Raw genomic sequence first — 72,089 nt, forward strand, 5'->3', positions numbered from 1 at the left:
AAGGTAAGGAGTTAAAAATATATAAGAAAATATATTTTCTAATTATATTATGATAAACGGAAAAAATCCAATGTATATTATTTTCGGGCGTGAACAGACATGTGACCTCTCCGGTGGAATGAATTTTGTGTTTGCGAATATCCCCTTAACCGTACTGCCAGTTTAGCTTTCGCTGATAGATTTTTAGGGTTTTAATAGTCAATATTAGTTTCAATATGGTTTCAATCTGATCGTTGTATTACTGTTAATTTTTTGTTTGATTTTGAATCCCAATGTGTACTCAGCTAGAGGAATCAATCATGTTCTCACGTAATTTCATTCGAAATTACATATATTACTTCATGAAATGTTGGTACACTGTTAGTAATGCTAACACGAAAAGTATCTTTACACGCAGAACTTCAAATATGTATTGTATCATTAATTTGAAACATGTTTTCGATTTTCTTATGGAAAATGGTACTTTCTTATTAATAACTGACGTTAAAAATAGCAGTTATCAAAAAAAATACCAAAAGAAGACCCCAGATATAATTTATTCAGATGTGAACGAAAAACTAATTCTTCTCATATCAAACCACTTTCGATTTTAGACACCTATTCAAAATTATTGCCAGATTATAGCGATTTTATGGTGTACTTAATCAAATGCTTAGTAATGATTTTTCGATTTGGATTTTACGATTGAAAAGTCCTTGTGGAATATCCTGCTTATTCTGAATATTCTCATGACCTTCGAAGTTTTTATTTATTTAAATTTTAACCGTAACTCTTATTCGTCAAAACATATAACTTTTTTTTATAAATTTACTATTTTTTGTGATTATATCGTCGTGCGTTGAATATCAATTTGGCACTTAAATAAACTTTTATGGTTTACACCAAGTAATTATCAAAATTAATTATCCTGATTTTCTTTTATTTCTTACTTATTTATTTTATTTAATAAAATGTGTTATAAACACAACCATAATCCCGTTGACCATTTTTTAGACAATTTTCATAACTATAATAAAATTAATAAAATATAATAAAATAACAACTTTGTAGCTTTTTTCCACATAAATTTTATTTGCACAGCGACCGGGTTTCGTCGTAACCGACATCATCGACTTCATCAGACTTTTCTTAACACCATTTGAAAAAAAAATAAAACATGAATTATTCACAATTAATTTTTCATTTACGTTTTACTTGGTAAATACCACTATAAACAAACTTGTTGCGCTGATATTACAATTATAATAAAATTACACACACACACACACACACACACACACACACACAAATATGTATATATACAGTATCTACTCAATGAATTAGGGCCACCCATTATTTTTTTGAATACTCTGAAATCTTTTGGATTATTATATTTATTTTACATAAATACTTTAAGTTTTCTATTGACATCTAATATCATGTATATTACCTTCAATAATATGTAAAATATACCTGGATTATTTAAGCCTTTACAAAATTTCAAACCCTTTTTCTGAGAAAGGTCCCAAATTAGCACAGGTAGACAGATAGTTGAAAGTTCAAAAAATAGTCCTATCTCATTTATTAGTGAAGTTTCTTGAGTTCTGGTTGTTGTTTTGTTCAGAGAGGTTATGTAGTTATCGTGTCTTGTGAAAAAAACTTAATTTTTAATTTTAGTTCATAAAGTATAATTTTATTTTGTAAACACAAGTGTTTTTTTTGAAAAGGACAAAATAGGAAAAAGTAAAGACATTTCTGAGGAAAAAAAGGCTAGTGTTATAGTGCTACTGAAATTAGGAATACTATCTAATAGAGAAATTTCAAAAAAAGAAAACGTTTCTCGTCAAACAGTGGACAGAATTTCAAAATCAATAAAAAATCAGTCACTCGCCACCAGCAATCGGCGAAAGAACTGTCGTAGGATTAGAAAAACAACACCGAGGACTGATCGAAAAATCGTTCAAAGTGCCTTAAAAAACCGTAGTGTATCAGCAAAAACATTAAAAATAAAATTGGAAGAAGAGGGTATAAATATATCGGTATCAACACTGAGGCGACGTCTTTACGAAGTAAATCTGAAATGCAGGCGCCCTGTAAAAGTACCAAAATTGACACCACGAATGAAAGCGGATCGATTAAAATGGGCCAAGCTTCATCGAAATTACTCGGTAAATGATTAGAAAAAGGTATTTATTTAAATTGAATTTTCAACATATCATTTTAGTTAATAAACTTATATATTTGAATTAAACTTAAATTTTCATTATTTTTCAGGTCATCTTTAGTGATGAGTGCCGGTTAGAAGCCGTGACAGAGAGCCGTCGATTCGTCAGGAGAACACCAATGGAACGTTACAATGAGGCCTGTGTGGTAAAAGTTATCAAACACCCCCCTGCAACAATGATATGGTCATGTATTATTAACAATTTACCTGGGCCGTTGTTTTTCGTGGAAGGAACAATGAACCAAAATTCCTATAAGCAGGTCCTCGAACGAATTTTATTGCCCTTCTACCATACACTCGACCCAACAGAAGGTCCATACACCTTCATGCAGGATGGGGCACCTTGCCACCGGGCTAAATCAATAATAAAATTTTTGTCTAACAAAAATCTGCCTTTGCTCCCCTGGCCTGGAAATTCTCCGGACCTTAATCCTATAGAAAACGTATGGAGTATGTTAAAAAATAAGGTATACTCATTTCCAAATCCGACAGTAGACTGTCTAAAAAAAAATATTCAAAAAATTTGGTCAGAAGACGAAGAAATAAAAAAACATGATAAAACAGTGCATTTTAAGTATGCCAAAAAGAATTGAGGCAGTTATTTCTGCCAAAGGTGGAAATACTAAATACTAACTATATTTATATGAAAATATATGCATAATTTAAGCGTAATAAAGTGTTCATGTGTAAATAAAATTCAATGTCGTTTTATTCAAGGTTTTCTCTGAGTTATTCCTGTTTGAATTGAGAAATTGCGCGAAATTCTGCGTGGCCCTAATTCATTGAGTAGATACTGTATATATATATATATATATATATATATATATATATATATATATATATATATATATATATATATATACATATACATACATATATGTAGTTGCGCTGAGCCTCTCAAAAAAAGAGAATGAGCTCTTGTGCTTGGAGATGGACTATTTTTGTTGTTGTTGATAGTATCATGTTATACATTAAAAAAATATGTATTACTGGGGAACATATACATATTTTCATGCGATACGAGGTAGGTACATGTAGTTATCTTGTTTAGTTTTCTATTGTATAGTCTATATATGTTTGTAGTGCTCGTTAAATTTCTTTTTTTAGAGTGTTTGTGTCATTAATCTTTTTAATTTCTAATGGAGGCTGTTTATTTTTTTTTATTTTTTTTATGAGTATAAGTATGTAATTTTATTGGTACTGTTTTGTGTTGCATTTGGGTATTTTAAAATATTTTTATAATAATAATAATAAAATTGGATAACTTATATAGCGCCATTTTCGTAAAAAAATACCCTTTATATCTTTGGGATTTGTTTGTTTCTAGTTTGGATTGATTGTTTTCTTTAGGAAGTTTTATAATTGATGTTTTTTGTAGTTATATTCTCTTCTATGTACTGGGAATTTAACAAAAAGGATTTGTGTGGAGATTTATTTTTATTATTAAATTTGTGATCCTAGAAAAATAATCCGTTGAAAATTTTGTCTTTTCGAAAAAGACATCGTGGTTATTAAATAATTCGTCCTCTCAGCTTTCATTGGTGAAAAACACATAATCCCACGCTAGATTATATAATATTATACATTTATAACCTTGTCATGAGTATGGGTACCATAAAAATAATTACAGTGGATATTGTTCATTCGTGCAATCTTATTTATTAATATTATTTAATTGCATTTCCTTGTCTACTTGTGTATTTTACTGACAGGATGACATTACAAGGACATTACATACTCGTAAATTATTCGGTTTTCAGTCCATATTGTATTTTTTTTATATCTGAATATAGATGAAGAAGAATATGGAAGTCTTAGCATTTACATGATTTACGACCTCCCATAGGCTAGTTTAAGAGATCACTTTATACACTGTAATATTAAATACTCTTCCCATAATTAACAACCACACTGCGCATATTTTTAAATGAGCCTTCTTTAACATGCTAGTTCTTCGACACCGTTGATGGTTGGACATGTTTTCCTTCAAAAACCTTCATTAAGTGCATGGTAGATTCTTCCCAAATTATTTTACATATTGTAGGTACTATGTAGAAGACATCTGAAAATATCCCTTTAAAATTGTATTTTTATTTATTATTCCATATTCTTCTTCGTCTGTCTTGCGATATCAATAAACATCGAATTATAAATAACTAATAAATAATAATAATAATAATAATAAAACCCTTATCCGCACCCCAATGGTGCATAGGGCACTGCGTCATATAAACGCAGTGTTATCTTGATCGTTTACACATGAAGGAAAGGTGATCAGCCCTCCGCTTCAGGTACCAGTCCAGGGTAATGTTGAAAAATATGACAGTGAAAAAAATCACTTATATTTGTTTCACCCCCCTTGGGAATCGAACCCGGGACTTCCAGAACGGTAGCCGAGCGTGCTGACCATTACACTACGGAGGCGGACAAAACTAATAAATAATGAAGACAAATTCGTGAACAAATATTTGGACACACTCAAAACATTGTACTTTGTTTATTATCAATTCACTAAGCGAGATCTTGAAAGCAGTTGAAGAAGAACGAATGACGGAAACAGCCAATGACGTTATGCTTTGGCGTTTATTTACACGTGCGTAAACTGATCACTTAAACCAGCCTATGACGGTCGTCAGCCCCGTAAATGCCCAGACTTCCATATCCTCCTTCATCTTTGATGAGATGTCAAAAAATAATATCATTTTCGTCGATTGGCAGCCAAGATGATAAACTTATGTATAATTTACACAAACAAAATTTCCACTTTTTATTAGCGCGGATTTTCCTTTTGCGTGCTGAATGTATTATAATCGTGTGTATTTCCCTTGCCGGTACATACAATGTACGATATATTATACGTAAACCTGTTATTAGACATATACTGAATATTAATAAAAAAAAATTACAGTGTTACCTCTTTATCGTTAATGTAATTTTTAATAAATATTTATAAATACAGTACGTGAGAATGAATACCCACATCACTTAAGTAAAGCGTTTATTTTTAACGCTAGAAGAAAACTTAGAGTAATTTATCATCTAATCGGATACTAATTATTATTTATGATTTCAAACAAGGAAAGGTTAAACTATTGTGGACTTCAGTGATTTTCAAACTTTGATGCAGTCAAATTAATTGATTAAAAGTAGCTATGGAATTATGTAAAAAAATAGATGAAAATTGGTCTGAGAAATATAAGTATTTTTTTTCACTTATTTATTTTTTACAAAAATGTTTTGGTCGACTCGAAGACCAACAAGGGTTGCAGCACAAACATGCGTCAAGAGCCGATATCAAACATGCACTGCAATGACAGTGCATGTTTTACCACAAAGTAAATGCTTTAAATATTAATAATATTGAAAATATTTTTTATTATTATTGATTTGGTGTTTAATTTGTAGAACTCCATAATTTACATTTTAAATAAATATGAAAATCAAACACAGATTTCAAGGTAATTGTAACAGTAGTTTGCTTCCACAAGGATCACAACCCTCAGTAATGAGGAGTAAGACGGAGAAGTAAACAGTAGTTTAATAATGCTCTAACAAGGCGAAACAGTTTTGATTTTTATATTTAAAAAAAATAGAGTTTAGTGGACCCTAACCTAAAAATCAGTGTTTGATTTCAATATTTAAAAAATATATACATATTTTTATGTTTCACTATTTTTTCCACAACTATTTCAGTTTAATGTGTGGTTATGTAAATACACATTATTTGCTATTCCGATTCTGACCACAGCCTGACACCATTCGAACAAAGGTTTATAAAAACAAAGTACATAATAAAATTCTTAAATTAAATGTGGTATGTTTATTTGAAAGACACTATTTCCATATTTTTAATTGACAACTAGTTGTAACATTTATTTAACTTCTATCAGAAGGGATAAGCTGTCACCGTAAAAAATACGACTTCTTCAAACCCATGTGATATATATAATTAATATGTAAATTTCTTAAAATTACTTGTATTTGCATAAATTCTCAAAGATGTATTTATATATATATATATATATATATATATATATATATATATATATATATATATATATATATATATATATATATGTGTGTGTGTGTGTGTATAATAAGCCACGAATAAAACTAACATTAACAGTAAAATTACCTTTTTTACGTATGAATAAAATATATAATACATATATGAGAGAAACCTCTATATCTGATTTTTTTTTACAAATATAAATTTTCCGAGCCCCTTTACTGATTAGTTTATACGTCGTAGATTATTCTTAAAATAAATATCAAATAACAGCCTCATATTTTTTTTAATTTAGTTGATTTTCAGCTGTCAGATATATCGTTAGTGGGTACCTAGTACCAGGGGCGTGCCTACCATATATGCTGAAAAGCAGTGCCTATCCAAACTTACCCGTGTAACATATTATAATAACGCAACCTGTTACCTACCCTACCTTGCTAAGTAGTACCAGGTTATCTTAATACATAACTCTACTGCCTACCCTAGTAAGTAGTACCTAGCTCACCTTACTACTTACCTCTACTGCCTAAACTAATAAATTCTCTATGCTCGCCACTGTCTAGTACCTACTCACGATATATTTATGTCATCCATATTTTTTTAAACCACGGAATATTATTTGGCTTTTGAGATTAATTGGAAGGAATTTCGTATTTTTAATTATACTTAAAATAAATACAAGAATCTTCTTCAAGCCCTTATCCACGTCCCAAAAAAGAGTACAAAGGGTTAAAATTAAAATAAACATTTTTAGTTAGTCAATACTAAATTCTACAATATTTTTAAGGCTTTGTATTAATTTATAAAGATTCAATTTGTTTGTTATTTTCAGGAACGCATCTACGAAATAACAATATCAAAACAAGTATTTTATATATCAATATTATATACGAAGATAATACATAGTATTATTACACATTTTATATTATTTATTGATTCGGCATTAACTTTGTGGAATGACATGATTATTTTAATTAAATTAAACAAGAATAAAATAATAATAAAAACCCTTATCCGCACCAAATGGTGCATAGGGAACTGCTTCATATAAACGCAGTGTTATCTTGATCGTATACACATGAAGGAAAGGTGATCAGCCCTCCGCTTCAGGATTTTACACACTTGATTTTAATTTGTACCAGAAGATGAAAACAATTGTCGTTTACGAAACTAGTCGTAAATAAAATAAAACTCAATTCAGTGGATTATTCAAGTGTTTAATTTAATAAAAATTATACATTTTAGTTTGTCAACGATCACAACAAAATATGACCCTGAAAATGTTACTGATATAAAGATAATTTTTCAGTCAAACGGACGTTCAAAAAGAAAGATTAAGATAAATGAATTATTAGTAATTATTTACAGCTTACATCACTATTATGACGCAACATACATTATCTCAGTATACATACAAGTGACGCGTTTTGGAATCGCGGTGGCCATTTTGTGTGAAATAATACGACGATTCCGGGAATATTACCGACAATTCCAAGAACTCGAAGGTATTATTCTGAGAATGCGTTAACTTATCGCCGCTGTTAAAAATTGATGGCGTGTTGATTTACTATCGTACGGATGCGGGCTATTGGTTATTTTACGCGTGTTGCTTGAAAGGGCTGATGTCGGAATAAGCCAGCAGCATGTCTCGCGAATGCGGCAGCGATACCTAACCTCTAAACGTCTAGTTGATTATTATATGCATACACATATCTTGGCAAGGTGCAAACAGTGGCGTTATATCGTTATACTCTATATAGCTAATGATATCGTAGAATTTTTTATTTTATTACTTACTAACAAAAACCGCCTCCGTAGTGTAATGGTCAGCACGCTCGGCTACCGTTCTAGAGATCCCGGGCTCGATTCCCAAAGGGGGTAAAAATAAATATAAGTAATTTTTTCACTATAATATTTATTCAATATTACCATGGACTGGTACCTGAAGCGGAGGGCTGATCACCTTTCCTTCATGTGTAAAACGATCATGATAACACTGCGTTTATAAGACACAGTGCCCTATGCACCATTGGGGTGCGGATAAGGGTTTAAAAAATAAAATTTAAAAATTTAAAAACTAAAACCAGTTTATTGAAAAGGTTTATTGTACCTATGCTTTGAATGCTGGGAACAAAATGAATGGTGCACCTATTAGCGGAAGCTAAACTGGCAGTACACAACGGAGTCCTGGTTCCAACTCTAATATATGGAAGTGAACCATGGAGTTGGCAAAAGAAGGACGAAAGTAGACTGAATGCAGTCGAAATGCTATCTCTCAGAAGAAAGTGCGACAAAACGATATATGATAGATGTGCGAATAGTGAAATAAGGAAGGAATGCAAAGCTGAGATAAGCATTATCGATAAAATTAAGAAAGGTGTTTTGAGATGGTTTGGACATGTAGAACGAATGAGTGAAGAAAGAACGGTAAAACAAATTTATGAGGCGAATGTAAGTGGAAAAAGGAGCAGAGAAAGACCGAGAAAAACATGGCACGATCAGGTATGCCAAATACTAGAAAGTGGTCAGGTTAGGAGTCGTAACAATCGGCGGGTATGTATGAGGAAATGCATGAACGTGGAAGAGGCGAAGAATGTTTGCAAAGACAGAGTGGTGTGGCGTTCTATTCTCTCTGCCTACCCCTGCGGAGAAGCAGCGTGATGGTTAGTTATTTAGTTAGTTAGAATACGATAACGGTTGACCACGGTTGATAACGGCTGGTCCGCCTCCGAAGTGTAATGATCAGCACGCTCGGCTACCGTTCTGGAGGTTCCGGGTTGATTCCTAGGGGGGGTCAAACAAATATAAGTGTTCTTTTCACTCTAATATTAATTCGATCCTACCCTGGACTGGTACCTGAAGCGGAGGGCTGATCACCTTTCCTTCGTGTGTTAACGATCAAGATAACACTGTGTTTATATGATGCAGTGTCCTATGCACCATCAGGGTACAGATAAGGGTTTGGAGATAAATACATTTATATATAGAAATAATCGTTTGGTAGACAAGAAAAAATATTTCAGAATAAATTTTCAGCTCAATTTTCCCTATATTGAATTGAAAAGCCTTGAAAATAAAATGTTTTTTTTTTAAATTCTATTATTCATTTCAAAAATAATAATATTATAGTATTTTTTCCGTTATTTTTTGCTGCTACCGTATTAACTTGTAAATGTTGTGTTTAATAAGATTTTTTTCCATTCAAACCGAGGTCAGTTCGAAGTCCCCTTTTTTCCTTACATACGGAAAACTCCGATTTCTGCCATAGGTTTTAATTTAGCCATTCTACATTTGACAACATTGAAGGTGAATGAGATTCAAAGGCACGATAAGGAGGCAGAGTCTGTCCGGGAATTAAATACAGCGGCACAGTAAAACCTCGATATAATGGACCTCTGTTTAATGAACTTCGAATATAACGGACGGAAAATCCGGTTAAATTATTGACTTTTTATCAGATAACGATGTTCGACTGTATGATACGCATTTTCGGAATTTTAAAAAAATCAGCAAACATCGAAACTGCTAACAAAATCTGATTCCTTTTTCTAAGCAGGATTAACGAAAGCAGGCGTGTCGATATCGAACAGCAACTTCACTTCACGACAAGTGTCCGAAGAAAATAGAATTTTGTTTGTGTTTTGTATTATTTATTCACAACTAAATACAATGTTCATATTGTCTAAAAAAAGTTTTTTTGATTTCATTTAAACCTAACGAACTTTCGGCTTTAAGGAGATATTCGCTAGCACGTAATTCATTCCACTGGAGAGGTCACACGTCTGTTCACGCCCGTTTTTTTTTAAAGAATGTATATTGGATTTTTTGTTTACAATAAACATATCGTAGTCATACAGGAGAAAGTGACCAAGTGCATTTGTTTACAAAAACGTGATCATTCACTATTTGATATCTTACTAGCTTTAATATTGCCCTGAAAAAATCCCAAAGCGATTTTAAACTTGGAAGTATGATATATCGACTTGTTAAAAATGAAAAACTGCATTGATGTTTATTTTCTTGCCAACCAAAAGTGACTTTAATGGCCCTCCTGAACATTTTATGTTTTGTTAGTTGGTCACTTTCTCCTGTACGACTACGATATATAGAAAAAATTTATATTTCAAAAACATGTAATTATTTCGAAGAAAACTTATTTTACAATGCAAATACGGTGTTTTAAGTGTTAAAAAACCTAAGTTAAATATTACCTGGATTCTGAATAAATTGAGTTGCGACTAAACGAATACTGTGCCATAACGGACACCCCCTCCCCTCCAATCAGTCCGTTATATCGAGGTTTTTCTGTATTTGTATCCCATAAACATTGTTTTACTTTTGAGGTCGACTGTTATCAAGCATGACGGATAAACGCTATCAGTGACTTGACTTTGTTTATTTATTGTCAGCGTGCCTCGTGTTGTAAAATCTGCAAAACAAACAAGAAACGTGTTCGGCAAATATTGTTTTACGACGGTTCATGTTCGTCGTTTCTCGGAAATCGCTCCGACAGTACTTTAATTCTATTTGAAGGTGATTCGTTTTCTGCGAACAAGTCTGTACTCCATCTAAGTATGAGCAATTCGTTTTTATCGTGAAAAAAACTCATGCCTTTTGATGGAAACACTCGTAAGATGATTAGAAAGGAATCTTTCGTAATAAAGCTCATAATCACTTTTTTTAAATAAAGGTCTAAATATATTACACACATGCAACAGAGGACTTAAATTAAATTACTTAGATATATTATAAATTAAAAAAGACAATTAATAATAATTTACAACTAATAAATACACAAGTAAACTATTTTTCTAAAAGTCCGTTATTAAATATGTTTCCAATCACTCAACATCCCTGATCCCTTTTGACTGTGACTGCTAATCAACACAAAAAAAAATATAGCCACTCTAGAGCTACCCAAGCTTCTTTGCCTAACCGTCAATTTTTTTTAAATTTTGTTAAGTAGATAGTGTTTTAGTATTAATCTTGTCTTGTCAGTCTTGATCAGTCTTGATAAAGAAGCGGTTAGTTTCGAAACCGGTAGACAATATAATTAATTTATAATTGAATATTTATAGTGATTTTAAAACAAAGTCACATTTTAATTATAAAATGGAAAATCACAAAGTTAGTGCTTCAAATATAAATTATACTAATAATGACTTTTTTCTCTTCTTTCAATTCAATGTAAAATTTTATCTTAAACCTAGTTTTAGGATAAAATTGAGGAGTAAATTAAGCCAAATTATGCCAAATACTTGAAAGTGGTCTCGTAGGTTAGGACTCGTAACAATCGGCGGGTATGTATGAGGAGATGCATGAACGTGGAAGAGGCGAAGAATGTTTGCAAGGACAGAGTGGTGTGGCGCTCTATTCTCTCTGCCTACCCCTGCGGGGAAGCGGCGTGATGGTTAGTTAGTTAGTAGTTTTTTAGTTTTAGTAAATTAAGAGAAGTAGAAAAAAATTCGGTTACGTTTAGATCATACGATAGCGATTTTGACACAGTAGTTGTCATTGAATCGAATTGAAATTCCGCGTGCTTATATGTATTTTGCTTAATTTTTTAGTAGAATAAAACCGTCGTAAAATTCATATTCTTTTCAAAGAAACGTCAATATATTATTGTAGAGGTGACTTTTATTGCCTATAAATTCTTTCATTTGCTATCGATCACCATTTCAAATAAATAATTGTAATTATTTGTTTAATTTAGTATTTTTTCACTTTTTCATACGTAATGGTGCATAAGGAATGTTGGATTTATGTTATTGCACTCGTAGAGTGCTTACGCAGTTTTAAGTATAGTGCTAGGCAGTAGTGGGACATTACTTACTACTTTACTCGTTAATCTAATGTACCATCATGCGTTATTCACTTAAAAGTATTTTGAAATGTAATACTTTAATTTATTTTTAAGATAATTGAAAATTAAAACTAACTAACTAACCAGCACGCCGCTTCCCCGCAGGGGTAGGCAGAGAGAATAGAGCGCCACACCACTCTGTCCTTGCAAAGATTCTTCGCCTCTTCCACGTTCATGCATCTCCTCATACATACCCGCCGATTGTTACGACTCCTAACCTGACCACTTTCAAGTATTTGGCATACCTGATCGTGCCATGTTTTTCTCGGTCTTCCTCTGCTTCTCTTCCCACTAACATTCACCTCATAAATTTGTTTTACCGTTCTTTCGTCACTCATTCGTTCCACATGTCCAAACCATCTCAAAACACCTTTCTTAATTTTATCGATAATGCTTATCTCAGCTTTGCATTCCTTCCTTATTTCACTATTCGCACATCTATCATACATCGTTTTGTCGCACATTCTTCTGAGAGATCGCATTTCGACTGCATTCAGTCTACTTTCATCAAATTGAAAATTGATTTACACATAGCAGTAATAAGAAAGAATGCATAATAATTTCCTACCATAAACCGAAAGTAAAATTAACGATATGAAACCAATTACTTTTTACAATATGTTTATATGTATTGTATATTTATAAATATATTATTAGATTAAAACCAATATTTTTAGCTTTTCCACTTTATTTTTATTTGACCAGCGACCGGGTTTCGTCGTTACCGACATCATCAGACTGGTGATGTCGGTAACGACGAAACCCGGTCGCTGGTCAAATAAAAATAAAGTGGAAAAGCTAAAAATATTGGTTTTAATCTAATAATATATTAAAATGCAATTCCATCACGAAGTGTCAGTGGATAATATAAAAATATTTATAAATTTTATTAATAAACCTCATCGACACTGACGTCTTTAACGAAAGGCATATTCAAGATTTCACGATATTTTTCTTTTATAAAGGCAATGATTAAATAGACATAATTACAGCGTGTACTTTTAAAATGACGGTAAAATCAACCAAAATTATTGAAATGATTGCATATCCATGCTTGTATTACCTTGTGTATCTTAGAAACTTCTAGTTTGTATAATTCCTTTGAGAAAACCCATATTTTACCGTAATTTAATGTTCATTAGTAATTTAATTGTATCAGAAAGATTAAAAATCATTCAAGCAAAAATGAATTACTATTTTTGTGAAATAAATAGTTTTCATGTTTATTATGCTTGTGAAATTATTAATTGTTTTAAATAAATCAATCACATTTTCTCTTTAAAAAAGGTATCTTTTTCATTATAATAAATTGCTGATTTTTCACAAAAAAACTGCTAAAATATTGTAATATCTGAGTAAGTTATATTAGTATAATGGAATTGGTAGACTTATGTATGACTGATGTACTTAGAATTAGACATGGGCGATTGAATTAAAAAGTCGAATTAAATAGCGACTTCTTTTAAAGTCGTTATTTATTTTATTTTTTTAGATTCGATTATCTCAAGCTAAACAGAGCTTAATTTCGGTTGCATATTGCGGATTTCTAGGTCCTAAAATATTTGACAATTTGGCATAAAACTTATGTTGGGAAGAAAAATATTCCGAAAAAAAAGTACCCAATTCCATCCCAATCGAAAAAGTCACATTACCCATTATTTACATATCTGCTTAGAATACGGCACGTTTGTCAATACCTCGTATCGTTTGTTGTGGTAAGTGAGTAGTAATTCGATACAAAGCGTCCAACCCAAACCTTGAAAATAAAACAATGCATTGGAGTGGTACTTCTTACCAACAGTTCCTGCCTTGTTGGTAATTTAATCATCAAATGTCACCATTCAAGCAAACTACACTCTGATTACAAATTGATAAATCCTTGTCGTAAAATAATTCAGAATAATTATGTTTTACAAAGGTGGTCCAACCATAACGCACGATGTTCATTGTAAAGAAAACCAATAAATATCTTAATTTTTAAATTAAGATAGAAAGATATATGACAATTATGTGTGACACAAAATATCGTCCAAATGCTCGCAACGGTTTTGGTGGCATACCTCTATCCGATGGTCCATATTTTCAATGATGCTGATGAGGTTCAATGTCATTAATGTGCCGAATTATCTCTTGAATTGCTAACAATACATATCTCAACAAAAAACTAATCAATTTTATAAGAAGGGAATATGGAAGTCTAATCATTCGCTGGTTTAACATTCACCATTATCTCCATGACTGACAACCACATTACTCAAATATTAAAACATTGTTTTATTAAACAAATTTTGATACAATTCACATTTTCGGCGAAAACTGCACAGGCAACATCTATGGCTGAAATTAGTAAGTAAGCAGAAAACTTAATTTAAATCGGCATTTTCATAATGACAACCGCTTTCTTCTTCTTTTTTTTCTTTTTTAGGATTTTTTACCCTACGAGGTGTTTTGGTTAGTCTTAAGTTTATACCAATCAGTATGATACCCTTCATAAATGAAAAAGGGATTCATAAAATTCTTTATTGTCCTGCGTGAAACGATTGTTTGGAATAAGATTTATGAAAAAGTGAAAACCCTGTAGCCAGGCAAAATTTAAAATATTAATGTCTTTTTTTGCATGAATATTAAGTTAAAATAGATTTAAAAAATAAAAATAAAAAACGTATGTAAAAAGAACTCCACTGGCAAGACACACAAGGTGACTGCAAAAAAGTTAAGTTTATGAATTTTTAAATGAATGTACACAGTATATGTATTTATGTGTTTATACTCGTATATTGTTAACAAATAAATTTTATAAAATAAAACGACTTTGTTTTTAACCACTAAATAACTGGTTAAGAACAAAGTTGTTTTAAACGTTATAAAATTAATTAACTTTGTTTTCACCACTTTTTTTTACTAATACAATTTAACCTACCGGTTTCGAAAATACCTTGTCATCATCAGGGTTTATTTTAAATCAAAAACATTAAAAAAAAAAAAAAATACTCTCACCAAAAACTTCCACACACTCCATAAAAATCCTAAATCCTAAATAAAAGATTTTTATGGAGTGTGTGGAAGTTTTTGGTGAGAGTTTTTTTATGTTTTTGATTTAAAATAAACCCTATAGATGACAAAGCATTGTCGAAACCGGTAGGTTAAACTGTACCAATAAAAAAAGTGGCGAAAACAAAGTTAATTAATTTTATAAAGTTTATAAAATGTGCCACAAAGTATCTGCGAAAAACATTCAAGAAACAAATAAATGTTACATTAAAAAAAAAATATAAAAAATTATTGATTGATAAAAAAAATGACATGAATAAAACGCGTTGTCATTGTCCCCCGCATCAAGGTAGCGGTATCAGGGGACAATGAAACCGATGGAGATCGGCCGTGGCCCCAGTAGCTAATACCGGCATCCTCTCCCGACTGACATGTCGTCTGCTGACCCTGGCTAGGTTCATTGTGAGAAAGCCACATCCTTCCTTATCACACCACATCCATTGTTTACAAAGGTTACTTATTTTCGAAATGCGATAACGAAGGGCTCAGGGCTATGCACAGAAACGTTTGATTAAATGAACGGCCTTTATTGAATCGTATTGTCTTGAAAGCAGATAATTTTGATTAGGTATTAAGCATATTGTTATGTTAATTAGATATTTATTGTAACTGCAGACAGTTGGTAGAATTCCATATTGAATTGTTGGGTAATATATCCAAAATAAAACAAGGTTTGTTGGATGGAATTCTACATTTATGTAAGTATGTATATGTTAATACGTGACGCGTTTCGTCTTCTTAAGACATTATCAAACACTGACTAAAAATGTTTACAAAATGTCCTTATATATATACTAACAATAATTGCTATTATTAGGTCTAGGGGTATATATAATGGTGGGTTTTTCGGTGGGTAATGTGGATTTCTATGAATGTTAAGATAAGCATTGTAGTTAGATGTCAATTAGGGTATTTGAATACAATTTGTATGGCTTTAAAATGAATAAATGTAGAATTCAACCCAACAAACCTTGTTTTATTTTGGATATATTACCCAACAATGTTAATGAGAATTGAAATCGATGAAATCAGTCTCAAATTATAAATTTAAATTTCATTAATTGATTCGGCAGTCACTTTGTGGTAAAATCTATCCATTTTTAATCAATGTTTTACTTAGTAAATACCACTATTTCTTAAAATCTACTGTGGCACGTGTTTCGATGCATTCCGCATCATTTTCAAACACCGTATGTGAAGCTAATTCTAAATTTTAGAGTTGGGTCCTTGGGACGTTGAAGGTTGAAGAGGGGGCAGTATCTGTTTCTTATTTCTTATCAGAGGGAACATAGACAAAAGGGGGGAGGCTTTGGTCATTGTCATATTGTTAATTATGGGTTTATTGTTATTTATATTCTTATGAATTTCTATTGTTTCAAAATGCTGCAGTTTATGGCTTTTCGTATTGATTATTTTCAGGATTTCTACGTCATTGTGGTTAAATTTGTGATCATTGTCTATTAAATGGTTAGCGAATTCCGAAAAAATATTATTTCTCAAACATAATTCATGTTCCCTGATTCTCGAAACACGTGTCACAGTAGATTTTAAGAAATAGTGGTATTTACCAAGTAAAACATTAATTAAAAATATAAATTTAGAGTCTAAATTATTTTGGAACTTGTTTTGCTATAGAGGCTCAACTAAACTAATATTTACTGAATTAAAATAATAACTATAAAATCATAAAAATACGAATACTCGAAATGTAAATGTAGCAATTTACATTAAAATTGACGTATTTGTGGTCCCGGGTTCGATTTTCAGGGTAGTCAAAATAAATATGGGCGATTTTCACTCTCATATTGATTTGATATCATCCTGGACTGAAGCGCAGGACTGATCGCCTTGCCTTCATGCAATTAACGATCAGATAACATCGCGTCACTACGATGCAGTGCCCTATGCACCATTGAGTGCGGATAAAGGTTACAAGAAGACGAAGACACTACTAGTTTCAAGAACTTTATTTGCTCTCATCAACAGGTGAGAAAATAAATTCGTTTGTCGAAATCACACAAGGTTTTCACTTCAACAAAAATCATAATTTACCTGCAAAATATCAATAGGTCATAGGCGCATTAAAATAATTGCACGTAAAATTGTCTAGACTGCATTATTTGACCTACATCTGATCATTTCTAAAGGTGGTAAATAATTTTGCGACAGATCATTCACAAATGCATTTTTGTAAGAAAACATCTGTGTACACATTACCTGTACTCGGCAAGTCACACTTGACAATTCGTGGTATATGATCGTTTTGGAAAAATTGTCACGCTCGTGACTGCTCTGTATGAAATCACACTTTCTAAATAAAATTTTAATACGCCTGAAAAGCAGGTTTAATACAACTATATTAAACATAAAGACGTTCATATTTTTACAATGTACTTAACAACTGAAGCAGCGCTATAGAAAATGTTGACTGAAAATCGCATAGATTTCTTTGTTTCAGCTGTCTTTTAGTTATAGTATTGCGGGTTTATTTAAGTAAATTTAATTTATTTGTACCGTGGACAGTTTATAATATAAAATGAACAGAATATAAGCCGTTTATTTTGACATCTCATCAAAGATGAAGAAGAATATAAAAGTCTGGCCATTTACGGGGCTGACGACCGTCATAGGCTGGTTTAAGTGACCACTTTACACACGTGTTAAATCTCACCAATAGATGTCTCTAGTGAAGTTCTAGTGATTCAAGAACAAGGTTTCTAAATTGGTTCATATATATAGAACTTCCAAGATTTTGAGTAGTGTGGTTGTCAATAATGGGTAGAATTGGTGAATGTTACACGTGTGTAAAGTGATCACTTAAACCAGCCTATGACGGTCGTCAGCCCCGTAAATGCCCAGACTTCCATATTCTTCTTCATCTTTGATGAGATGTCAAAAAATAATACCTTAGAGGATGTATAAAAGTTTTGATTCGTATTTTGCAAAGAACGTCCTGATAAGAGATGCATTATCACTTCTTATCGCATCACATGTGACCATCGCGAAACATAACATCATTTGCATTCGTTTGCTTATCAGTTAGTTCAAGCTTATATTATGTCATACTCATGCAACGTCTTGTTTCGGTAAATGTGTTTGTTCGCACATTCATTGGTTCAGCGGTCGGCAAACTCATTATGTCAACAGAGTCAAATATCCACAGTACAACGATTGAGATTTCTTATCAGAGACACATTTCTCAAATTTAAAACTATAATATCGTGGCAAAAAACGTTAACTCGAAAATATGCAATTTTGACTTAATGATGCATATTATAAAGTTTTAAACGTTCTATAAACTGGCAAAATACACTAGTTTGAAATGTCATATATATGTGGTTTTAAAAGTAAATTCTACTTTAAATTTAATAGCGGGTATTTTATTCAGGCTAAAAGATCTAAATATCACGAATTATTCAAACAGGGAATTTAGAGTTAACGTTTTTCGCCAGTATACCCACGATATATAAGTATGTAGGTACACTGTTTATTTACTTAATAAAATATAATTAAAGCTTTATGCCTTATACCAACATAGATGAAGAAGAATATAGTCTGGGTATTTACATGGTTTACGACATAGGCTAACTTAAATGATAACTTTATACGCGTACAATACGACTGTCCAAATTTAAAACACAGTAAGGGACATTTTTTTGTACCACGTTTTTTTTGCATTTTTGGACTATGTAGAGTTTACTTAGTCCATAAATGCAAAAAAAACGTACTACAAAAAATGTCCCTTACTGTGTTTTAAATTTGGACAGCCGAATAGTCACCTCTCTATCCATGATTGACAACCACACTACTGAAATTTTGGAAGTTGTATATATCATATATATCCTTCAATTAACACCTTCTTTCATATACGAGTTCTTGGCACCATCTTTGGTTGAGATGAATAAGTTTTTGATCAGCAGAGACCTCTATGAAATGTATGTAAGATTCTTCCCGGCTTATTTTACATACTAGAAGATGCCTGAATACGCGATTTTCATTTTGTTTTAATTAAACTTATTATCTGACCAGTTGTTTTATTCTGAATATTTTAAGTGTATTTAATCTTTGTTTACAAATCTTAGTTTCGTACACATAAGAGTTTTTTTAAAATTATTTTAAATATTGATACCTTAGCCAAGATAAAGAAGAATGTGGTATATAATAATAAGTCAAGCTATTTTCAGGGCTTACGACCTGTTATAATTATTCCTGAATTAAATTATAGGTAGGTACATTGGATAATACTTGATATCACACATAATAATCATCTTATTCATTGATGAAAATTAAATTGTACGTATTACAACCATTTAATGTAAATTACAGCTTTGTATATCCTTGGGACGTTTGGGTCAATCAGGTTTGTTTGTAATTGTTTTTTATTTAAGTCACGATTCCAGATTTTTATTAATTAAACGATTTATCATTCTACTCTTGGCAAGGTTCATCTTCGAAAAAAATTTTAACTCGAAGATGAAGAACCGAAAAGAGAATAAAAAAAACTACCGTTTACTGTTCTCATGATTGCGTCGATCATGTGATTCAAGAATACCATTCCACACGTTGAAAATCATACTGTCTTCTTCTCCAGGTCTTTTGATGTAGACCACGTGTGCTGTGAACGAATTTCTTTTTTTTCCCACCAATATCACTAATCAGCACAGGGCACATTTGTGGAGGTCCCCACCAAAAAGTTATATTTCCAATATTGCACAAAAATCATTTAAATGCAAATCTGTTCTGTTTACTTTATTCTATCGAAATCTTAATTAACGTAAAGTGACAAAACGTGACCGATCCTGTGTTTAACCAATATGAAACCATTAAATCGTACCAAAACGTAATAATTTTATATGTTAGAATTCCCGATTACTTAAAATTATTTATAATGTAAATCTAACGTTTTGGTGAGGACATTTATGGTTTAAGTCGCACTCGAAGGCACAAAGACCTGCACGCAGCTCGCGAGCCGCAGTTTGAGATCACTGCATGTAGTTTTACGTATATTCATTATCTACTTATTATGTTTCCTAAATTTAAATGTAAAATTACGATGTTTTGCTATTATATTATTAAACCAGCGCTCGTATTTTTTATTCAGTTTTGACAGCTACGACTGTGAAAAAAAATCGATCATTAAGGAAATGTTAGCTATAGCCGTCAGTCCAACAACAACACTGTTTTTTTAATGTATTTATTTTTAATATTAGAGTTGCAATCATTTTACTTGCTTATGATGTGCAAGATTTATCATATTCAGTAAAAGGATTTTAACATACATATAGGTACTTAGTACATGTGATGCTTGGGCAGAATAGCCGGCTATAACCTATTCATGGGGACTTTTCTACATCTGCCTTAGTGAGAGAAAACCACAAAAAACAGTCAGCTCAGTTACAACTGTTGTTAACATTAAACTATGAAACACAGGCGCCGTGGAGTAGTTGGATAGACGCTCGACAGCGAAATTGACGTGCAAAATAAATTTAAAAAATATTCATATTCAATTGGTCTGGGTATTTGTAATGTATTTTTTACATTTACCTTCCCTATTCTTACTATCCTACCTGCAGACAAGCCTCAAATAGATGCTTTGCGGGTTATTCCTTTAAAAAACAATTAAATATGGGCTATTGTATTGTGTCCCTGTATAAAAATGTGAATTTAAAATTATAATCCTAATAAGCCTATGAAAGTTTTGTTTAGCTCGACAAATATTTTCTTTCCATCGACAAAACCAATGTATGATAACACTCTCCTTATCATTCATCGTTGGCTTTGATAAGGAGAGTAAGTATGATGCCCAAATGATTTAATAGTTTTTTTTTAATAACCCAATATTTGTATTGCGCATTATTTAATTCCCTCTTTTTATGAGTCCTTATGAGGCGCTATTTTGTATTCAAATATTTTTCACAGATTTTCCATTTTACACTACGAAAATTAAAAAAAAAAAAAATATTCAGTCTCCCTATTAGGTAATATTTTACAAAAATGGCGCTACATAAATTTACTATCCAAATTTATTATTATTATCAACCGGCGAAAAGCGAAAACTCAAATTGTGACGTCGGCTGGTGATTCGTTTCACATGCAGTTATTTTATAAGTCAAGGGGCAGAACTTTACGAATGAGTGACTCCGTATAAAATATAGCCTTCCACGAGCGTTTTTTCCTCTTTCAGAAAACATAGCGTGCAGTTTTCCACAGTTTTTTGCTTGTTAATGGAGCGTAGTTAAAACTTTTTATAAATTGCCCCTGAAAGACATTAATTTCCGTTATTACCAACTTTTAAATTCGTCCCAATGTCATTCAAGTTAAAATGAAAATATTCATATTTTATTCAACTTTTAAATGTAAATATTTATTAACCGATTTTTTTTTCGAACAGTTAATTTAAAATGTATATACAGTGAAACCCGGATTTAACATTTTCCCGACAATAGATCATTATCAGACGGGAGGAATATCTAATTTAACATACTCAACCTATAAAGGATTGTTTTATACTCGTTTTGGATTTATAACAGCCGATATAATCAATATTTTCATTCATCATTTTCTTGTGGAAAATTCACCTTCGTAAATACGTTGTTTTCGTAAGTTGGTAATGAATGAAGTCACTGTAACGATGGACTTATTTTAATATTAGTGACATTGCTAAATTATTTGCGGCTCTATTTGTTGATGTCTATGGTCAACCCTCCCCCCGCCCTCATATTTGTATAACACAAATGGTGGTGTAGTGGTAAGCAAAACAATCCACACTACTACTATTACAGCTCTTTAAACCATAGACAATAAACCATATGACGTCATAAAACGTTTGATGATGTATGCGAACGCACGTTTTTCGTTTAATTCAAATATCTAATGTGTAAACCTTAATATCTCCCTTCGTTCTCTACAGATTTCAATAAGAATGTTATCGGTAGTGTTGTGATTTTTCAAATTAATTTATTAGCCAATAAACCAACATCGTGACAAAAATCTATTGCGTGTAATTATTTCAAACCCGATATATTTTCGTACATTTATAACCCCCATTTATGTTTTTTCCAGTTTACTTCGAAAATATATTGTCCTTATTTTGACTCAATCGTTTTTTTTACGTTTTTTGTTTGTTTTTTCCGTTAAGTCATTACTATTTTTGCAAAAAAATATTTAAGAAGTATTTTTTCGATACCCCCAATTTCTACGTTCCCTCCTTTTAGGTTTTTGTATGCAAAAAATCTAATGTATGTGATTTTCACAAAAATAAATAAAATTCATGTGATTTTTTTCAATAACCCGCATTTACATTTTCCCACCCTTTTTAGATTAATTTCAGACCCTTATAAAATATAAAATAAGGGTTTCACAGTATTTATATATATAGAAATTTTACATTACTTTAATTATTTGAGTTATCAAGCATTAGTGTGGTCTTCGTTCTTTCAGAAATCCGTTCGGTTCTGTTTTATGTAAGTACAGATAGTTTAATTACTATTTTATTAGTAGACGATAGTGCGATATCATCACGTTATTACCCATAACTTATTTTATTACTTTATTACGGCGATTACACGAACACATTGAAACAGTGATAATGTTGCCAGATTTGCATTTCCGACTATATTCGATGTCATGCATTTTTATGTGTCAGGCGTATAAGAACAATAATATGACTTTACTATTTTTTTTAGCAATATTAGTATAAAACAACTCACCGGTGAGTGGTTTTATACTAATATTACTAACATATTATTTATTGATTCGGCATTAACTTTGTGGAATGACATGATTATTTTAATAAAATTAAACACTTGAATAATCCACTTAATTGAGTTTTATTTTTATTTACGACTAGTTTCGAAAACGACAATTGTTTTCATCTTCTGGTTCAAATCAAAACAATTAATTTGCACCAGAAGATGAAAACAACTGTCGTTTTCGAAACTAGTCGTAAATAAAAATAAAACTCAATTAAGTGGACTTTTCAAGTGTTTAATTTTATAAAAATAAATATTAGTAACATTAAAAAAAAAAACGTAAAAATAACTCACCGCAAAGTAAATGCTTGAAATATTAAGAATATCGAGAATAGTAAGATTATTTATTTCTGTATTTTCTCAGCTGTTCTTTAAAAAAAATCTTTTTTTTTCTTTACATAAATGACAACGGACTGTCGAAAATTACAGTAATTTGTATGATATCTTATCAAAATATCACCCATAGTAAAAAATTATTCGCCCTCTGTATTTAAAAAAATCACAAATACAAGAACCTACATAATATTCCCAATAATTAATTAGAATTACTGAAAAAAAATATACCAGTTATATATAATTGTCCGCCTTCATAATGTTGTGGTTAGAGCATATGCTACCATGCTAAAAGTACCGAGTTCAATTCACAGGGAGTTGAAAATAAACATGTGTTGATTTCCGCTCTAATATTTAATATATTAAATACTACCCTGGACTGGTACCTGAAGCACAGGACTGGACACATTGTCTTCGTATAATTAACGATCAACTTAAAATGGTATCAATTTCATGCAGTGCCCTATGCACCATTGGGTGCGTGTGAGGATAAGTAGAAGTATATACGTATAATAATAAAATATTTACAAACACAAGTTACAAAAAGTCTATTAAATAAATATATTATTTCTTGAATGTTTTTCGCAGGTACTTTGTGGCACATTTTATAAACTTTATAAAATAAAACAACTTTGTTTTAACCGCCTTTTATTGGTACACTTTATCCAACTGGTTTCTACAAGAACCCCGATAATCAATGTTTTAGAAGTTCATGTCGAAAACGTTTGGCTAAAGTGTACCACTAAAAAGTGGTTAAAACAAAGTTGTTTTATTTTTTTATAAAACATGTTATTCACTTCTCACTCTGAAAATGAAATCCATTAAGTTATTGTTGAACAAACGATTTATTGTTTGTTTTATAACTGTATTTCACAATAATTGATGATCCATCAATGTGATGTCATGAATTATTTGAATGCTTCGATGAATAAATTTATCAACATTTTTACTGCTCCGAATCATTAAGCATATCTTAGTGCGTACCTATTTCTATTATTTAATTTGTGTAATAATCTGGAGAAATGGTTTAAACATTAAATATTAGCAAAGAAGAATAATAAATTTCCATTTATTTCGAATTCATTGCGCGCATTTTATGGCATAATGTAAAGTGATGTTTGGAATAACTTGCTTGAAAAATTATTTTTAAACGCACTACAATTCAATTCAAACCCTTATCTGAAACTAATGGTGCATAGGACACTGCATCATATAAACGCAGTGTTATCTTGATCGTAAAGACACGAGGAAAGGTGATCAACCCTCTGCTTCAGGTACCAGTACAGGGTAATATTTAATAAATATTGTTAAATATGAATTACTTAAGTGTGTGTATTTGTGTATATATTTATATAAATATTAAATGTAATATTTTATCAATAATCACACTGCATTATTATGTAGTTATACATTTACATATTTGACATCTCAGCAAAAATGAAGAAGAATATGGAAATCTGGGCATTTACAGGGATCACGACCTTAATAAGCTTGGTTAAGTGATCACTTTATACACGTGTAACATTCACCAATTTTACCCATGATTGACAACCACACTACTCAATATTTGGAACTCCTAGATATATTGATGAAACTCGTGACATAGCACTTGTGAGTTAAATATTCTTTGTAACTTTTTATTCAACTCGGGTTTTCGCCTTGTCCGAACGTTGAATTTTTGCCACAAAACCTCATACGTTTATGTTTTGAGTTGTATGGTTACTTCAAATTCTATGTTTTTGCTTTTAAATTCTATGTTTTGTCCACCTGTGTATTGTATCAATTAGCGTATTTGACTACCAAGCTTGAGTTCCCGGGTTCGATTAGTTTAATTGTGTTTAATTCACGATTATAATTTGAGTTAGTGAGGGGAATATTAATTATCTATTTAATAATGAATGGAAACTGGCTTTTTCATGTGAAATGAGATGAATGGAATCAGCCGGGATAGTCATCCAGTCGTATCAGTATGTGTAGGTTTACGATATGTACTAAAATCTAATTTATTATGTATAACTTTATTCGAAATATTAAGGAAATTTAGTGTATTATCATCATTTTTTTCATTTTAAATTTAATATTATAATGTAATGTGTTGATGTGGGTGAATGAATCTAATTGTCTATCAGTAGTATTAATTAAAGCATGTTTAATGATCTTGCATAAGGTATCACGTTCTATTTCCGCTTTGGTCAAAATAATGTGAAGTATTTATTTGTGTTTCCCTTGTGTAAGTGTAAGACTGGTAATTTTCGCTGCATATTACTTACGACCAAGATAAGAATGCAATTCCAATGTATATTTATAATATATGCTGGTTACGGATTGAAGAACTCGCACCAGACGTTTTTTATAGTTACTCATTTAGTATTTTAATCACTTCAGATTTGCCAGTATAATTACTGAGTGTTAATAGTGTAATTATGTGCAACTCGAATACTATCATTAAAAACATTATAATTGTCATTTATAAGGCCAGTAATACATCACTACCGTCCAATGTTGAATAATATAATACAGCGGTTCCTAACCTGTGCTACTCGTACCACCGCGGTGGTGCACCGGTGGTACGAGAAAAAATCTGTTATGGCGTTTACAAAAAGTTTTTTGAAAAATCAAACATAAAAATATCATTTAAACAATTGTATATACTTATGAATATTATTATATTTATAGCAAAATTTTCACCGGCGCTGCTGTAAATTTGTAAAAATCAAAATGTAAATGATCTCGTTTTCATCCGAACAATTTTACATTTACCGTGTTTAATTAATTTTCTATTTTCTATTAATATCGGTTATTTAAAAAAAAATCTGCGGTGCATCATTTTTTGTAGACGTAATTTAATTCACTCCTGTGTATTTTTTTAATAAAAATTTGTGGTTAAAAAAACTTCTTTAAATGTCCTGGTTTTGAATTTCGACAAGAAATGAGCTTCGGCACCTTTTATTAAAAAAAATTGTTGTGATAAAGTTCAAATGTCTCATTTTTATCAGAAAAATAAAACAATAGGTATTTTTTTAATTATTTAAATAAATTGAGTTTTGGGAAATGTGTATGGTCACCCTATAAATATTATAATGCAAATAGAATAACAACTTTCTCGAAATAAAATAATTTTTACGAAATGGTACAACTAAGCGTGATGTATTTTTTTGTCCACCTCTGTAGTGTAATGGTCAGCGCACTTGGCTACCTTGCTGGAGGTCCCGGGTTCGATTCCCAGGGGGGTAAAAATATATATTTATTTAATATTACCCTGACATGGTACAAGAAGCGCAGGATTGATCACCTTGCCTTCATGCAATAAACTATCAAGATAACACTGCGTCGCTACGATGCAGTGCCCTATGCACATTAGGTGCGGATAAAGGTTTAAAAAATTAATTTAAAAAAAACCACAGGCGGTACGCGCGCCAAAAAAGGTTGAGAAACGCTGATATAATATCATCATTTATGATTGTATTGTACATATTCTTATTACTAATTCCTTGCCACAAGGTTACAGAAATTGTAACATTTTATTATTTACCATTGTACCCTCATATGAACGTGAGTAGTAATACAAGTATATTATCATGATAATGTGTAGTACATTCTTCTTCTTCGTCATTGTTTGACGGTCTCAGATGGTGAAAATCCCAGACTGGATCATCAGTTATCTCCGCTCTTTTCTGTCAAAACTCTCTGTAGTTTCTCTTATCAGTTCTTCCAACTAACTAATTAACCATCACGCCGCTTTCCCGCAGGAGTAGGTAGAGAGAAAAGAATGCCACACCACTCTTGCAAACATTCTTCGCCTTTTCCGCATTCATGCCTCTCCTCATACGGAATAATCGACGGGTATGTATGAGAAGATGCAAGAATGTGGAAGAGGCGAATATTGTTTGCAAAGATATTATAGATTGGTGTGGCATTGGATTTTCTCTGCCTTCCCCTGTGGCGTGATGCGTAGTTAGTAAATTAGTTTTTGAAAAATGGAATGAATGCTAGAACACTCGTTATCTTTTATTATTCGTTTTTTTACACGGATCTTTTAAACTCAAAATAGTCTAATTCCGGCACTGATCATTGGTGAAAGTGCTCGTGTATTTCTTTAGCTTCGTATTATCGGTAGAAAGTTTCGATAAAGTCCTATAAAGTCGCGGATTACAAATAGGGATAAGGTACGTACTCTTAAAACAGTAAAACGACAAACGCGTTTTGTTTATCACAATAAATTTGTATGCGAGGATAAGAGTGCTTTATTTTTATTAATTGTTCGGCAGTAACTTTATTTAAGTTTTACTTACAACATTTTGAGTGTGTCCAAATACTTGTTCACAAAATCTGGATTATCTCCAATTACAGGAGTTATTTTCATATAATTTTTTTTGACATCACATCAAAGATGAAGAAGAATATGGAAGTCTATGACGATCGTCAGCCCCGTTAATGCCCAGACTTCCATATTGTTCTTCATCTTTGATGAGATGTCAAAAAAATATATAAGTTTTACTTATTGAATAAAACTATTTTTTCCACCTCCTCTTCATCCTTCAACGTTCCAAGGACACACCTTTAAAATTTAGAGTGAGCTTGACATACGACGTTTGAAAATGTAACGAAATGCATTGAAACATGTGTCACGATCGATTTTAAGAAATATAGGTATTTACCAAGTAAAATTTATTATTAGATTAAAACCAATATTTTTAGCTTTTCCACTTTTTTATTTGACCAGCGACCGGGTTTCGTCGTTACCGACATCATCAGACTGGTCTGATGATGTCGGTAACGACGAAATGATGTCTGATGATGTCGGTAACGACGGTCTGACGATGTCGGTAACGACCAGTCTGATGATGTCGGTAACGACGAAACCCGGTCGCTGGTCAAATAAAAAAGTGGAAAAGCTAAAAATATTGGTTTTAATCTAATAATAAATTAAAAATGCAATTCCATCACGAAGTGTCAGTGGATAATATAAATCTATTACCAAGTAAAACTTTTTAAAGTTAAATATTCCTATTTGTGTTTTTATTATTTACACAAATATTTCAATTTCATACTAATTCTGTGAGCCTAAGCGGCTCATTATTAGAAATAGGTATCAAAGTCGGTTCGAAGCGAGAAACTCTGACTTAAGGACCACAATCCGATGCGTACTTTATCCCTATTTGTAATTCGCGACCTCGTGAGATTTTTAATTGCTGACGTAGAAGGCTCACAGCCTCTTTTTCTTTATATGTAAAATATTCATTAGTTGCCTTAAAAATTCTCCTCTCCTCTTCAAAAATGTACAAGGATTTATAGCATATTCAGTTAATATGTATTAAAAATGATAGTGGATGTGTATACTTAATAATGAACAAATAAGGTTGATCCCTAAAAACAATACATTACAATAGATACAATTGATTCAATACCTTTTTTTTTATTTGGATTAACATCAGCAACATATGTAAAACAGAACATTAAAAGATATAATGATTAAAGAAAACACTTCGTTTTTTACCACTTGAGTTTTATTATAGACTACATGTTTCAGAAGTTAAACTTCCATCATTCAGGTCTGTATAATAACTAAAATATAAAAAATAAAATTGTTCTATAAATAAGGCGAGGGGAAAGTAAGGGGAAGGGGTTAGTCAAGGGATGGAGTTTGAAAACAAAGGAAAAATGGAAAGCAATGGTGAAGAATTTTGAAACAATATATTATTTAAGAAATTATTATTAGAATTCAGGATTTTTTGGATTTCTAAATTTTCAAGATAATTCATAATTTGGCCTTTATATGGATATAAAAGATATTTAAAAGATATACATTAAACAAGCCAACTTTAGTTAACCACATAAACATAAAGATTAGTACAAAATATTTAGTGTAGTATTTTTGATAGGAAATGTGTGTAAGAGGGTGCGTGCGTGCGTGCGTGTGTGTGTGATTCCAGTAGGAACATACATACAATGCAGAGAAGCGTAGTTTTTAAAGATCCTGAGATCGCAATTTGCTCACCATTCGACTTTTCAACACACATTTTCCGCAATATATCAATCAAGGTTATCAATACCATAATTAAATGAACTACGTGACACAGTTCATTTATTTTTCTCATTCGTTTTGTCATATTTTCTGAATGAGACACCACTTAATCTGATAGATCTTTATGACCTATTGCCTCATCAATTTTTGTCAACTGTATACCTTCTTCTGCACATTCTGTTTCCAATTTCAATATTTATTTCTAAAATTGGACTAAATCAGGGACATCTTGTGATGACGTCTCATCACATTCACAAATTGAGTTTTGTCTAATTTTAAAACGGAAGAAGTATTCTCATAATGCTCTTTGACCCGTAAAAATTTATGTTTATGCATACAGGCCTTATATCAAAATATGTGTGATATAAAAAAAAATCTGTCGCGACAAAGATGAATCTAAAATGAACAAAACACTTTAAGTTCATAATTAAAATGTAACTTTCTTTTAAAATCACTATAAATATTTTATTATAACTTAATTATAATGTCTACCGGTTTCGAAGCTAACCGCTTCTATATCAAGACTGATTAATACTAGTAATAATAATAATAGTATTCATCTGTCTTGATAAAGAAGCGGTAAGCTTCGAAACCGGTAGACATTATAATTAAGTTATAATGAAATATTTATAGTGATTTCGAAACAAAGTAACATTTTAATTATTAAATGTAAAATCACAAAGTTAGTGCTTCAAATATAAATCATACATTATACTTTAAGTTCAATTTAAAATATAATATACACCCACTTTTAGTGCTAAAATCGTGCATTTTTCAGTGTTGAAATCGTTTTTATTTGTTCACAAAACATTTTTATTTTTTACACAATTATAAATATTGCCATTTTATCCTCAAAAACCACGTTGGTTTCGAAGGTTAATTTGCCTGCCGGATATATCGCCTTCTTCGAAATCTACACAACGAACATTAATTTTATTTAACCATTTTGTAATACCTATGCTGACGTCATATGAAATTATTATAAAATTTAGATACTAAGATATCCAAGCACTGGCAGTGCACAGTGGAGTCCTGTTACCAACCCTAATGCATGGAAGTGAAGTATGAATACGAAAACAAAATATTTTGTTATATTATAAGTAAAGATAATTCCTCAAGAAATATAAATAGGAAAGTTAGAAATTAAACCCAAGACAAGGAACAGTAATTTACGAATGAATAATATTGAAAATATACTGTACTGGCAGTACATAACAGAGTCCTGGTACCAACCCTCATGTATGAAAGTGAACCACGGAGCTGGCAAGAGAACGATGAAAGTACACGGAATGCTGACGAAATGCGATCCCTCAGACGAAAGTGCGGATGAGTGCTAAATGTTTGAATGGTGAAATAAGGAAAAAATGCAAAAGTGTGATAAGCATTACCGATAAATTTTAAAAATGTGTGTTGAGATAGTTTGGACATGTGGAGCGAATGAGCGAGGAAAGAACGGTGCTTGCTGTTCATTTAGGTGGAGTTAGACATACTCATTATTAGCACAAAAGCATGCTATTATTTAGCAATTGCTACATAGTGGCACGTGTGTGCGTTCTTTGCTAGAAATAAGCATACTCATTTCGTGCATGCTAAAAAATCGGCAGTCGTCCTTTTTTTTAAGCATACTACCTACAGTGCGGGTGAAAGCAGCGTGCTCTTGCTTATGAGCACGCTAGTATCGATGTATGTAAAAGCGTATGCTCATCCATCTCAAGCAAAAGATATAATTTTAGAGAGCATGCTCGTCTTCAGCATCCTCATACAGCATACTTTATTAGTAATATGTCTTAATTAGATCTAGAAAAAAAAGAAGAAGAAGAAACTTCCAACTCGTCCGAGGACTTCACACCCACTTTGAGAATCACTGATGTCCAAAGTGAACATACTACGGCCATTACGTATTCATTCATACATATATCATTTTAAAGGTCTTTTGAGCAATATACAAATAAATCTATTCACGCATTTTCAAATATCCCAAAGCGATTTGTTATTATTTTCTGCAATATGAGTCACTCATTAAACTCATTACATATATTTAAATATTTAATTACCACAATGGAAATTCAGTTGGCAATAGGAAATCCGACTTCGTACGCTTGTTAAATAAGCGCCTAAAATCCACCACCACGTCGAAAAAGTCGTCTTTTCCTTACAAATATTTAGAAACCGCAAGGAATAAAGAGGAACCTTTTTTTGGTTTGGAAAAGTGTAGCGAAAACTTTGAGATCAGTCCAGGTGTGAAGGTCTAGAAGTTGCATAAAAAATTAAGTTTATTATTCAATTTAGTATTGTTCAATAATAATTAAATGCTTTAAACGCTTTTTTCTCCTATTAAGGATTATTCATAGCTATTTTGTCAGTTTATTTTTTGTTTTGAAAATTGAAAGCATTTAATTTGTGGATCATATTCATATATTATTTTGAGAAATAAAAAGACTTTGTTTTTTCACCACTCACATTTTTATTAACCAACTAGTTTCGGCAACAACCTGTTGCCCTCTTCAGGGTCAAAAAACAAAGTCTTTTTATTTCTCAAAATAATAAAGTTTATTTTTTATTTATTGGAAAACCAACATAATATTTACAAAAAAACAACAACAAAAAATTTACAACATTTTGAGTGTGTCCAAATACTTGTTCACAAAATCTGGATTATCTCCTAATACAGGAGTTATTATCATATTATTTTTTGACATCTCATCAAAGATGAAAAAGAATATAGATGTCTGGGCATTCACGGGGCTGACGACCGTCATAGGCTGGTTTAGGTGTGATTCAAGAACAATGTTTCAAAATTGGTTCATATTTATAGGACTTCCAAGAATTTGAGTAGTGCGGTTGTCAATAATGAGTAGAATTGGTGAATGTTACACGTGTATAAAGCGATCACTAAAAAATATTAAAAAAAAACATAAATCCTATGACAGGTTTTCACTGCAAAATATTCTTTAAAAAAACTGTCGTGTAGGTACATAAGTATAACTTTATAATATTACTACTTGCACTTCTTAATCAAACAGTCCAATAACGTCAGTATAATATTATTGGAACGATTTAAGACGTGTTAAATTTAATTCTGCATTTATAAAACGTTATAAGTATACGAGTTACGGTTTTATATTAATTTATTTTTTGAGAAAAATATCTCCTGTAACAAAACTCCAAAAAATAGGAAAAGTTTTTTGTTTTTCAGTTTCATAATATTTTCTTACACCAGTATGATGATGTCAGTAACGATAAAACCCGGTCACTGGTCACATAAAATAAAGATGGAAAAAAATAATTACATATGTTTTATCATATCGCTCACTCCTTTCAAGAACGTCATGAATCAAAAAACTTGATTTTTCAGGAGAACGTTTTTAAAGTTTAAAAATATAATACAATGTACTGAAAATAAATATCAAGCCACATATTGAACTTTTTACTGTGCGATAGATCTCTTTAGGTAAAACCTGAAGGTTTTTTCTCCATTTGAAAAATATTAAGTATATTAAAAAAAATATTAAAACATACCTTTTCTTCAAAATGCAAAAACAACACTTTCTGTCCTGTAGCGGGTAAATATTAAGTTAAAAATATGCCGCTTTTGCTGGGTACATTTTCTGGGCATTCCAAAAACATTCACAACTGAAAATTTGTGATTTTTTATTTATGACGTTCTTGAAAGGAGTGAGCGATATATAATGCAGTTCCACCAAGCAATGTCAGTATAGAACTTGAATTTATATACTTTATAAAATAAAACAACATAGTTTGTACCACTTTATATAACCTAACTATGAGTATTTCAATGTTCTAGAATTAGTACATAAACCCTGATGATGACAAGGTTCTTGCGGAAACCGGTTGGAAAAAGTATACCAATAAAAAGTGGTTAAAACAAAGTTGTTTTATTTTATAAAGTTTATAAAATGTGCCACAAAGTATCTGCGAAAAACATTCAAGAAATTTAATTTATATTTTCTCAGGCCTATGCGGTCTATCGAATTTGTTGTGTGTGCGTCCGAACCCTTAAACTTTGACTCAGAGTCCGCGACACTAACCACGGGACCACAATATTCATAAAAATAAAATCACAATAATTACGAAAATATTCGATTACCGTAAATTGAATTTCATTATAAAAGTAATAATCTAACCTTTTCATTTTTAAAACCCTGCCATCAATTATTTTGAAAATAAAAAAGATACAATGTTTTGAGTGTCTTAATACTTGTTCACAAATCTGGATTTTCTTCGCTAAATAATTATTTTTACATTTTGAAGAAGTATAATTAAGTAGTGTGTCAATCATGGTTAGCCACATTTCCAAACTAACTGACTAAGGACATTTTGAGTGTGTCCAAATACTTGTTCACAAATCTGGATTATCTATGGGAGTTCTTTTTATATTACTTTATATCGTGTGATCACTTAACCAGCCTAAGCAGGCCATAAGCCCTGTAAATACCCAGACTTCCATATTCTTCACCTTTGAAATGTCAAAATATAAAAAAATATATTTATATTTTTTTACATTTAATATTAGTATGTTAATACTACGTTACAATACATTTAATTACTTTCGACTCATATCGCTCACTCCTTTCAAGAACGTCTTAAATCAACAGCAAAAGTGGCATATTTTTAACTTAATATTTACCCGCTACAGGACAAAAAGTATTGTTTTGCATTTTGAAGAAAAGGTATTGTTTAATTATTTTTTTAAATATACTAAATATTTTTCGAATAGAGAAAAAACATTCAGGTTTTACGTAAAAAGATCTGTTGCACAATAAACAGTTCAATAAGTGGCTTGATATTTATTTTTAATATATTGTATTAAATTTATAATCTTTAAAAACGTTCTCCTGAAAAATCAAGTTTTTTTTATTTATGACGTTCTTGAAAGGAGTGAGCGATATGCCATCAGCTTACACAATTTTCTCAAGAATTTTATCAATTTTACTTCATTTCTTTGTATGTATACCTTTTTTCACCGACACTCTTTTTTGCTTAGATTTTACGTTACCAAATTTGACACGTTCCTCACGTTTAAGTATTTAGTTTAGAAAGTCGCTTTAATTACGTGTTTTTTTTCATTATCCATTGGAATTACAAAAGCAATTGTATAATTTTATTTGACTCATGTATGTGAAAGGAATGACGATAATTTCGCACACGAAAAACCGATTCTGTATTGTTTTTGTTTTGTATAAATATCGACCCAGTTTTTATCTCGTTTCTTTTTGTATTGCGATGTCTTTCTTTTAATATGAATGAGTTAATCGTACAAAAATAGAACGTAGGTACATAGTATTTACCTTGCAACTTGCATAATGGCTTATTCTATGCGCCTCGGTTAAAAATTTAACGTCCGGTTAAACAGTCAACAATTTAAATTTGAGTTTAACTTGGTAAATATCAATTATTTCTACAAATAAAGTGATATTTACCAAGTAAAACTCAAATTAAAATGGATAGATATTTCCACAAAGTAATTCCTGAATCAATTCATCTAACAAGTCTGCAAGAATCACATCCTTACATAAAACTAAACGCTGGGATAGGTCTGTATGCGAAATTTGCGAGCCTCATTGTAAACAATTATATCGTTTCTAGATGCCGTAATTAACAGGTAACACTTGTACCTATAGGACCACTTTTTAAATTTATTAATTTATCACTTTACCCATAACCGTCTCTATGGTGTAATTGTCAGCATGCTTGGCTACCGTACTGGAGGTCCCGGATTCGATTCCCAGGGGGGGGGGTCAAATAAACATAAGTGATTTTTTCACTCTAATATTTATTCAATATTACCCTGGACTGGTACCTGAAGCGGAGGGCTGATCACTTTTCCTTCATGTGTTAACGATCAAGATAACACTGCGTTCATATAAAGCGGTGCCCTATGCACCATCGGGGTGTGGATAAGGGGTTTGAATTACCCATAACAGTTGTTGTAGCCCATCGAAGCGTGAGGCGTCTTATAGCATATTTTTTCTTAATTTTAATTTTTTTTTTAATTCTGCATTATTCTGACATAAAGTAGAAATCTTAGAAAATATTTTATTTTATTTTATTTTATTAGAGGGAAAAACAACAGTTTCAATACATGAAAAAACAGAATAAAAAAAATCATGAATACCAATTACAGTTTTCACATTTATACAAAGGAAAAGTAAGAGAGAAAAGATCTATATGTAACAAGAGATATGAGATAAGGATGGGATTAAGAGAAAAGGAGATGACAGTGATAGGAAAAGAAGAAAAGGAGAGGACTGGGAATAGAATTACCCTTTTCAATTTATAAAATTTCGAATAATTTAAATAAAATATATATATATATATATATATATATATATATATATATATATATATATATATATATATATATATATATATATATATATATATATATATATATATATATATATATATATATATATATATATATATATATATTTAAATCCCCTTTTAAATCTTAACATGTGTCAAAGAATAGGCGCTATATCCGGCTCCGCGATTAATGCATCCGATATGCAAGGGTAAAAATAAACCGACCACTTTCATTTATGCACGCCTACATGGCCTTTCTCCGCTCAGCCGGTAATAACGTAAAGGTTGCCACCTCTTGTCCGATCCATTTTGTTTATCGACGTGTTACTGAACGCAAACGGACATCAGACATTCGACTTCGCTATAAAAAGCATTATAGAGTGTCGTACATTAACCCTAATTCAATTATTTGCAAAATAAAGCATTTAATAAGGTTTTAATATAATTGTTGAATAATTATTATAGGTATCTTTTTATTTTTGAATATTGAAAGCACTAACTTTGTGGATCATATGGATATATTATTTTGAGAAATAAAAAGACTTTGTTTTTTGATCCACTCACATTTTTATTAACCAACTAGTTTCGGCAACAACCTGTTGCCCTCTTGAGGGTTTAATTTATGACTAATTAAACTAATTAAACCCTGAAGAGCGCAACAGGTTGTTGCCGCAACTAGTTGGTTAATAAAAATGTGAGTGGATCAAAAAACAATCTTTTTATTTCTCAAAATAATATTTGTATTTATTAATTGTTAAATTAAACACAAATTTTTAGAGTCTACTAAGTTGTATTTTATTGTTAAAAAACACATAAAGGGTTAGCCGATGGTCGGGCGCCGAGTACTATGGAAACGTACAGCGTCAGAGCACATCAAGGCGTTGTGATTTAAATAAAAAAAATTGTGATCAATTCAAAATATTATATATAAAATGTTAAATCAAACACTGATTTTTTTAGTCTACTAAGTTGTATTTTGTCCGCCTCCGTGGTGTAATGGTCAGCGTGTTTAGCTACCGTGCTTGAGGTCCCGGGTTCGATTCCCAGGGGGGTGAAAATAAATATTAGTGATTTTTACACTGTAATATTTATTTAATATTACCCTATAATATTACCTTGCCTTCATGTATGAAATGATCAACGTCATAAATAAAAAATCGTCAATTTTGAGTTGCGCATGTTTTCGGAATACCCAGAAAATGTACTATATCCCAGCAAAAGAGGCATATTTTTAACTTAATATTTACCCGCTACAGGGCAGATTGTGTTCTTTTTGCATTTTGAAGAAGAGGTATTGTTTATTTATTTTTTTAAACATACTAAATATTTTTCAAGTGTAGAAAAAACCTTCAGGTTTTACCCAAAAAGATCTGTTGCACGGTGAAAAGTTCAACAAGTGGTTTGATATTTATTTTTAATTCATTGTACTATATTTTTAAACATTAAAAACGTTCTCCTGAATCAAGTTTTTTGATTTATGACGTTCTTGAAAGGAGTGAGCGACATGTTTAAACAACAAATGCATTATTTTGACTTGAAGAAAGAGAAAAACATGATTTTAATCAAATCTTGCAATTTCAATCAAATAGTACTCCAAACTACAAAACTACACACATATTTCTTTGTTTCAGTAGCCTTGTACAGTAAAAAAATAAAGATCATCGTAGGTGATCATACCATACATGTCAAATTCCGTTTAGGATCCACTATCTCGCAATAAAAAAGCAAACTTAAATGAAATCACTGCATCACTACAAGGACACAGTGTCATCTTGGAATGTGCTTCATTAGGCGGGTAGCTACTTATATTTTATCACCCAATACTGCGAAGAAATGAGGACGTTCAAATTGGCTGCGCTCATACATGCATTGTATTGTGCAAATGTACCTACATACGTACATAATAACTTGTATGTATTTACGTGGTTAGCAGTACAGTATTCGCGTCATTCGCTTTCAGACTCTCAGACATTTTAGTGGTTTTTACATGACGCATTAAATACGTATTAGTGTGTAGTACGCCTTCGTAGTGTAATGGTGAGCACGCTCGGCTACCGTTCTGGAGGTCCCGGGTTCGATTCCCAAGGGGGGTAACATAAATATAAGTGATTTTTTCACTGTAATATTTATTCAATATTACCATGGACTGGTACCTGAAGCGGAGGGCTGATCACCTTTCCTTCATGTGTAAACGATTAAGATAACACTGCGTTAATATGACACAGTGCCCTATGGTGCCCTATGCACCATTGGGTGCGGATAAGGGTTTTATTATTTATTATTAGTGTGTACAATATCATAAGCCCAACGCACCATATACCATGTAGAGAACATCATGCAGCCTATATACTCGTTTACCGGTCCTAGTATTTATTTTTTCTTTAGTATTTAAAAAAAATACAAAAAAGTCCCGATAAACCGCTAATGAAGCAGTTTGCCTTCTGGTTCTGAAAGTAATCGTTCAATCAAAGACGAAAACAACGAAAACAGTAAATTGTTACACCATACTTTACATATATCGAAACATTTACGTACAAGCCAAACACTCACACACACACACACACACACACACACACACACACACACACACACACACACACACACACACACACACACACACACACACACACACACACACACACACACACACACACACACACACACACACACACACACACACACACACACACACACACACACACACACACACACACACACACACACACACACACACACACACACACACACACACACACACACACACACACACACACACACACACACACACACACACACACACACACACACACACACACACACACACACACACACACACACACACACACACACACACACACACACACACACACACACACACACACACACACACACACACACACACACACACACACACACACACACACACACACACACACACACACACACACACACACACACACACACACACACACACATATATATATATATATATATATATATATATATATATATATATATATATACATGTATATTATATAATATCTTCTCTGATTTTTTTCCATTTTTCTACATAATACATCAGTCTCCAATCATCTGTGGTCACCATATTCGTATATTAGTGGAAGAATTGTTAAAATATTATTATCACATTCAAATTTAATTGAATGTCAATTGAAATCCTTAATTGAAGTCTTATATGTAAGTTGTTTTGACTAACGTATCTACAGGTGCAATACACATTATAAATCCTATGGAAAAATGGCTATGAAAATTAAGTTAAAATCCAGAGGCTATGAATAAAGTTTAAATAATTTTAGCATTTTATTTAGTATGCTTATTAAGCTCATTAGAACCTCTAGACGTGCGCGGTGAGCAATACTCACAACATAGTCGTTAAAGCCCAATCATTTAAAGCACAGGTTCTCAAACTTTAGCCTTAAACTTCTTGCTTAAATTTCTCATAGATTCAGAAGACAAAATTGCCAGAATTTACTCATTTATAGGAGGGGAAGAATACAAATATACTGCCAATTTTACAGCCCTCCATTATGTCTCTTAGGGCCTCTAGTATTCCGCAGAATATCTCTCCAGTGCTCGTTGGGGCGGTATTGCCCCCGCTTTTGAGAACCTTTGATTTAAAGCTAAGATTTTTTAAGTGGGAGATGTAAAAACGGATATTGAATGGTTAAATGTAGGTTGTAATAGAGCGCTGACGTTGGTGGTTTTGTCGATTACGTGGCTTCTTTTATAGAAAGTCTGTCGAAGGCAGAAGTACGCTGTTGGTCAATCGTTGATCATCTTCCTCCGAGGAGCTACTGAACCAAAAGTTTGAGAACCACTCAGAAAATTATCGGACAAACTGGTGATCAAATAAACCTTGTATTGAACGAGCATGTTTATTGATGGTACATAAATTAGCATAATTTATTTAATAGCACGTGCTATAAGGAATGAACAGCATTTTCATGCATTCAATATGTTCTCACTAAATAACTTTATATATATATATATATATATATATATATATATATATATATATATATATATATATATATATATATATATATATATATATATATATATATATATATATATATATATATATATATATATATATATATATATATATATATATATATATATATATATATATATATATATATATATATATATATATATATTAAAATTGTTATTTTAGGGAAAACAAATTATTTACCATTTTTTAGCGCAAACTAACTTACGGTGTTTGAAAATGATGGGGAATGCATCCCTAGGATCTACAAAAAGAAGAAGAAGACATTTTCAACACACCACCACCATGTTTTTATCGTCCCGCTTGTGCGCGTTTTTATTTTTATTTAACATGTTACCTACTATTTTATTAAAATTAAACACTTGAATAATCCACTTTATCGTGTTTTATTTAAAAAATTTATTGTTGTAAATAAAAATAAAACTCGATAAAGTGTATTATTCAAGTGTTTAATTTTAATAAATTAATCATGTCATTCCACAAAGTTAATGCCGAATCAATAAATAATATGTTACCTACTCTTTCTATTGTAGCATTATTTTTATATTAAACATATCATGTCACTATAAGTTACGTTCTTTCGAAATCTTTTGTAGATTTTCGTTGTCATTTCGGACGAAAATGCCGTTTACTTTGTAAGTGAGTTATCATGCCGTGTCGAATTTATTGCGATATCGTGCAATGCAAATCAAACGGTTATTTAATAAAGGCCGGAACTAATTAGGAAACCAAATCTCCTTCGCGATGTGACATAACAATTTACTTACCCACGCAAATGGATATCTAATTTTATTCCCGACATTTCTAAAACGAACGTGTCATTGGCAAACAAAATTGATACAAATAATATTAATGTATTAATTGTTAATCAAACACACAATTTACACACTCACGAGTGTATAAATGGTGCTATGGTGGTGAAGGGTAGTATTGTTTGCATGCTATGTTAGTGATTGTCCTGACGAAGAGACGGGTACGTCTCGAAACCGGTAGACGTAAAAATCTCGGTGAGTGGTTATAAACTAATTTTATTAACATTTTTGTAAAAAAAAAATAAGTAAAAATGACTAACCACAAAGTAAATGCTTTAAATATTAATAATATTGAGAATAATACAAATACAGATTTTTTAAGTTTACTAAGCTGTATTTTATTGTTAAAAAAAAACACAAAAGTACTCTCAAAAATCAACTACTACTACTACTGCTACTACCATCACGCCGTTTCCCCGCAGGGGTAGGCAGAGAGGATGGAACACCACACTCTTCTGTCCTGACATACACTCCTCGCCTCCTTCACATTCAAACATCTTTTCATACATGCCCTCCGATTACGCAGACTTTTTACACCGCCAGATTTTAGGTTCTGATTGATCTGATCGTGCCAAGTCTTTTTCGGTCGTCCACGTTCTGTTTTCCCTCTCACATTCGCCACATATATTTTCTTAGTCATTCTCTCGCTATCCATTCGCTCCACATGTTCATACCACCGCAAAGAACTCTTCCTAATCTTTTCAATTATTCCTCGTTCAGCCTTACATTCCTTTTTTATTTCTTCGTTTTTAGTTCTTTCATACAATGATTTTCCGCACATTCGTCTGAGGGAGCGCATTTCATCAGCGTTCACTCTGCTTTCATCCTTCCTTTGCCAGTTCCATGTTTCGCTTCCATACATTAGTGTCGGTACTAGCACGCCGTTGTGAACCGCTAGCTTGGCTTCCATGGACATATTAAAAATCAAACGACAAACAAAATGACAAACTGACAAACTGACCATCATGCGGTAAATCGGCATGATATTTAGTTTGTCATTCTTTCTATAATTGTGTTCGCAATAAATAATTATTTAAAAAAAAATTAATATGTCTGTGTTTATATTTGTTCTTAATTTTTCAATTTTTTTGTGAATTCCGAGATTTATTTATACAGGGTGGTGCAAAATTAATCGTCCAATTTTGTTTTTGAATAACTTTTTTACTAATTAAAAAAATATATACTTTGAGTAATGAATATTTTTATTTTGACCTTTACAATTTTTGTTAGTGGAAAAGATAATATCCGTCAAGTGCCTGCCTGGGGAGTGTTGATACACATTTGTGCCCGTTTTATCAATAGTGTTTGTATACTGCAGCTGTCTAATTCACAAGTGTCAAATATGATTAACGTACGACGCCATTTGCAAAAATTATGATGTCTTCCGATGGGGTGATTAATTTTGCGCCACCCTGTATGTGTTTTTTAAATACCTCAAAAGCCTTTGTATATTAGTATGCTCATGTCTTTCAAGGTCTAGTAAAAAATAGATTAAACACACTGTCGATTCATTATTAATAGAAGTTATTATTTATTCTAGTAATACAATTATTGACGTAAATAACAGCTGTGTAAATTTCTCGTGATTTTAATTTAATTTATACCTGTATATATGAATAACAACACTTCTCGTATAACCTTTCCCCTCACTTACCAACATCCTATATGCACGTACCTATATCGTGAGTATACTGCGAAAATTACTTAGTAAAAAATGGAAAATGAATATATATATATATATATATATATGATTTAATATTTTATAAATTCTGAATCTTCCTTTGAGTTTAACTTGTCAATTTTTAACCCTAAATTTGTATGTCAGTGCAATTTGAGGCCTATTTAGCCTTTTTTAATACATAATGAGTCCTGGCTAGAACATGGGTTGGAACCCGAAATTATCTTCGAGTGAACGCATTAATAAAAATCAATGCAGTCTAATAAATATTATTGTAAAAAAAAACAGTTTTTTTCACCTCCCTGGGCATTGAACTCGGGACCTCCAGCATAGTAAATGTGCTAAACAAATGTGCTAAACTACTACATTATGGAGGCAGAAAATACATTTATTTAAGTTTTATTTCATACGTACTACTAATATATTTAGTAGTCGGAGAATATATAATAAATATCTTCACTCTGCTTTGGTCCTTATTTTATTTCATTATTTTTTTGCATTTCATTATGTATTATAATTACAAGTGCAAAAATATTATATTATTAATAAAAAAAAAGATCCCACAAAGGCATGGCCTGTGTGTGGGTATACATTTTATTTTATTTTATAATAAAGGCACTGGAAAGAATATCATAGATATCAGAAATATATAATATATATATATTGAAAGTGCCAAAATAAACTACAAATATTTGATTTGAAAAGTAAACAAAAAAGATGAAAATGAAAAACGTTTATCAAATAAGTATGTACTACATATCGCTCACTCCTTTCAAGAACGTCACAAATAAAAAATCTTGATTTTCAGGAGAACGTTTTTCAAGTTTAAAAGTATAATACAATGTATTAAAAATAAATATCAAGCCACTTATTGAACTTTTTACTGTGCAACAGATCTTTTTAAGTAAAACCTGAAGGTTTTTTCTGCATTTGAAAAATATTTAGTATATTAAAAAAAAATAATTAAACAATACCTTTTCTTCAAAATGCAAAAATGACACTTTCTGCCCTGTAGCGGGTAAATATTAAGTTAAAACTCAAACTTGGCGATTTTTGATTTATGACGTTCTTAAAAGGAGTGAGCGATATATGAGTTATAAGTTTAGCAGAAGAAGCTACTTGTCTAATGAGCTATCTGTTTTTTTTAGTATACAATTTCAGCAAAATTTTAAATCGAAACAAATTTAGATAATTAATGTCTATCATAAAGTCTTTGTGGAATGAATTAATCAGTTGAAAATGAACATCATGTTAAACTTTCGTTTTTTTTTTTACTTTAGAAAAGTGCAATTAGTGCGTTTGTACACTTGGGCATCGATATGTAATCCATAGAAAGGCAGTTAATGTAAAATTTACAGCCGGTTTATTTTTTTAAGACTATGATGAGTATGTAATTTGAACAGCGCCTACTGTAAAACGATAATTTGAGTAAGATCTTGCATTTCTGATGACCAGAATATCACGATTGCCCACAGTGTGTTACAGCCTATTAATATTCACCGTATGTTCGATAATACGATAATTACGAAATAACAATTTTACTAACGGGTTCATATCGTTACTGTGCACATTATCACTATTCATTTATATCATTTACGTTATGTCATATGCGTTACATGTTAATTATATATTATATATATTTGTATATATATATGAGAGAAAGTGTGTTTCTTTTTCAGCTATAAAATGTGAACTTTATAATGTCGGCCTACTGAAATCGCAATACGTGAAACGAAAAGTATTGAAGTTCAAAGCGATACAGAATAATTTATGGCCTTGTTCAGTAAGGATATTTAGCCCTTATCACATACGGGCATAAAAATGACCTTGCGGACTTCATAAAAAAATAGCTTTAACTTATTGTACCGTAGTAACGGCTGTAGTCCGCCTCCGGAGTGTAATGGTCAGCACGCTCGGCTACCATTCTGGAGGTCCCGGGTTCGATTTTCACGGGGGATTTTTTTCAATCTAATATTTATTCAATATTGACCTGGACCGGTACCTAAAACGTAGGGCTGATGATCTTTCTTTCATGTGTTAACGATTAAGATAGCACTGCGTTTATATGATGCAGTGCCGTATGCACCATTGGCGTGCGGATAAGGGTTTGAGATGAGATGAGAGAACGGCTGTAGTAGTAGTTTATAATGGAGTTACGGGATAAAAATACTAAATGGAAAACCTTTATGTATCTAAGAACGGTTTTAAAAATAGTTGGAAATTCTCTTGAAAATCATGAAAACTGGACAATATTGTTATTTAATGAGTTGCCAACATGCAGTATTTCATTATCAGTAATATATATATTTTTTTAACCTACCCTTCTTCCAAAAAAAATATATTAATCTCATCAGTCATAGGGTTAATATTTGCACGTTTAAAAAAGTATCTATTGGTGAATTTCGACATTCATACCTCAGAATATGTATTAATATGTATATAGTTGAAGTGTACGAAAATTATTGTAAGATATGGAACATCGGAGGACAGGATTAAACTCATTAATTGATTCGGCAGTCACTTTTTGGTAAAATCTATCCACTTTTACGTTATTAATAAACTTTAGAATATTGCTAATTCTAATACAAAAGTTTCTGTCGAACTGTAAAGTTGGCTGTTGAAACTAGTGCTTGAGTTAGCGTGTGAGTGCAAACAACCGATAAATTGAAATGTCTCAAAGCTTTCGCAAACCAGTTCCTCCGTTAGGATATATGACATTTTGCTCCGTAAGACCGCTCATTTTATTGATGTCTCCATATGGGTAACTGTGATCGTAGTGTCCGACCTGTTGCCCGCTCAAACTTATGTGATATCGAGTTGCCCAATGAATAAAAGATAATGTCAAAGATCAATCATAATAAACACCTTGCCTTTAAAAACAAAAAAAAGCTGCAATCACCCAGTCTAATTCCTTATAAGCGTGCATATTAGGTATTGAATGTTTTTCGCAGATACTTTGTGGCACATTTTATAAACTTTATAAAATAAAACAACTTTGTTTTAACCACTTTTTATTGGTACACTTTATCCAACCGGTTTCGACAAGGACCTTGTCATCATCGGGGTTTATGGACTAAATTCTAAACATTGAAATACTCATACTTAATTACCCTTCCCTTACCAAAAACTATGAGTATTTCAATGTTTTAGAATTTAGTACATAAACCCTGATGATGACAAGGTTCTTTCGAAACCTTTTGGATAAAGTGTACCAATAAAAAGTGGTTATAACCACGTTGTTTTATTTTATAAGCGTGCATATTAGGGTTCGTATAAGGGAGATTTTGTCCCTAAAAACTACAATATTTTAAGTGGCACATTAATATTGACATATATAAATAGATGCTCTTACATATTACACTGTCACATATTTATTAGCTAACTAACTATAATCACTACCTTCTAATCCCTTTCACTGCCTACACTGGGGCACTTACAAAAACTCGGTGATGGTTTTCCAAATTCGTATTGATTCAGTTTGGTAGTTACAGGTATATTGAAAGATTTTTTTATTCAAATTTTACTCGGTGAATATCACTATTTCAAATCTATTGTGACACGTGTTTCGATGTATTCCGAATCGTTTTCAAACACCGTATGAAACCATAAAAAACACCGCACGCTGTTTGAAAATGATGCGGAATGCATTGAAACACATGTCACAATAGATTTTATGAATAGTGTTATTTACTATGTAAAACTTAAATTAAAAATGGATAGATGTTACTACAAAGTGACTGCCGACTCATTTTGTTAGAAATCATTGAGATTAAACGTAAATTCGCAATGAAATCAGAATACAATTTTGTGTCGCATTTTCTCGTAATTTTCGCTACTAGTTTATGGAAAAAAATGCTTTGCAAACGTGGTCTGTCTGAAAGCCTAGAGCTTCTTTGTCATACCCGGGAATGCGGTTGAGAGCTTTCAATGTAACATATTTATTATGTTGTATGTATAATGGTGGAAATTGACCGGAGCATTTCGTCGTAACGTAACGTCGTAACATCGCTCGCAGCGAGCATCCGAAACTATGGATGGAGCGCTCGGCTCGGTGTACTGACTGCCTGAATGCTCGCATCGTAACGTGTTACGTTACGACGAAATGGCTCCGGTCAGTCTCCACCATAATATATACGTAGGAAGGCCCAAAGGTTTCCGGTGTGATGGGGTTCAAATGGCATTTTAATTTAATCATGTAGTAAATCTTTTGTCATATGTATTGGTAATAATTACATTTCTACCTCAACTTTTACTTCTTACCAAACTCAAGTTGGAAAATTTTAAGGTTTTTAAAGGTTGAGAATTGTGAGTCAGATCGTAGATTGCTTCCCAAAGAGTTTAGTTAAACGATCGTAACTAAATTTTGCACACGTATGCTGTGTACTGCAGCAACTCTTTGTCTTCTTTTTTTTAGTTCTAAATTATGGTTCCGCATAGGAATAATATCAAAGAAATACGACCAAAAGAGCAGTTGACCAACCGAATTGATGACTACAAAAACAATTGCTACTGTGGAAGACCTTTCAGTTCAGATTCAATTGAATTCATAATACTATCTAAATAATGACGTATCTAAATCCATAGTAAACTGGAATCCACATGATGATGTAACTTCTTTTCACGGTAGAAAAGAACAGCTTGTCGAGCGTTGAGTTTTTGAACCTACGTATATGTGACGGGAACTCAATTTATGTCACCACGATTATTTGTACAAAAGTTTAAACTACAATCCTCGATTATGATTTTTGTATGAAGAAATTTTATGCGGTGACATTTTCTTGGAGATGATGCATTTAGAAAGGCAACGGTTATAAAATAATAAAATTAAAATAAAACAACAAAAAAATAAAATAAAGAAAAAAATCGTGTGTTAGAATTGTTTTCCAAAGATTTTAAAGCATTCATTTAAAAACCTTTACTTCAAGTATTTTTTTATTGAAAATTGAAAAACGTCAAAAAATATCGGCTTACTAAGGTGCAACTCAACTGTTAACATAGTGATACGTACATAACCCAACTATCAACGACTTTTTTTGTTTAATTAAAAATGGATGTGATCACCATTTTAATAAATAGTAAATAACTTTCAAAGAAAATTGTCAATTTAAACTGTTCAAATATTTTGAAATATACTTAAAGATGACTTTTCATTATTATTATGTATTCATTTTACCATACCTTTAGAACACAGATCAATAAACACTTTCAGGCCAGAGACATTACTAAGTATTTGGTTTTTATTTATTGTTTCAGCATTCACTTTGTGGTAAGACATTATGAAATAAATAAAAATTATCACTAGAGTAAAAAAAGTGGTAAAAAACAAGTGTTTTCTTTTAAATGTATTTGCCTAGTCCTGTTTTTTAACACAATTTTATTGAATACGTTGGCGTACGCCCCAGGCGAGTACATCTAACTTTTCCGCCAGTGCGGAATACGCACTAGGCGCGTAGCTGATAACAATAAGTCAAAAGGCAAAAAACCACTCCACGTGTTCCACTACTATTAGTTTTATTTCATATTTTGCATGTGTTTTTGAAATATAAAAATGGGAAACATAAAAGTGATTTATTTCTTCTTCTCATAATATAAAATAGAATTCTTTAAAACCATTCAGTTCAATAAATTTGGATGAATTTCAAAAATACTTTCTTTCATCAAATCAATGAAATCTGCAATGAATAATAAAAAGGTCAATAATTTAGCAGATGGACAAAATAAAGTCGTTTGCTTTTCGTGCCTTCGGAAACCACTTTCTCATTTTACATTTCCACTCCTTTGAAATGTTTTCAAAAATAAATATTTTAATTATTTTTTTTTAATTTTAAATAAAATTTAAGATTTTTTACAGTACTTATACTGTTATAAGATTACATTTACTATTAATACATTCAGAATTCATTGTTTGCCGTATTTATTTAAAAAAAATATCATTCACGTTATATTACGGGTATGTATTCAAATCTATAAATAAAAGTCTTTTTGTAAATTACGTTAACTTATTGAATATATTTGAATAAATACACGCTTGAACTTTTTTTACTGTCTACCGTATACCGTACCGTGAGGTACAAGTTAGAGATACTTATCATATTTATCATAATTAAAACTAAAAAATAAGTATCTGAAAGACGGTTTTTTTGTTTGGATGTTTTTACAATATTTTAAATTTGTCATTTGTTGTTGATTTTTAACCCATTTCCTTATCATGTATCTAAGTCCAAATGCTTTTTTTCCCTGTTGCTTTTGGCTATAAAAAAAACCCTTATCCGCACCCCAATGCTGCATAGGGCACTGCTTCATACATATGAACACAGTGTTATCTTGATCGTTTACACACGAAGGAAAGGTGATCAGCCCTCCGCTTCAGGTACCAGTCCAGGGTAATATTGAATAAATATTACAGTGAAAAAATCACTTATATTTATTTGACCCCCCCTGGGAATCGAACCCGGGACCTCCAGAACGGTAGCCGAGCGTGCTGACCATTACACTACAGAGGCGGACGGATCGCTTCTCGGCCTGTTGGCTAAGATCAAAGTGTAGTTTGGTTATAAACTAGAAGAAAATATGATGGCTCGCAAATATTACGGTGACCTTATTTACGACGATTTTTAAGCAAGAAAGTTCAACGTAAGTGCAGTGTTACGTGAATTTCAGCACTTGAAACAGGTTTTCACTCATCAAACTATTTGTGCTCAAATATTACATTTGGGTAATATTCAATACGCAGGTTGAAGCTGCGCTATGCCTTGTCAAAAATTACTTTCTTAAATCATTTTGCCTTTGAAAATTTAAATCTTATAATTCAATGATTTAAAGTTTCAGCATTTTGTTTGAAAAGAATTGTTCTTAGAAACCACATATCGCTCACTCCTTTCAACAACGTCATTTATCAAAAAAACCTGATTTTCAGGAGATCGTTTTTTTAAGTTTAAAAATATAATAAAATGTATTAAAAAATAAATATCAAGCCACTTATTGAACTTTTTACTGTGCAACAGATCTTTTTAGGTAAAACCTGAATTTTTTTTACCTATTTGAAAAATACTTACCAAATATTTTTTTTAAATAATTAAACAATACATTTTCTTCAAAATGCAAAAACTACACTTCCTGCCCTGTAGCAGGTAAATATTAAGTTTAAAATATGCCACTTTTGCTTGGATATAGTACATTTTCCGGGCATTCCGAAAACATGCACAACTGAAAAAGTCAACTTTTGATATATGACGTTGTTTAAAGGAGTGAGCGATATGTTTTGCCGAGTGATATGAAATATATTATTTTATGAATTTATATACTTTAAATACTGTGATTAATTGTTTTCTACAGTGTAAAAAATAAGAAACTTGGTGGCTATATATTATAAAAAGGACGTTTATAAAGGATCTTTATATAGAAATGTCAAATAAATAATGTGGTAGAGTAAAATAAATAATCGGTAGTGTGAGTAGTCTAAATAATCGTTAGTGTCAAATCATTAACTAAAATGAATACGATTAAAGTTTTGTACTGAAATTTCTTATCGGAACTGCATTATATATAATAAAACAACTGTATAGTTTTTTTTTCATTTTTATTTTATTTCACCAGTGACCGGGTTGCGTCGTTTCCGACATCATCAGACTGGTGGTGTCTGTCATCACCAGTCATGTTGGTAACGACGAAACCTGATCAAATAAAATCAAAATGGGAAACGAAAACTATATACTTAGTTATTGTTTTATTATATACAATGCAGTTCCGACGAGAAATTTCAGTAGAAAACTTAAATTATTTTTTATTCATTTTCAAAAAAAAACACCCAATACATATCGCTCACTCCTTTCAAGAACGTCATAAATCAAAATACTTGATTTTTCAGGAGAACGTATTTAAAGTTTAAGAAAATAATACAATGTATTAAAAATAATATCAAGCCACTTACTGAACTTTTTACTGTGCAACAGATCTTTTTAGGTAAAATCTGAAGTTTATTTCTCCATTTGAAAAATATTTAGTTTTTTGAAAAAAATAATTAAACAATGCCTTTTCTTCAAAATGCAAAAACAACACTTTCTGCCCTGTAGCGGTTAAATATTAAGTTAAAAATATGCCGCTTTTGCTGGGATATAGTACATTTTCTGGGCATTCCGAAAACATGCACAACTGAATATTTACAATTTTTGATTTATGACGTTCTTGAAAGGAGTGAGCGATATGTACTAACCAGTTTTTTTTTGTTACGGCCTCTATGTAGAATGCATCATTCTATAGTTATAATAATAATAATAAACATAGTTTTCATTTAGATAAATATTGTAAACATCTCTGCTACATGAATTTCCGCATTTTATTTTATTTTTGCTCACAAATGATTCGTTAACGATTGTATTTGCATTATTATTGAAGCCCGAAGCGATTTGCCATTGACCTTAAAAATTGTATACCTGCAAACCTCATTACGTGCAATCTAATAATGGGTATCTATCGGCTGTGGGATATTGTATTATCATATTTATAATACATACTCATAATCAATTTACCTATTCGGTTCAACGCGTCGTTGTCGAAGAAATCCATAAAATTATATGTTCTTTTGACGCTGAGATACAGTAGCCAGAATTTCACCGTATACGGTGTTTGATGCGGAATGCATCGAAACACGTGTCACAGTAGATTTTAAGAAATAGTGGTATTTACTAAGTAAAACATTAATTAAAAACAAATAAAAGTTATTTAATTAAATTATTAATTAATTATGAAAATTAGTAATTAATTTAATTAATTAATTAATTGTTGTATTAAAGAATGTTGTATTACCAGAAGATGAAAACATCTGTCGTTTTCGAAACTAGTCGTAAATAAAAATAAAACTTATTAAAGTGGTATATTTAAGTGTTTAAATGATTAAAGAAAACACGTTTTTTACCACTTGAGTTTTATTATAGACTACATGTTTCAAAAGTTAAACTTCCATCATTCAGGTCTGTATAATAACTAAAATATAAAATATAAAATTGTTCTATAAATAAGGAGAGGGGAAAGTAAGGGGAAGGGGTTCGTCAAGGGACGGAGTTTGAAAACAAAGGAAAAATGGAAAGCAATGGTGAAGAATTTTGAAACAATATATTGTTTAATAAATTATTATTAGAATTAAGTGTTTAAATTTAATAAAATAATATATTCAATGTTTTAAATTATGACATGCGCTTCTCTATTTCTCAAGCTAGACAATTCATTCTCTCGATATCATAAGGAGAATGCACTTTTTCCCATTTATAACTAATGCATATTAAAGAGGAAGGTCGACGAGTTAGTTTGGTTAATTGTTATTTCAATTTTGTGCATCGGTTCTTGTAATGCAGAACGAAAATAACACGTATTTAAAACCGTCTACTTAAAAAAAAAATTCTTAATTTTAGCGTTTATTTTACAGTCGATACTATAAACCATCGACTGTAATATTTTATTAGACTGAATGCAGTCGAAATGCGATCTCTCAGAAGAATGTGCGACAAAACGATGTATGATAGATGTGCGAATAGTGAAATAAGGAAGGAATGCAAAGCTGAGATAAGCATTATCGATAAAATTAAGAAAGGTGTGTTGAGATGGTTTGGAAATGTAGAACGAATGAGTGAGGAAAGAACGGTAAAACAAATTTATGAGGCGAATGTTAGTGGGAAAAGAAGCAGAGGAAGACCGAGGAAACATGGCACGATCAGGTATGCCAAATACTTGAAAGTGGTCAGGTTAGGAGTCGTAACAATCGGCGGGTATGTATATGAGGAGATGCATGAACGTGGAAGAGGCGAAGAATGTTTGCAAGGACAGAGTGTGTGGCGCTCTATTCTCTCTGCCTACCCCTGCGGGGAAGCGGCGTGATGGTTAGGTAGCTAGTTTTTTTTTAATATTTCTTCTTCTTTTACCATATCCGCTCGCTATGTGGAGCATATGGAGTCCGCAAACTGTCTCCAGACTTTTCGGTCGGCCCCCAGCTCCCAAGTCAGGTTCGCGTCCTGAAGTTCAGACGAGAACTGCCGATGAATTGTAAGCTGTGGTCGTCCTGGGCGGCGTGAACCTGATGCCTTGTAAAAGAGGCAAAATTGATTATGTCTCTCAGGAGTTCTGCATCCTACGCCTTATCTCTTTCAAACCACCGCACGCCTAATATTCTTCGCAAACACCTATTCTCAAAGCTAAGCACACAACTGCTCAGGGCCCTTGTAAGGTGCCATGTTTCAGTCGTATAAGATAATAAAATTAATATGAGAAAAAAACCCTTTTTCATCTTAATTGTATAATGATGGGAAAAAACATTTTATTTATTTATTCTTTTTTTATCAAAGACATAATTCCATATTACAATTTACTATAACACGCCCTCACTGGGTTTTCCCGTGCTGGGATGCATTTAATAATACTTAATTATAAAATTACGCGAAAAATAAAAATAATATTACACCATTTTACATAGAAACATTATTAGAGTACCTGAACACGAGTTGAATTTAACTAAATTACAGTCGAATTCAGTTATTACGAGCACGGTTATAGCGAGATCTCGGTTATACCGAGGAAACATACGTTGACATTTTGGTTTCTGATTTTCTTATAACGAGCTACATTTCAGCTAAAATCCGGGCAATCAACTAGACCGATGCCGCCGGAATCGGATTTCGTTTATGACAATAGTTGAGATACTGAGTACCTAATTGGTATTTATAAAAAAAATACATATTCTCGGATATAACGAGTAACGGTTATGACGAGCAAATTCAGCCGGTCCCTTCATCCTCGTTATAACCGGGTTCGACTGTATTAATTTTATTTATTTATAAACTTATTACGTATAATCAAGATAAATCGTTAACTCCTATTAATTGCTTACTGGAAAACATATTTTACATAAATATATTTTTGGTTACAACATTTTTTAGTGTCTCCAAATCCTTGTTCACCAGTGAACAAGAATTTAGACACACCCAAAAATGTTTGATTAAAATAGTCTGTTCAAATTATAAGCTGCATAAAATTGAAAATCATATTTTCAGGCGTCTCCCAGTAAGTAAAATAACTCGGTTAGGATGTTGCATACATCTAAATTAAAGGGTCTCTGCTTAATAACAGCTTTCTCAAACCAACCGTAGATGGCTCCAGTGAACACATAAAGTGTCATGAAATTTATGATATATGTGTGAGTTCCAATAATTTGAGTCGTGTGGTTGTCAATCATGGGTAGAATGGTGAATGTTACACGTGTCCAAAGCAATGACTTACCAGCCTTCTACAGGTCATTAGAACTGTAAATACCCAGACTGCCATATTCTTCTTCATCTATGTTGAAATATCAAAATATTTTTGCTATGATATATGCCATATTAATAAATGAATTAATATGTATTTTTTTTTCAGGTAAGCAACCGTCTTCGAGAAATGAAAGTTAGCTGAAAATAGTAAGTAATTAGTAAATTAGCGTTTACTAAACACTACTCCGTTTTTTCAAAGATTGTCATACTGTTTTGTTTTTACTCAAAATAGTACAGCAACTCCCCCTTTAACGCTGAGATAAGTACACGTTATCGGAAGGAATGTTATAGAGGGTAAATATAATATTTTTAAATTGCATTTGTATTTAATGATGACTCATTTCTGTCATTTCCGCTTGTCAAAATTTAAAAATACAATTGAAAACATTAACTCCTTATAACGTTCCCTCCGATAACGCGGTACCTATCTCAACGTTATAGGATGGTTTACTGATTTATTTGATTTACGATTACGGGAGTTGTATTTATCCTTTCACTTATCGTTTCACACTCTAGTTCTCAGCACCATCTATGGTTTAGTGGAGTTACTTTTTTTATATGGCAGAGACCTTGTTGATGTTAATTTTGATAAATAAACTTTTTTTTTAAAGTTAGTTAAATCTTTGAAAAAAAATATACAAATCGCTCACTCCTTTCAACAACGTCATGTATCAAAAAACTTGATTTTTCAAATCGTTTTTAAAGTTTAACAATAAAATTAAATGTATTGAAAATAAATATCAAACCACTTATTGAACTTTTTACTGTGCAACAGGTCTTTTTAGGTAAAACCTGAATGTTTTTTTTTCATTTGAAAAATATAAAGTTTATTTTAAAAAAATATTAAACAATACCTTTTCTTCAAAATGCAAAAACAACACTTTCTGCCCTGTAGCGGGTAAATATTAAGTTAAAAATATACCGCTTTTGCTGGGATATAGTACATTTTCTGGGCATTGACGATTTTTGAAATATAATATGACGTTGTTGAAAGGAGTGAGCGATATGTACTCTATATGTATTATAGAGCAATAAAAAAACGTATAAATTGAGTACTTTTTGCATCATGTTTTGTGTTATATTTATACGTAAAAAAAAACTGCCCATTGAAGTCCATCGTACGTCATAAATCTAACATTTTATAGTCTCATAAATCACAAATGTAATCATTCTTCCTTGTTAAAGTAATAAACTTTCAATTATTTTCGGATTTCATGGTTAACATAATATTTGATACGGAGAGTATTCAGTTTTATTATTTTGTTATCGTTGTCACTATTGTTATTTTTTAAATGTATGGACACATATTTTTTTAATTTTAGTACATATCGCTCACTCCTTTCAAAAACGTCATATATAAAAAAAACTTGATTTTTCAGGAGACCGTTTTTAAAGTTTAAAAATATAATATTATGTTTTAAAAATAAATATCAAGCCACTTATTGAATTTTTTACTGTGCAACAGATCTTTTTAGAAAAAACCTGAGTAATTTTTCTCAATTTGAAAAATATTTACTATAATTAAAAATAATTATACAATACATTTTCTCCAAAATGCAAAAAAAACACTTTCTGCCCTGTAGAGGGTAAACATTAAGTTAAAAATATGCCGCTTTTGCTGGGATATAGTACATTTACTGGACGTTCCGAAAACATGACAACTGAACATTGACGATTTTTATATATGACGTTGTTGAAAGGAGTGAGCGATATGGCAATAATAAAAAACACGTGAAATTGACTACTATTGGCCTCATGTTTAGCGTATAGGTATATATATAAATACTCCCATTAAAATCCGTTGTGTCATTAAACTAACATTTAATTGACCCATAAATCACAAATGTAATCATTCTTCCTTGTTAGGCAATAAACTTCCAATTATTTTCGGAAATTTCGTGGTTAAAATAACAATATTTGATACGAATAATAACAGTTTTATTATGATAGAGTGTGTACATAGTGAAATTGAAGAGATGAAGAAGAGTTCTTTAAGGTAGTGGTATGGCCATGTGGAACGAATGGATAACAAGAGAACGACGAAGAAAATATATGTGGGGAATGTGACCGGGAGAACATAACGAGAACGGCTGAAAAATAATTAAATCAATCGGAACCTAAAATCTGGTGGTGTCAATAGTCTGCGTAATCGGAGGGCATGTATGACTAGATGTATGATTGTGAAGGAAGCGAGGAGTGTATTTCAGGTCGGAAAAGTGTGGCGTTCCATCCTCTCTGCCTATCCCTGCGGGTAAACTGCGTGATGGTTGTAGTAGTAGTAGTATACAGAATGTTCAGTGTAGATTGTTCCTGTTTTAAAATAACGTCGCCTCTATAATGTTCGGATATGAGGTTATATACTATATCATGGATGAGAATCTACCTCAGGTAGAATGGTGAATGTTACACCAGCTCGCTTAAACCAGCCTATGACAGATCGTAGGCCCTGTAAATATTCAGATTTCCATTTTATTTTTCATCTATGTGATGTCACATTTTTAGTGTAATCAGTATAGCTTTTAATAATGCCGCAGGTGAATGGGTTAAAAATTGAACAATCTCTTCAATCAGCCGTTTAGGTGAGGCCTTGACCCGTTGCGGCCTGATGAACCGGAAACCCTGTACAACAATACTGAAATTAATATTACAAAGCTTTACTTTTATTACAAGTGTGGTAGACAGGCTGGAATACATTATGGTTTGTAATGAAATCATGTGTAATAATATTTACATTACGAAAAAGGCGAGGTCGCAGCTCGCACGGTGACCTTGTAAACATGAGGATTCATCGCTGGATGTGATTCTTAAGTTTATATGTTACAAGTTATCTAACCATAATACATACATTAGAAAAAAATAACATATGAGTTAAATAACATACACAAGGTTTTCACTTCCAATATTTTTTTATTTATTTATTTATTTATTGAACGGCTAAAGCCTTTGACATAATACATATCGTAGTCGTACAGGAGAAAGTGACCAACTATCAAAACGTAAAATGTTCAGGAGGGCCATTTAAGTCACTTTTGCTTGGCAAGAAAATAAACACCAATGCAGTTAGTCATTTTCAACAAGTCAGTATATTATACTTCCAAGTTTAAATCCTTTGGGATTTTTTCAGGGCAATATTAATCTAGTAAGATATCAAATAGTCAATTATCACGTTTTTGTAAAACAACGCACTTGGTTACTTTCTCCTGTATGACTACGATATATACAGTATCTAATATAAAATACACTTATGAATACACTGATAGAGAAACAAAAAGTCTTAAACATAAAATAAAAAAGCACTGGTAAATACACGTCTCCTTCACACACTATCAGCGAGCAGCGAGAGAGAATGAAACACAACGTTCAAATTTATCCATTATAACGAAGAGAAGAAATGCTGTGAAAGTACAGACTTCAAGGTGGATATCAATATATTAAATAAATCTATACTATCAAAAGCATTGGCTTACATGTGAAACCGCGGAATCGGAGAGAACATGGCATAGTTTGCATTATGTACAAATACTGCGAATACAGATTTTTGCCTAGTACCTCTTCGACGCACGCTAAGCTTTATTTGATTTAGGAGATCAGGGATCTTCAAAACATTGTTAAGAATTTTATACAACAGGATCAAATCAGTAATTACCCTTCTATCACTAAGATTTATTAATTTTAGCCGGTTCATTATGCAATTATAATCTAACTCAACAATGGGTATATTTAGTTTAAAATTAATGTATCTAAGGAACTTGTGTTGTACTCTCTCTACGCTGTCAGCGTGTATAGCATTATGAGGAGACCAGACTGTGGAGCCGTATTCCAACTGACTTCTAACTATACGTTATATATATATTTTTTAAGTTAATTTTTTTTAAATATATTTATAGTACCCATTATTCAAAGTACTATTGAAAATCTTGTCTGAAAGCTTCCGTTCACATCGCGCGCACAAGCTATGACAGAGCGCCGCGCAGGCCCTGCCAACCTGACGACTAACGCACTAGCTAGTCATGAGAATAAAAAATGTGGGCGTTTTTTACGTAATTGTTTTTTTTTTCTTAAAACACCGTTTTTGCATTGATAAAATAAGTTTTTTTCGAAATAATTATATGGTTTTGAAAAGAAAATAGTTATTGAAAGTAAATGTTAAAATAATTCAAAATGTTTTTTTTCTATATAAGTATATTCTAGAAAACAAAAAAATATGTCCAATATACATTATTTAAAAAAATCGAGCGTGCAAAGACGTGTTACTTCTTCGGCGGTCGGCCGGTGAGTGATTTCTGTATTGCGTTGTATCCCCTTAACGAAGGAAGAATGTTTCTAGTTCCTTGATCAACAAAATGTTTGCTAACGGAGTTAGTTGCAAAATGTCCTGAGAAAATAAAACTACGAATAATTTTTACAAACTTTTTCAAACATGGCGTTATAAATCATGTATTAATTCTGCATCATTATAAAATCCATAAACGAATCGGGTTTTGGTCTCGTGGTTAGTGTCGAAGACTCTTAAGCCAGAGTTTCTCGGTTCAAACCCACTCTACCACAATTTGATACCTATTTATAAAAATGAGCCGCTTAGGCTCACAGAAATAGTATGAAATTGAAATATTTGTGTAAATAATAAAAACACAAATATTTCTCTTTTTGCTAAAAAAAATCATATCAAATAAAACCTTACGATGCTGTTTAAAAAAAAGAGTATTGTAAAAATACACTGTATTATTATACGATCACCGCCGCGCTGGTGTTGTATAAATATCCTTCAAGGCTATAATAATAATAATATTGTGTAATATAATAACGAACGAATCATGTCAATACCTCGTCTTCTTATTACTCTATCGTATGACGTTAATTATGATCATACAATCTTCGAAGGACAAGACGCTCGTGCAATTAGCAAGCTAACACGGCAGAGGTGTTTTTAAACAAATTATTAAAACAAGTAATTTATTGTCGAAATAATCAGCGCTCATTCAGAGGACTCGAGCACATCGTTTGACCAAATAAAATTTGTAAAATGGCAAAGTGATCATCACTTTCCTCTTAAAAGCTCCCTCCTGAGAATCATCCGAAAAATAGAATTGGTATTTTTCAAATTTACCGGAAATTCAAGATTTTTCGCATTTCTGCCTTCGATACCACAAAGTTACTAATCGTATGGAAACACAGAAGACAGTCTGTAAAAAATCTGAAAAATATCTTAATTTTGTTGAGAATCGGTTGGATAATAACTACTTAGGCCCAGCATTCGATAAGTCGCAACTTTTGTATTCTAAATCCAGTTAACATTTTACTTAATTGATTTTTTTCTTATAACACCGTTTTCCATTGCAAAAATAAGTTTTTCTTCGAAGTAATTATATGGTCTTGAAAATAAAAGAGCTATTGAACGGTTAAAAGTTAAAATATGTAAAAAAAAATCTATATACATATATTCTAAAAAAAATTATTCAATATACATTCTTTAAAAAAATCGGCCGTGAAGAGACATGTGACCTCTCCGGTGGAATGAACGCGACTTAACGAATGCTGGGCCTTTACCCTTAATTCAATTTAAACTAGCTTCATTCTGCTTTCCTGAACATTCTGTTTTTGTCATTGAAGAATGCATTTTTATGTATAAATTCTACAATTATTTTCAACTCACTACGGGTACTATATTTTCGAACCGAATTCGAAGAGATGCCAATATTTTCTTTAATCCGTCTTCTTTCATATAAAAAAGAACGATAGATTTTTCATACCAAGTTTAGCCACCTTTGATATTAATTTACCCTATTTACCGTACACAAAAATAACTACCACTTAAATAAATAAATAAAATTGTTAACTTTTAATTGATGAATTATTCATTTAATGTTGTATTTCAATTTATTTAGAAAGATACTCATAATTTGTATAAATATGCCTATAAATTTATCATAATGTATTGTATACCACCTTCTACAATCGTGTAGTCTACTGTGATTCTCAACATTGAAGACTTACTGACCCGAGTTCATTTTGCGGGGTAATTACTATTAATACTAGATAACGCTTAAATAAGCTTTGTTGGTAAATTCAAATACAAGGTTGTAAGCAGTTAGATAAATCAGTTTTTGTATTTTTATAATTAAATCTGTTGTTCACAACCTTTTCTTTATATCTCGGCGGACTTATGGAAGTGGAATTAATTTATCCGAGCACTGAACAAAACCATTGTATTTATATTCTCAGATTTGGCGTTAAATTTGTAGAACTCCATTTTAATTTATATATTAAATATTAAAATCAAACACTTGTTTTTAGAGTCTACTAAATTGTATTTTCATGTTAACAACACATAAAAATAAAATTTGTGACAATTGTTTCGCCTTGTTATGGCATTTTCAAGCTATTTTTATGTGTTTTAACAATAAAATACAATTTAGTAGACTCTAATAAAATCAGTGTTTGGTTTTAACATTTCATATATAAAAACCGTTGTAACCGATCACTGCAAAATGTGATGAAAACCTATGAAAACCTCGTAGCATTGTCGTGGAATCCCAGATTTTCTCATCTCTTATTGATGATACCCTGTTTAAAATAAACATATCGTTATTATGTTATTTTCGTTTAAAATTTATTAGGATATATAAATGAATTAACATACGTTTTAGTGGTTTACGAATTTGGCTGGAAAATTGGTTGTTGATTGATACTACTGTTTTTTTCTATTATATGTATTTTTTTCCTTTATTAACAGCCGTAGCCAATTTAAACATAATTTATTACATGGATACTTTATAATAAAATAATATGTTTTCTCTTTTTAAGTATATTGTTGGTTCGAAAAATACAATAGTTATCCAAAAAATGAAAAAAAAATAAAAAAAGAAGAAAATATGCATCGGCCTGAAATATGGTAATTATTATTGCTTAATAGTTAGGAAGTGACATATTCCAGATATCGATATGGTCCGCGAAATCATTACCGAGGTTTTGCATTTTGTATTGAATTAGGAATGCGCACCACTGTTTGAGAGTTAAATTATTTACATATTACATTATGTAACTGGTTTGTTTCTGCAAGGATATGTAGGAAGTGTACAAGAGGTGGATATGTAGAAATATGGCTGTAATTTGTTGATAAATTGAGTAATTATAAGGGGCGGTAATGATTAATTATTTATTATATTGTATATTTTGCATTTCGATTTGTTGTGTGTAATAATAACCCACCACTGGTAAAATAACATAGTGGGAAGATATTTGTTACATAATAACAATTCCGAATAAGATCTCTTGAAAGTTAGTTTAGTAGTCATTTAAAAGCCAGATACTTACATATTTGGCATAAATTTTAGTTATTTGTTAAGATAAAAAAGAAAATTCTAGTTTTTAATCTCAAAATATGTTATATGTTTTTATTTATTTTAAAAATTCTGAGGTTTATGGTTATTTTTCTAAGTTAATTTCTATTTTCTGCGGTAAACAGTAATTTAACTAAAATAAACAATTTTTAATTTAAGTTTTACTTGGTAAATACTAATATTTCTTAAAATGTATTGCTAAACGTGTTTTGGTGAATTTCGTATCATTTTCAAACACCGTATGCAAACCGAATGAAAGCCAAATTTTAGAGTCGTGTCCCAAAGACACAACTCTAAAATTTATACTTAGCTTCACATAAGGTGTTTAAAATTATTGCGGAACGCATCGAAACACGTATCAAAATAGATTTTAAGAGAAACTGGTATTTACCAAGTAAAATTTTTTTTTTAAATAAATAAATATTACCACAAAATTACTGCCAAATCAAATAATGAAAAAATAAACAATTTTTGAAGCACGAACTATGTGTTTTTCTATTTTATATCTTGCACAATAATTTTGTATTTTATTATAATTATGCTTTCCACTTGTTTCAAAGCAGACAGTTTCTTCCTCAAGACTATTATTTTTATAGTTTATAAAAATAAATAAAACTTTTATTTTTTGAAACATACTTTTAACAAAGGCTTTGAATAACTAGAGCCGAAACATGCGATCTTAATAATATGTAATTTTCCAAGTTAATAATAAATATTCTAAACACCCACATGATGAGTCTTCTTACATGCACGATGTCAGATTACATACTTGCAACTAATGTTATTAACTCAAGTAATGTATGATCTTATCACATTTTAAGATGATATTCATTATTAAAACGCCGCCATTTGCAATTACTAAAGGTCTATTCGTTTTCAATAAAATACGTATTTTCATATTATTTTTTGACATCTCATCAAAGATGAAGAAGAATATGGAAGTCTGGGCATTTACGGGGCTTACGACCGTCATAGGCTGGTTTAAGTGATCACTTTACACACGTGTAACATTCACCAATTCTACCCATTATTGACAACCACAATACTCAAATTCTTGGAAGTTTTATATATATGAACCAATTTAGAAACCTTGTTCATGAATCACTAGAACTTCACTAGAGACATCTATTGGTGAGATGTAAAGAAGCTTTTTTATTAAGCAAAATTATTTTTTACATCTCACCAATAGATGTCTCTAGTGAAGTTCTAGTGATTCATGAACAAGGTTTCCAAATTGGTTCATATATATAAAACTTCCAAGAATTTGAGTATTGTGGTTGTCAATAATGGGTAGAATTGGTGAATGTTACACGTGTGTAAAGTGATCACTTAAACCAGCCTATGACGGTCGTAAGCCCCGTAAATGCCCAGACTTCCATATTCTTCTTCATCTTTGATGAGATGTCAAAAAATAATATGAAAATAACTCCTGTAATTGGAGATAATCCAGATTTTGTGAACAAGTATTTGGACACACTCAAAATGTTGTAAATACGTATTTTACAAAAAAAGTATACAATATTACAATTCTATTATCTCATCTCGTGGCTTAGTTGTAGCAGTAAAAAAATATGAACGGTAAAAAAATCATCATTTTATTAAAGTATATATGGCGTTTTTATGGTGAAATTCTACCTTAATTCTACCCTTCAATAATAATCAAATATATAAATCAAGTATGGTAGAGACCAATACAATCTCGTATGAAAATTGTGATCTTGTCTTTGAATTATGCGCACACAAAATTAAGTCCACGATGAAACACGATTAATGAGAAGGATGTTCTTGTAAAAAATTCTCAAATAAATACCAGTGTCATAAAAGTATCTTATTTACGAAAAAGGACCAATGAGATAGATGTCTAGCACAAAATTGTTACATAAATACCTGTATCAAAATGCAATCTTATTTACGAATTATGCGCACACAGAATTAAGTCCGCAATGAAAAAGGACCAATGAGATGGATGTCTAGCAAAAAAAATGTTACATAAATACCTGTATCAAAATGTGATCTTATTTACGAATTATGCGCACACAGAATTAAGTCCGCAATGAAAAAGGACCAATGAGATGGATGTCTAGCAAAAAAATGTTACATAAATACCTGTATCAAAATGTGATCTTATTTACGAATTATGCGCACACAGAATTAAGTCCACAGTGAAAAGTGATCAATGAGAAACATGTTCTAGTAAAAATTGATCACATAAATACCTTTACAACATTTTGAGTGTGTCCAAATACTTGTTCACAAAATCTGGATTATCTCCAATTACAGGAGTTATTTTCATATTATATTTCATATTATTTTCATATCATATAAATTATCTGGTTAAATTATAAGCTTAAATAATAAAAATGAAAATTATATTTTTTGGCGTTTCTCATGTGTGTGATTATAATTCGGACCTCACATATTTATAAAAGAGTTTCTGCTTAATAAAAAGCTTTTTTTCATCTCACCAATAGATGTCACTAGTGAAGTTCTAGTGATTGAAGAATAATGTTATAAATTTGGTTCATATATATAGAACTTCCAAGAATTTGAGTAGTGTTGTTGTCAATAATAGGTAGAATTGGCGAATGTTACACGTGTGTAAAGTGATCACTTAAACCAGCCTATGACGGTCGTCAGCCCCGTAAATGCCCAGACTTCCATTTTCTTCTTCATCTTTGATAAGATGTCAAAAAATAACATAAATTCCAGTGTCATAAAAGTGATCTTATAATATAAGTGTCCGCATAATTCGTATATTATACGAATTATGCGGACACTGAATTAAATCCGAAACGATAAATAAGATGGATGTTCTTTTGAAAAATTCTCACATAAATTCTATTGTCATAAATGTGATCTTATTTACGAATTATGCGGACACAGAATAAGTCCACAACGAAAAACGATCAATGAGTGAGATGTCCATTATAAACTTCTCATACACAAAATTCTCCACACGTGAACAAATAAGTTGACTTTATTTTTTAAGCAAAGCCAAGCTTCAATGACTTTTCTAATTTATGTAGCGATTTTAGGCGTACATGTAGTTCTATTATTCTCTGTCTATTGTTGTACTTCAGCAAAATTATATTGTATGTACGTAATTCTTCACGTAACTTAATTACGTATTTCAATACAATTTATATACTGTAACAATGTCATTTGACTCGCGTATTCCTCTTGAAGTATTTTTTTGGCCTTACGTCAGTACGTTTTGTCATTACCGGAAATATTTTTTTATGCGTTATATAAAATGAATTCTTAATAATGAGGGCAAAGTGTTTAGCCAGCTTTACATCGTATTGCAAACCTCGGTATTATTCAATTAAGTACTGTGCATTAAAATTAGTGGGTAAATAGCGCAGGAGGTTAGCCTGTCGGTGCGGGTCGTTTCCTAGTAGGTTTATCAAATTTCCTACTGCTGATACCCTGGGTATTATAATATAGAATTTCTAGAAGGAATTTGTATTTGATTACGCATTTTTATCGATTGTTGCGCGGTATGGTTGAACTGACCATTCTCAAAACGGGACATCTACCAATTTTTACGTAAAAGCATCGTATTGACGCAGTGTTACCTTGATCATTACCACACGAAGGAATGGTGATCAGCACTCCACTTCAGGTACAGTCCAGTGTAATATTCAATAAATATTAGAATAAAAAAATCACTTGTATTTATTTGACCCTCCTCCGAATCGAACCCGGGACCTCCAGTACGGTAGCCGAGCGTGCTGACCATTACACTACGGAGACCATTACTTGGGTTCGAACAATAATGGAGATAAAATTCATCTTACCAATAGATGTCTCTAGTGAAGTTCTAGTGATTTAGAACTGTTTTTCAAAATTGGTTCATATAAATAGAACTTCCAAGAATTTGAGTAGTGTGGTTGTCAATAATGGGTAAAATTGGTGAATGTTACACGTGTGTAAAGTGATCACTTAAACCAGCCTATGACGGTCGTCGGCCCCGTAAATGCCCAGGCTTCCATATTCTTCTTGATCTTTGATGAGATGTCAAAAAATAATATGAAAAATACTCCTATAATTGGAGATAATGTAGATTTGTGAACAAGTATTTGGACACACTCAAAATGTTGAGATAAATCTAGTTCGCATTACGTGGTATTATGTAAAGTGTCATGTTCGATTCGTCGTAAAGTCTGTTAAGAAAAGATTTATTCGAACATGAAGCGATGTGTGTTCCAATAAATCCTATCAATACGGAAGCGGTAAAGCGAGCTGACAAGAACTATCGATATGTCATTATTTAAGGCAGTGTTACGTTTGTTTGACCGCAGTAGCCTTGAATCGGCGGGCTTTGACTGTAATATTTTTAAATACATATATTTTTTTTACACTTGCCATTCTTTGTTTTGGTTTTGTTAGATCGATGACCAGAACAAGGTGATCATAATTACTATCGCTAAGGCCTCCATCAAGCTGTGAGACATTCGAAGAAATCGACAGTTGAAAAGTGAATTTAATATATGCATAATCATAATGTATGTTCAATCTCGAAATTAATTTAACAAAATTATTTTTACTACTTTAAACAACATTGTTTTTACTACTTTTTATTATTTTTTTTTATTATTATTATTTATTCAGGAATTGTACAATAATAAACAATAGTAACATTAAACAATAATAGACATTACATTACATTAACAAAAAATAGTTACGTTAAAAAAAGCCAATTAAACAATTCCACATTTATGTTATAAAACTATTAAAAAACATTCAGAGATAAAAAAGGGTATTTTATAAAATAATAGATTTAGCAGGAAGGAGAAGAAGATTATTAGTACACTTTAACCTACCGGTTTCGAGAAGAACCTTGTCATCATCAGGGTTTATTTAATTCTAAAACATTAAAAACATTAAAATACTCATTATTAATTACATTCCCTTACCAAAAAATTGTGTGGCAAAAAAGTTTTTGGTAAGGAAATGTAATTAATTATGAGTATTTTAATGTTTTTAATGTTTTTAATGTTTTAGAATTTAATGAACCCTGATGATGACAAGGTTCTTGTCAAAACCGGTAGGTTAACGTGGACTAATAATCTTCTTCTCCTTCCTGCTAAATCTATTATTTTATACAATACCCTTTTTTTATCTCTGAATGCTTTTTTAATAAAAAAAGTGGTTAAAACAAAGTTGCTTTATTTTATCTGTGTATCTGCGAAAAACATTCAAGAAATTAATTTACCAGAATTATTGACATTTCTACAAAGATGAAAGAGTATATTGATATCTATGACCTGTCAAAGACTGGTGAAGTGATCACACTTCACCAGTCTATCCATCATTAAAAAAGTCTTTTCCAAATAACAGCATTCGCAAATTATTTACTTGTGTCGGGTTGTGGTCCCGTGGTTAGCGTCGCGGACTCTTAAGTCAGAGTTTCTCGGCTCGGACCCATTCTACCATAATTTGATACCTATTTTTAATAATGAGCCGCTTAGGCTCACAGAAATAGTATGAAATTGAAATATTTGTGTAAATAATAAAACACACGAATATTTATCTTTTTTTATTTACAAAAAAATAAACAAAGATGGCTCTAGCGAACTCACATAAAGCGTCATGAGGTTTATGATATGATATATGTAGGAGTTCAAAAATTGGAGTAGTGTGGCTGTCAATCATGGGTAGAATGGTGAATATTGCACGCGTGTAAAGTGATCACTTAACCAGCCTAGGGCAGGTTATAAGCCCTGCACCCAGATCACCAGAATGGTTTTTTTTATTCTAGAGGCCTTTATTCCAGTTTTTATTTAAATGTTAGTTTAATTGTGTGCAATTCAAAAAAATTCCATGTAATCGGACACATTTTCGTATGTGATAAGAAGATATGCATTTACGTTCTGTATCGCTTTGTATCACACAACAGTTTTAACAGTTTTTTTAATACATATTTCTTATTTCATGATTAATATTATTGATTTCTTAATCGCTTCCCCAATCATATCGCTCACTCCTTTCAACAACGTCATATATTAAAAAACTAGATTTTTCAGGAGATCGTTTTTAAATAATAAGAATATAATAAAATGTATTAAAAATAAATATCAAGCCACTTATTGAACTTCTTACTGTACAACATATCTTTTTAGGTAAAACCTGAAAGTTGTTTCTCCATTTGAAAAATATTAAGTATATTTAAAAAAATAATTAAACAATACCCTTTCTTCAAAATGCAAAAACAACACTTTCTGCCCTGTAGCAGGTAAATATTAAGTTTAAAATATTCCGCTTTTGCTGGGATATAGTACATTTTTTGGGCATTCCGAAAACATGCACATCTGAAAATTGACGATTTTTTTATAAATGACGTTGTTGAAAGGAGTGAGCCATAGATATTAAAATAAAATTCATTAAAAATAAAACACGTGTATTATGAAACACCTATGTATTTTAAGATATTGGATATTAACCAGTTTTGCCAACAATTGAAGCAGGTGCTTGCGTGATTATTGACAGACAAAAAAATATTTTGCGAGATGTATCATTGAAACGGGAAACTGTAAATATGCGATTGATAAAAAAGGGTACCTCAGTTGTTTATATATATAGTCTGATGCGTATGATAAAAAAGTGGTACCTCAGTTGTTTATATATAGAGTCTGATGTGTACATCTACAATTCGCGCATGCGCGACACTATCTTATACATTCGCTTTGTTTGGTTGTGTATACTTACTCCACTCCCGTAAAAAACGAAAAAGATCAAACGTATTCTTAATATTTACTTTGTGTATTCTTTGCTTTTAAGCAGATCCCTCGAAGCGAGAAACTGTAACCCTTTCCGCTATAGATGCACACATGCTTATGTAACCGATAAACTATTAACCATGTAAATGATATGATAATTCATATCAGAATATATGTGTTGCGTACTTTCAAAATCCGCCAGATCCATGTAAGTCGATTTTACAAAAATGCAAAATTCTCCGGGTAACACTTATGTTGAAAAGATTTGTCTGTCTTTAGATAAAATATTATGAAATAGAGAATTTTCCAATTTTTTAGAAAATTATTAAGTCTTAAAAAAAACACACGAGACACAAACCTGTAATGACGTCATCTTAATTATTGATCTACCCCCGCTCTCTGATTGGCCGATATGGATCAGAAGGCAAATTCCATGAATTTAGCGGAATTTGAAATACAACCCTGTTTTATGTATTTTTTAGCAGGGTTTTCAAGGATATAAATATTTTAATCAATTGGGCACAATTGGCATTCCGATAGAGTATTTATTTTAAAATCTTATAAAATTGGATCTGGCGGATTTTGAAAGTAGGCGACACATATATCCTTCAGTCAATCATCGAACGCTATATTCATATGCAAAACCAATAATTATATCACATATTGAATTATTATAACTTTAAGGTGGTAGTCCACTTTCGTGTATTGTAGTATCCCCGTTGTGTGTACATGTACGTAAAAGTATAAAATACTATGATAATTAACTAAATAACCATCATGCCGCTTCCTCGCAGGGGTAAACAGAGACAATAGAACACTAAAGCGGTGTGAAGGTCTAGATACACATGTTATATTTGACCAAATTCTACTTAGAAGCACGTGAGCACGCACTTTGCTAGAAATAATGCTCATTTTGAGCATATTCAAAAATTGAGAGCCGTTCAATTTTCGGGCATGCTACGAATCGTCCTATTCCTAACGTTATTCTCTCTTGAAGACAAAAGCCTTCAGACGCATTTCAATAAAAACAATTCAATGAGTAAAACAGTTATTTAAATATTGACCTTTGCAAAAAATCGATAGAATGTTGTATTTCTTTCTCACTTAAAGAGGGTTTTTTTAAAGCTATCCCACCGCATTCCCAGATCTGATACAGAAGCATCTTGGCTTCCTGATAGACCTTCTCTTGCAAAGCAATTTTTTTGTTTGTTTTATGAAATTTACAGAAAATATGAAACAAAATGGTATCCCGATTTTACTGTTAATTTACGTTCAATATCCCAGTCGCTGTTAATCTAACTCCCCGCTTAATACTCCGACTCGTGGCCTAGAAACTGATAGCTCAGCGGAAGGGAGGTCACGGGTTCGTTTCCCTCCGCTGTTCCTGATAGTTTCTTGCATTTGATAGTGGCATATAAATATTCAATTAATCCCACAGCGTTTTCTGAAGACGTGACGAATTTATCTCGGAAGAGGTACGCCCAATAAATTCGATTCGAGGACGAATTACTATTAGTGTAACATGCACGTCTGGTTAAAGAAATTTTTAAGACTGTTTGCAGGTCCGAATAAATTTCAAAAATGGAAATTTTATATGGTTTTTCAAGAAAAGTGTGCATAATTCTCATTTTGTTACATTCATGTACACATTGGAAAGGTTTATTTTCCAAAAAAAACTTATATATAGAACTTCCAAGAATTTGAGTAGTGTGGTTGTCAATAATGGGTAGAATTGGTGAATGTTACACGTGTGTAAAGTGATCACTTAAACCAGCCTATGACGGTTATCAGCCCCGTTAATGCCCAGACTTCCATATTCTTCTTCATCTTTTATGAGATGTCAAAAAATAATATTGATATGTGTTTGTCAGATTTAAAGTGCATTTTAATATAAACCGGAAATATGGATTTTAATAATTTTTCAAAAGAAATTCTATGTTTTGCCATGAAAAAATCGTGATGCTGATAAAAATCACATACTAGTTAATTCTGGTCTTAGTATACATATATTTGTTCTTTGATAGTTTATTGGTGCCACTGCTTACGTCAGTTACCACCTCAATCGCTAACATTATCAAGAAGTGACATATAAAATTACAATCAGAAAAGTTATTAGCACTTAACTCTCTGGGATCCAGGTTGAAAGTAAATGAAAAAGTGTTTGTAAACACTTCAGACCTACTTGTGGCGGGTTTATCATCAATACTCACATTTAAATTTTGAAGTGAAAACTACATTTTTTTCATCTCAGTGCTTAGTCATCACTCACTGTTCAATTTTTTTTCGCAAAATTAGAACTTAATATATCGTTTTTTTTATTTATTTAAAGAGATTACTCAATTCAAAATTTGTCCAGTTGAAAAAAACGAACAGAACCAATAAAAATATTTAAAAAAGCTTAACATAATAAAAACAATAACGAGTCTTACTATCATAATAAGAATTAAAAATGAAAAAAATATGCATATTATTTAATCTTAATTTAATTTAATTTATATTTAATAATTTTTTTAATTAATTTTTAGCATAAAATTAGCACGTTATTTATCTAAACTAAAAATAAGAAAAAAATTTATCAAACAAATAATTTATATTGTGATATAAGTTTATAATTTAGTAATTTTTTGGTGACAATTAGACGACTAAGAAACCTTGCAAGTGACATATCGAACCTGGGACCTTGGATGAGCTAGTCAAGCGTTCTACACACTGCACTGCTGACTGCAGCGGCCTTCTATTTATAAACCTATAAAAATTCGATTTTCTAGTTTTTTGTATAATTTCGTTTAATCAAAACATTTTCTAGTCCAGCAAAGCGGGTCACCGGTTTAGAAAATGCGGTCATTTAGGAGATCGTGTGGACAAAATTCATTATGAGGCACTTCTTGATAACGTTTGAAATAAGGATGCATGAAATGAGTGTATTCAAGGCCAATACATGTTTGGTACAAAATAATACATAAAACTTCAATTCTCATAACATAATAAAATTAATAAATCCTCAAATCCTTATCCGCACCCAATGTTGCATATGACACTGCATCATATAAACGCAGTGTTATCTTGATCGTTAACACATGAAAGAAAGACGATCAACCCTCCGCTTCAGGAACCAGTATTAATATTGAACAAATATTAATGCTCGTATATTTATATTAATTGGACTATCGGGCAGACAGAACGGGGTCGGCTGGAGGTGTTTGAGATGTGGTGCTACAGGGGCATGTGGGGGATTTATTGGTCAGTACATGCAGGGAACAACAAACTATTAAGCAAAACTAAGAAGTCTAGATACTTACTAAACAAAGTAGCACAACAGCGAGCCAAATAGATAGACCATAAAATCAGACATCCAGGCTTGCTTTTTGGAATTGCGGAAGGCATGTGGGAAGGCACAAACTACAGAGAACGACCCGCTTAACGTAAGGCTGAGATAAGCATTATCGAAAAAAAACAGAAGTGTGTTGAGATAAATGAGTGAGGAAAGGACAGCAAAATAAATCCAAAAGGCGAATTTACTTGGAAATAAGAGCAAAGGAAGACCAAAGAAAATTTGGCAAGAAATATAATAATATTGATAATTTCTCAAAACTTAAAATAGCTCATTTATATTCATGAAACTGAGTTAGTGTCTTTTTTCCTTGAAGCTGTCGAACTATGAGTTATCGGTTATTTTTTCGTGTTCACACGTATTTTAAATATTCTTTTGTACATAAACCAATTAAGATTCATATATGATGCTTGAAGTCACAGTGCGTACCTTGTGATGTAAAATTATTGTGAGCAGGTACTCGTATGTAAACCTTGAGCTTTTTATACATGAAAATTATGATAATTATGCGCTTCTAGCTTCTAAATTGATGTCTGCTTTTGTTCTATCAACAAGCGTATATCAGCATTAATGGTGTGTAATACAAAATGTAAACAAATTTAAATACAATAACCATTTTACATATTATTTTTTTTATTTTTATTTTTTGACATCTCATCAATGATGAAGAAGAATATGGAAGTCTGGGCATTTACGGGGCTTACGACCGTCATAGGCTGGTTTGAGTGATCACTTTACACACGTGTAACATTCACCAATTCTACCCATTATTGACAACCACACTACTCAAATTCTTGGAAAATAAAAAATAATAAAAATATAAAATAAAAAATAATATGAAAATAACTCCTGTAATTGGAGATAATCCAGATTTTGTGAACAAGTATTTGGACACACTCAAAATGTTGTAACCATTTTACACATGTGAAATACTAGTAAAGTAATCAAATTAATATAAAATATAATTAGGTATATGAAGTTTAATTTTTTTTGTTTTTTCTTGTTGTATTTTTTAATCTTTTCAGGCGTTTGAGATGATTTATTGTTTATTATTTTTTTATTCCGTTTTTTTTTTTATGATAACCTTTCCGAACCGCTGTGAATGGACATTATCAGTAACGAAGTTCGTTCGTATAAAAATATATACACATGTATGCATACTTTTTTTATCTAATTGTAAAATAAAAGTAATGTATCAACTTGACCTAATTATACACTAAAAATAAACTTGTGGATAAAGTGATTTGCACTAGAAAATCCAGACGGTTTGTTTATAAATATATATATATATATATATATATATATATATATATATAT

Source organism: Brachycentrus maculatus, unplaced genomic scaffold, assembly GCF_059751285.1.
Source record: "Brachycentrus maculatus isolate JH-2025_06_01 unplaced genomic scaffold, ASM5975128v1 h1tg000244l, whole genome shotgun sequence".
NCBI classification, from domain to species: Eukaryota; Metazoa; Arthropoda; class Insecta; order Trichoptera; family Brachycentridae; genus Brachycentrus; species Brachycentrus maculatus.